Source organism: Canis aureus, chromosome 17 (assembly GCF_053574225.1).
Source record: "Canis aureus isolate CA01 chromosome 17, VMU_Caureus_v.1.0, whole genome shotgun sequence".
NCBI classification, from domain to species: Eukaryota; Metazoa; Chordata; class Mammalia; order Carnivora; family Canidae; genus Canis; species Canis aureus.
The window spans coordinates 35,103,201-35,175,289 of record NC_135627.1 but is presented as its reverse complement, the minus strand read 5'-3'; the positions used below and the strand labels follow the sequence as shown (position 1 = coordinate 35,175,289).

General features: G+C 36.5%; 1 long non-coding RNA gene across 1 annotated transcript; it reads right to left on the bottom strand.

Annotated features, from left to right (window-relative positions):
- Nucleotides 1-13,504: 13,504 nt before the first annotated feature.
- LOC144287522 (uncharacterized) lies at nucleotides 13,505-70,710 on the bottom strand. The gene is made up of 3 exons (XR_013355307.1): nucleotides 70,470-70,710; nucleotides 57,824-57,922; nucleotides 13,505-15,942 (listed from the first exon to the last, which is right to left on the bottom strand). It is a non-coding gene; the product is annotated as an uncharacterized LOC144287522 (long non-coding RNA).
- Between the last annotated feature and the right edge of the window lie 1,379 nt (nucleotides 70,711-72,089).

Sequence of the window (72,089 nt, the reverse complement as noted above, 5' to 3'; positions counted from 1 at the left end):
TTTCTAAAGCAGCATTACCAAAAGTGAAGAGTTGATGACTATTTGTTCTGATGGGATTCATTTTCAGCTTCGTCATAAAGATCACCTGACAGATCCTTGAAGCCTTGGTGGTCTCAAATATTACGTTCTCTTACCATTGAGCCAGCAGAATAATTGGAGTCAAAGTCCCACAGTTCCCAGCAAAAAGTTCGAGACTCTCTGCAACCAGGCCACCTATGAAGCACCTTTTTCAAAGGCATGCCATGTGCAGGTGCCTCAGGCTTGTGTTTCCTGGTCATCCTTGATGAAGAGGATGGGATGAACTTATCATTGTGATTAGAAATGTTAAATAAATTGATTGCCCCAAGCTGATGAGAACCTATTCTCTCAAATTGAGGGCATGGTAAATTCTACTCTAAGCTTTGAACAAGGGAATTCAGGATCTGGTTAGGAAGGGAAAAGGGAAAGGAATTCTGTTATTCTAAAACAAGTTCACTCTGAAGATTACAAATAGAAGACTGAAAATGTAATTTTTTCAGTGTTGTGATAAATATAAGCACAGGTGTTATGGTAGGACAGAAAGAGAGACAGGACTTCCCTGACTATGGCAGTTGAGAATTAAAAGATGGGTCCATGTTAGTTAAGTGAAGTGAAGCTGGGAGTGGGAGAGCATTCCAGAAAGACAGGGCAGTGTGAACAAATACACAAACCGAAATGAGGAAAAACAAACCGTGGAGGACAGTAGGTAACTTCCCAGTGCTAAATAATAAAATTAGAACAGAGAGTGGTGGGTGATGAAACCAGAGATATTTATTTAAATGTGCCAGATTACTACAGGCAATGTCATGGTAATGATAATTAATCCTGTGAGTGTTAGCCAAAAGGAAATTTTTAGAAGAGAGGATAGAATCAAACTTGTTTTTAATTAGTTGATACTGAGTAGTGTGGAGGATGGCTTTAAAACGATCGAGAATAATGGCTGGAAGACCAGTTAGGATATTATAATAGTCTGAATAAAGTTGATAAGGGCCTAAATTAGGCCTCAATGATAGTAAAAATAGAGACAGAAACAGAACTGAGGAACTATTTAAGAGGTAAAAATTTACTGGATATGGAAATTAATTGAATGTGGGAATGAGGGACAGGGGTTGGGGGAGACATCAATGATCTGCCCTGAATTTCTAGCTTGGTTGCCCTAGATCAGGGATGGCAACCTTTTTCTGCATAGAGTCAGGTAATACATATTTCAAGGTTGCAGGTCATAAAATCTCTTTTGTAGCTATTCAACTCTGCTTTGTAAGGGTAAAGGCAACCAGAGATAATATGTAAATGTATGGGGATGACTGTGTCCCAATACAACTTTATTTTCAAGTGGGTAGGCCAAATTTGGCTCTCTGGCTGTAGTTTGCTAACTCTTGTTCTAGATGAAGAATGGTGTCATCGCTTGCTAAAAAAAAAAAAAAAAAAGGAGAAAGAGTAAGAATTTGGGAGAAGGTCTGATGATCTCTGTTGGTTGTTGAGTTTAACAATATCTACAGAAAATTCAGTAGGATTTGTACACAGGTGGTTGAGTGGGGGAAAGGGTGTATATATATATATATGATCAGGAGTTACTACTTTAGATTCTTCAGCATAAAAATAATTTGAAATCTTGAGAGTGGATAAAACTACCTAGTGTGATGAGGGATGCATCTAGAACAGAACACTAGGAACATGTGTTTTTACAAATTTCTGTTTTAGATACTGAAGATACAAAAGAGAACAATACAGACATAGATTTTGTTTTCCTGGAGTTCTCAAGATAGGTAGAGAAGAAATGTTTAAAGGGGTATCTAAAAAGTCATTCTACCTGAAAATCATAATCAAAATTGTGGTGCCTTTGCTACCCAAATTAAGTAAACAATGTCCTTCTAAAAAGATGCCTTTTTACATGCTAGTTATACGTATACCTCAGTTTATCTCAGGTATGTATACACCTCAGTTTGTGGCATCACAAAACCTGAAAAACAGAAATATGAAATGAAATGAAATGAAATGAAATGAGTGCCCATACTCAGGTGCTCTGTTGTATACTTGATCAATTTTATCTTCCATGATCAATTTCATTGTAAGGATATCCATATTATTACACCTTTTGATTTAGGTGTTACTAAGATGTTCAATTTATAAGTGGTAAATAGAATCTTAAAGATATTCAGTGATTTTCCTATTGTTATTTATCTAGTATTTAAAGGAAACAAAAAAATATTTGCTCTTCCAAAAGCAAATATGGTAATTTTTCATTAGGCCATATTACTTCACTATTTAAATTAAGGAAGCCAATATTGAGGATATTTAAGTTGACTCTTTATCATATTTGAAAAGAAGCAATATAGAAATGGAGATGTTTACACATTTCCCAGTTAGGAGACATTGTGAGGGAAACTCGTTGAGCTATTTCTCAAAACCATGGGGGATTTTTAAATATCTCTCATTTTATTTTTGAGTCTGCATCTCTTCTCGCTGATTCGCTTTGAAGAGAGAAAAATCAGTGAGCTCATTGTTTGGAGAGTTAATGGAGTGTAGATGGATTCAATGACACGTGTCTATAGGCTGTGCTCCTGCCTTTGTCTTTGTATGGCTCCCTGTACTTGGCTTGCCTCTCCACACAAAAAAGCAAACAGACCCCAAGTAGATTCTGTATATCTGTTTATATTGCAGAATGCAGATCTCTAAATGAGCTGTCTTTTGCAAGGATAACAGATAATAATGGCTTCACTGTTTGAATCTGAATTTTTCCCAATAAAATTTGGGGATCAATAAAGAAGTAGAGGAAATATTTCTTTGTGACACCTTATTATTACATCAACTTTTGTGAGCCACAATCTGTGGACTGAACCTAATGAAAAGCAGAGCCAGGAAGCTTCTAGAAATTGGCAGGATCTGATGATCCAACGTGGAGAATAGGGATTGTAATGTGTGCATGTGTGGGGGCGGGGGAGGAAGGAGACTCCTGGAAGTGCCCAAATCTGAACAGCAGGGCTGCATTTTGTAAGTAAGTTCACCTACCAAAAATGACTTACAGTAAGGGATAATGCCATTTTAGTTCCTAAATTAAAACCTCAATGGTTTAATGTGATGAAGAGACTATCACATAGCATATTGGATACGTATTTAGAAAGATCTACTAACTTCACTAAGTAACCTCTCCATAGCCGCATCTAGTGATTTCTAGAACATACTGTGAGGAGGTTGAACAAGAATGACCTTCGAAGTCAGACAAAAATTCGACCCTAGATCTACCACCACAGGCTAAGTGACCATAGGTAGTTAACTTAAGCCCTCTGAGCCTCATTTCCTATAGGAAAATGAGAAGTAAACTTCCAATAAATCTGATGCTTGGCAGATAACCCCCTAATTTTATTGCCTTAAGGTAACAGAAGTTTTTGTTTTACTCACTTAAGAATCTAACATGGGTATCCTTGCTCGGGCAGCATTCTCTACCTAGCTTGTTCTAGAAATGGCGACGCAGTGACTCAGCTTCCTTCCATCTGGGAGCTCTGCCCTCCCCTACATTCTTGAAGGCCTCTCTACTCAGCTGGTAGATAGAAATAAGCACTGAAGGTGGTACTTTGGAAGATTTCGTAGGTTTGACTAGAACGGGCCAACACTACTTCTCTCCATATTCCACTGGACAGAATTTAGTCCCCAAATGATGCCTAATTTGGGAGGCTGGGAAAGATTATCTAATCGCCCAGCAAGAAAAATGCTGGCCTCAGGGTGAAGCAGGCAAGATGCCTGGGAAGCAAGTTTCGGGAGCCATTTGCTCCCAACATCAGGCAAGTACAGAGTCTTCCAAGTGCAGGACTAGTACCTGCAAGAATCTGAGAGTGAGCACCTGCTTACAGTTGGCACCCCTAGGCACCGCACTTGCCTGACCCTAGGCCCTCCCAAAGTAAACAGTTTAAGGAGGAAGTAGCTAGCTGCTGCCACCTTTATCTACCTTTCAGGACTACTCTGAAAATAAATAAAGTGTTCAGCACCTGATGCTTATATCAGATATAGAATCATATATCACGTGTAGAAACAAAAATGATTTCTCTTTCTTTTGCATTCTAATAAAGTTGCAATAATTACGCTTCCACAGTTTAAAGAATCCAAGGCAGATATCTCTAACTGAACTTGTGCCAACTCGGTCATTCTATATTGTTTTAAAATCTGGATGTTTAAAACTTAAATAACTTAAAAATTCTTGACAGCCTTTCTATCCATTAAAATATTTAGTGGCAGGATATAAACTAGCCCAAACAGTATACAGCCCCAGAGATTTCCTGCAACCAACTTCTTTGAAAATAAGTTTTGGTCTGTACATCTTGATTTCTTAATAGTTGTTGGACACACAGCATTTCTCTCAACCACTGCTCCCTTAAAATTCAGTGAGGCATTGTTAGGGCGTGCTTTCCCATAATGAACACATTATAGTAATCGTTACAGAAGAGAAAAGACAAGAATGACTGTGGTGTAATCTTCAAAATGTTTACATGGCTCTAATGTTGGTCATTTTAGGGAAACTGCCAACAGGCTCATGAAGCAGTAAACATGCCTTCTGTATTTAGAGAAGTAGTTTAACTTTCAGGATAGCCAATTCTAACTTCAGTTTATCTTGCTTTATGTACAGAAGAGCTGTTTGAGTTTTGACAGCTTATGAGCAAACCCATTCTACAAAATGTGGCTGTTGATCTGCTATGGAAAGAAGAGGATGTTCTGTGAAAAGGCTGAAACTGAAACTAGTTGCTGTTATGAGTTGATGAAGTTTTTATTGTTAATTAAGTCTGGAAGAGTCTCTTCATCTATGAAGACTACAGAAACCCGAAGTGATGCTGTTGTTTTGCTTTTGCCTTTCTTTGTCTGGAAATTTTGCACTTGCCATTGATTCAATTTATTTGTTCATATAGCAGACATTTATTTATTTATTAGTGGCCTTCTGGGGGCCTAGCAATGCCCTGGTTGGATACAAAGATATGTCAGACTGGAATGGACCTTGTCCTGTAGAAGCTTCTGGCTAAGTCAAGGATATGAATGCATACCTACCTAGCTATGCTCTCTTGTGGGGAATATAAGTGCCATAAAAAAATTTGAGATAAAGTCTCCTCTATATAAGGGAAGTATATGTGGTTTCTTGCAGAGATGGCATTTGAGCTGGAGAAAAACTCAGCCCTTGAATATATAGAGCTGATGGTGCAGTGTTTGGCAGTGTTGACATGGATGGTGCAGAGAAAGAACAAGAGCAAAGATACATTAGTCAAATCCTCACATTAAGGACTTTTTTCCCTAAGCACACTTAAATTATAATTAATAAGTTTATTTTATTTTTTTAAATATTTTATTTATTTATTCATGAGAGATACATAGAGAGAGAGAGAGAGGCAGAGACACAGGCAGAGGGAGAAGCAGGCTCCATGCAGGGAACCCGACGTGGGACTCGATCCCGGGGCTCCTGGATCACACCCCAGGCTGAAGGCGGTGCTAAACCGCTGAGCCACCCGGGCTGCCCATAATTAATAAGTTTTAAATATATAGTAATTAAGATCACTGATATGTTATAATAGTGTCAAACACAGAGAACTCTTGGTTCTCTTCATAACTACAGGATCAGAACTTCCATGGCCCAACTGCTTCAAGACCAAGTGCTCAGCCTCAGCAAGCACTTGTGTTTTTCTGTGTCCTAGAATATTTATTGTATACTTGAATCGATCTGTAACTTTGCCTTACTTTGAAGATTATCTCAGACATCATATAAGTTCGTCCTTAAATATTTTAGCATTTATTGCTGAAAGATAAGAACTCTTTATAAATAACAGCCACGTACCATTTTCACATCTCAAACATCAATGGTAATTTCTTTTCTTTTTTTTCCACCAATGGTTAATTTCTTAATATCATCAAATGTTGGAGAAATAAAATTTCCCCACTAATCCCGTACAGATTTTATTGAGATAATTTGCTCAAATTAGGATGCAAGGAAGGTCCACAGATTACTTGGTTGATACATGTCTTACATCCCTTTCACAATACGTATTCCCACTTTGTAAATTAGTTGTTGAAAAAGCAAGAATCCATGGAGTTTCTCACATTTTATATTTTGCTGATTGCACAGGCTATCTGATTGACACAACTCTTAAGAGAGAGGAAACTAAGGAAGTGAGTAGCCACATTCCACTAGCTATTCCCTCCTGTGCTGCAAAATAAGGACTCTTCTACTTTGGCATTGTCCTAACAAAGACTCAACTCCTCCCAAACTCAGCCTCCAAGACTATTTCTAGGTTTTTCTAAATATCTCTTAATTCCAGCCTACACTCATTCATTTCTTAAGCTAAAATCACTTTTTATTTTCCAGATCTAATGTCTACATCTTTTCCAGCCCACTCCTGGAGTTTTGCTCTTGCTGTTCAACCTAATGAGTCTTATACTTGGTTCTAGATTCTTCACTTGCCATAGTTTGCTTCCTACCTGATTAAGTCCTACATTCTTATTTGTTTTTGGACCACAAACCCTTCTCAAAATTTTATTTGCTACTATTATGTTTAATTTCAATCTCCTCTTTCCAGTGTAGTTATGGCAGTTCTCAGCTTTGTAACTTCAGTTTCTTCATGAGAATAAAGCACAAATGGGATACACACATTTACATGTACACAAATATGCCATCTATAAGTGATACAAATGTAAATATCACTCCTCCAGGAGTCAAGGCCAGCTTCTTTTTTTTCTAAGATTTTATTTATTTATTCATGACAGACAGAGAGAACCAGAGACAGGCAAAGGGAGAAGCAAGCTCCCTGTAGAGAGCCCAATGTGGGACTCGATCCCAGGACCCAGGATCATGACCTGAGCCAAAGGCAGATGCTTGAGCCATCCAGGTGTCCCAAGCTCATTTTCTTAAAAAAGAAAGGAAAAACTATTATTGCATGTCAATAAAAGAAGATTCAACTTTTTTATTGTCCAGTCCACAGAAAAATTCAAATTCTAAACTTTGAAACCAAACTTTGCAAAACAGAACCTCTTCCAGCTCCCTCCCTCCTCCCCAGTACCTTGAATATGTACCACAAAAATTTATACAGAGGATGGATCTTTTTGTATGTGTATGTGTGTCCTAAGCAAGAGAACAACATCAGCAATGGCTGTGGCTACATGAAAAGAGCTTTCCTATGGTGATTGTGTTTATTAGCTAAGTATTGTGATGGGTTGACTGATACACTTTTGACCAAGAAAATAGATTTTGATTTTTAAAATTAATAAGCACTGTGCTATCATATGGTGTGCTGTACACACATACATGCACACACCACTCTAAACGGAAAGAGAAAGACCTCTTTTTTACAGTCTTACATCTCTTTCAGTTGTTCTGGACCCAGCTGCCTCTCAACTTTTCTCTCTAGGCAACTCTAAGACAGGGTTCTTCAAACTGCAAACCACAGCTCTTTGGTAGCTCATTAAATGACTTTAGTAGCTCGTGATCAATATCTCTTATATTTAAATAGAATAGAAAATAGCCTCTAACACATGCAATAAAGTTACACTTTGATTGTAAAAGCTTTGTTTCAGTTGTGTGTCTGGGTGGTGCGTACGAGTGTTTTCTGGGAGACATATATGTATATAACATATGATATATATTTTAATAAATATAGATATATTTTTTGCTAGAGGCCCAAGTTAAAAAAGTAAGACAGCCTCAGCTCTAGCTTGTTCCTGGATCTTCCCAGGACTGTTATTTTGTCCTCTAAGTGGTACTGGAAGGAGTAGCATTGCTTAATGGTTTTGGAATGGGAGAAGCTTAGCAGATTTCCATTATGGGAGAGAGAAAATTCAAGAAAGTTTGTGGCAAGTAATTTTTTAACACAGCCCTTATTTTTACCTGTATAGTAAAGGAAAGAAAAAGGAAGGTAGAAAGGTAAGAAGAAAAAAGGGAAGTGAAAGAGGAATGAAAAGGAAGGATAACAAGATTAAGTCCAAGAAGTAAAATCCAATCACCTAGAATACTTGTATGTGCTTATCTCAGCAGGGCTGATGACCACCACCCTGCAGTATAATAAGGAATTGGCTGAGTTATCCTAAGTATGTGCAGATGATAGGAGAGATGCTTAAAGGATACAGGAGATCTCTGTAAAGATTTGTTTAAAACTTTTTAAGAGTTAGAAATTATACACCAGTACATGTTAACTCCAATATGTATAAATATATTGAAGCATATCATCAGAAAATCAATTTGTAAACACTAAGATCGCAGACCAATAACTAACATGAGTTAGAAGAGCAAATTATCAAAGACCAATCTAAAAGGCTTTGCTGACAGAGCAAGACACACTGTAAATAGCAGAAAAGCAATAAATGCAATATATCTCAACCTCAGGATAGCCTTTGATTTTGTCCCATATGACACACTCATCAACAAGCAGAGAAAATATAGCTTAAATCAGTGTTTCTCAAACTGTGCATTGTGACCCCAAAGGTTATCATGAAAAGATACAGGCAGGTCATAGAATTTGCCACTGTATGTCTTCTCCACAGTGGCTGAGTCAGAGGAAGTAGAAAAGGAGAACAGCACAGATTCCTGAGAAGACACGGCTCATTCTAACATTCAGAAAGCTCTCCTACCCCTGCTCCAGCTATTATAGAAATATCCAACCCTGTGACTAGCCAAAGATGAAGGATGGTCTGGTTAAGCCAGACTTCTATGTGTTGAGCAGCACTCTTGATTTCATTGCTCTGTTTCTCAGTTATCAACCACATTAAAAGTATAAAATATATATATACCTAAACACAGATTAATGAGAACTAAATTTTATTAAGTATTTATGATATTCAAGCACTTCATAAGTATTTAAGATGTGAAGAATTTAATCCATGTAAATATATTTTTATTTAGCAAATAGCAAGTACTACTAATAGCTCACCTAATCCTCACAACAGCCCTAAGAGATAGGTACTATTATTTACAGAGGAGGAAGCTGAGGCCCTGGAGTGAGGGGTTGGGTGAACTAACTTACCCAAATTACAAACTAATGATTGGCAGGCAATGGTGATCAAGATTCCAAACCAGGCAGTTGGAATCCAGAGTCTAGACCTTTAACCACCGGACCTATGGTGCTTCTCCAAATGTAGAACAACAAGCACAGTGCTCTAGATGTAATACACTCCATAGGGGAAAGCTACTGACATAGTTAATTTTATGTATCAACTAGACTGGGCTAAGGGATGCCCCAGGAACTGGTAAAATATTATTTGGGGATATGTCATTGAGGCTCTGAATAGAACAAAATGGCAGATGAAGGGAGAATTCTCTCTCTCTCTCTTTCTCTCTGTGCAAGACATTCATTTTCTCCTGCTCTTGGACATCAGTAATCCTGGTTCTGGCTTTTGAACTTGATCCAAATTTAAGACCATCAGCCCCAGATTCTCAGGCCTTTGGACTGGGACTGAATGACCTTCTTAGTTCTCCAGTAGTTTGAAGGTATCAGATCATGGGACTTCTCGGCTTCCATAATTGCATCAGCCAGTTCCTATTATCAATCTCCTTTCCTACATCCGTATCTCTGTCTCTATCTCTATCCATATATCTTACTGGTTCTGTTTCTCTGGAGAAGTCTAATGCAGCTATTATTAATACTAGTCAGCTCATGGGCTACCCTATATCACCCTAGTTTATAGGTGAAGAAATGGGCATGTGATGAGTTTAAGCACTTTTGTAAAGAGAATAAGATGTGTTGAAATGTATGCAATTAGGCAGAATATTGTGACAATAAACTGCTGAGTTCATTTGCAGGAGAAGGAGAGGAGCATCAGCTCCCAGGCAGTGGTCTTGAGAAAACTGATGGAGTCCTAAAACCAAATGGAAATGAGGGAACTGTCCAAAGACTAAAGTTTTGCTGAGTGGAACCAAGGTTTCAGATGGCTGAAAGAGATCAGGCATTTTTTTGATAGCAGCAATCAAACATTTATAGGATGTTCATCAGAAGAGGTTTCTTTCTTCTTGAAAGAATCTTTAAAGAAGAATAGATGAATTTGGGTGTTTCCCTGAGAAGAAAGCTAATTTGATATTTCAATTGAATTTTAACTTGAAATGTTTTGAATAAAAAGAAGCTTCTCCTACTCAACTTATTTCAATAGAAAGCTGAAAACTTTTGTTATCCTAAATGGATGAAAACATAATTTTAAGCTATCTATACACATTTCTTATATTCTTTAGTGGTAAATTAAATTTACACATTTGCTCTTGAATTTGCCATGTCCTCATTTTCCCCTCTATTCATGCTTATACGCTCCATGTTTGTAGATTTTCAGAGAATTGGGGAAGAAGAATAAAAGCAAGAGCATTCGGGGAGAAATGATTGTTTCTTCCATATGTAGAGGGTTGGTCTGTTCATCACACACAGCCTTGCTGCTCGATTTTGTATGTGACAGATTGTCAAATGAAATGTTTATTCTGCCCTTTTTCATTCTCTCTGTTCATTTGTTATTCTAAAAATAGAACCTTTCAAATAGAATAGCTTTTCTCCACTACAAGAGGTCATTCTTGCTTTTTTTAATGTTCCAATTGTTTTCCTAAATAAGCAAATCAAATATGAAAAGATACAATGCTTCAGAAAAATCTACAAATGTATTTGGGGATAATTTGGATGAGATCAATTCAAAGGAGGCTATGCACAAGTCTACATTTATTTCAGAAAACAAGAATAAATACTGATTAGTTAATATATGTCCTAAATCTTAGTCTCTAATGTCTGAAATTATGCTAAGAGGAGATATAGTAGGTTCTTAATAAATGTTGAGCAAACAGGTGTGTAACCACAAAACCCCTTGAGTTTTGTGTGATGTTTTGTATGGATTCTCATTTAAAGAGAGCCCCTCAACCAAAATGCAAGCAATGTAGTTCATCACTGGCGTATCTCTAAGACTGTTAACAAGAGAAAATGAATTTGGAATATATAGCAAGAGATTTTCAAAATTATCTTTGCTCAGTTCTTTTCTTAATATTTTATACAGTGAACATTTGCCACCTCCAAATCTCTCTCCTCCATTTTCAACCCCCTATCTAAAATTTGCACTCAGGTCCAGACTGTCCATCTCTTTAAACCCCTTGTGTTTCATTTCCTTTTTTATTATCCTCTTCTTCCTTGCAAACAGTTACTCTCCCTTTATTTATTATTGTAGAAAATATATATGATATAAAATTTACCATTTACACCATACACTCGTATGGTGTACATTTCTGTGACACTAAGTACATTCACATCATTGTGCAACTATCACCAACGTCCCATTTTCATCTTCCCAAACTGAATCTCTGTACTCATTAAACAGTAACTCTCCATTCCTCTCTCCTCTCAGCCCCTTGTAACCACCATTCCACTTCCTGTCTCTGTGGCTTTAACTCTCTCAGGTACTTCATGTACATGGAATCATACAATATTTGTCCTTTTGTGATCAGCTTATTTCACCTACCATAATGTCTCCAAACTTCATTCATGTGTCAGAATTTCCTTCCTTCTGAAGCTTGCATAATATTGCATCATATGTAATATTAAATGTATATGCTTCATTTATTTTTTCCATTCATCTGTTCATGCTATTATGAACATAGATATACAAATATCTGTTTGAAATTCTGCTTCCAAGTTCTTTTGGAATTACACTCAGAAGTTCAGTTGCTGTATACTATGGTAACTCTATTTTTTGAGGAATTGTCACAATGTTTTTCTTTTTCAAATAGTTATTTGAATTCTATTGTTTAACATATAGTGTAATATTGGTTTCAGGAGTAGAATTTAGTGATTCATCACTTACATATAACCCAGTGCTCATCACAAGTGCCCTTTTTAATATCCCTCACCCATCATACTGTTTTTCATAGCAGCTGTACCATTTCATATTTTCACCAGCAGTGCACAAGGGTTTCAATTTATCTGTATCTTCATCAGTACCTGCTCTTTTCTGATTTTGGGTTTTGTTTTGTTTTGTTTTAAATGCTAGCTGTCCTACTAGGTGTGAAGACTCCAACTTCATATTTTGCATCTGGATATTCCATTTTCCCAACACCATTTGTTGAAAAGATGATCCTTTTACCATTGAATTGTCATAGTTCTTTCATTGAAATTCATGACTATATATTCCGCGGTGTCTTCCTGGGTTCTCTTTCCTATTCTGTCAATCTAATCTGTTTGCCTTAATGTCAGTACCACACTGTTTTAGGTACTGTAGCTTTGTGGTAATCAGGAAATATGAGATATGCAACTTTGTTCTTTTTCAAGACTGTCTTGGCTATGTACAGTCCCTTGAGATTCTATGTAAATTTTAGGATGAAATTTTCTATTTCTGCAGAAATCTTTAGATTGCTCTGAGTAGAATTGACATCATTAAGATGTTAATCTGTAAACAGAGGTAATTTCATTTTTCTTCCCAATTTGGATTCCCCTTATTCCTTCTTGCAAAGTGCTCTGGAAAGGACTTCCAGTACTGTGTGGAGTATAAGTGGCAAAAGCAGGCATTTTTGCCTTGTTCCTGACTTAAAGTCTTTTACCACTGAGTATAATGTTGGCTGTGGGTTTTTCATGTATGCCTTGGTTATGTCAAGGTAGTACCTTCTATTCCTAGTTTGTTGAGTGCTTTTATTATGAGAAAGTATTGAATTTTGGCAAATTCTTTATCTTCATCCATTGAGATGATCATTTTTTTTCTTTTATATTGTTAACGTGTTGTATTTCATTGACTGATATTTGTATGTTGAATCATCCTTGCATTCTGTGAGTAAATCCCTCTTGCTCATGGTGTATAATCTTTTAGTATACTATTGAATTTGTCTTGCTAGTATTTTGTTAAGAATTTTTGAATCCATGTTCATAAAGGATACTGACCCGTAATGTTCTTCTCTTGTGGTGTTTTTTTTTTCAGCTTTGTTTTCAGGGTTATTTTCATTTTTAAATTTAAAAAACTCATTAAAGTTATCTTATTCCTTCAGCTTTTCAGTTTTCATATTACCTGTTAGATACTCACTATTTCTTGGAAGTCCAGCTGGGGAGTTTGGAGTAGGGAGTGGAGTAAGGGATGGAGAATTACCTTTGGCAGGCAAGGGGAGGTTGCAGATTGCAAGCACCTATGATTTAATATCTTTCTTGTATCTTTGTCACAAATGAATTAGTGAACTTAATTGCATTCCATAATTGGAGATAAACCTTCTAAGAAAAACTTTAAGAGGGAATAACAGTGGTTGAAGTTCATCTGAGGAAGTCAATGTTGTCCTAAATTTCTTTTTTTAGTCATGAATTCCCCAAACTATATTTATTAGTATTTTACTTAAATATCTTCAAATATAAAGCTATCCATGAATTATATCCACACACAACTCTTAGAAAAAAAGAATTTTTTCTAAAAGAATTTAGAAATAAAATACAAATTCTACAACACCAAATAGTTCAAATTAAGAATATTATGTGACAAATGATGTTGTTTTTCAAAAACAAAATGTTGGTTCACATGATGCCAGTTGCTGCCACAAAAAAACACTTTGAGTTCATCATACTTATACTAATATTGATTTTGTTGTGATGACTCAGTTTCCCAACACTTGTCTTTATAGCAATTATTGCAAAAAATATTTATTTACATGACATTCTTTCTGTGATGTTATTTAGACTTCATTTGACTTGTCATATCACTTACATATTTATTCTGCTGTCGTTATTTTTCCATTAACCTAGGGTCACTAAAGCAGTGTTATTAGTGTCTAGTAAACCCAAACTGGAATGTGGACACCAGCACAGTTTGGCAGTAATCTAGTTATAAGGTGGTCATCCAAATAATCCAAGGCATACTGATACTAATTCTTAGATTAGCCTCAAAATTAACATCTCAAATATAAACTTCGAAATAGTGAATTTACAAATCTACCCCCAAATCATTGGAAAAAACTGGTAAAAAGAGATAGACAGTGATTGGGAAAAGGATTGGAAGGAAAGTTGCAGAGAGCAAAAGAATTCAGGGCAAATAAGGATGGGAAGTTTTATGTAGGATTGTTCTTAGCCTTCTCTCCAAGGCAAACAGGGTGTTGCTCTGGTGCTGAGTTGGAGGTGTGGTGAGGCATGGGATTGAGAGGTATTGTGGAAGACAGTATTTGGGGGCAAAAGAATGACGAAGACCAAACTGTTACTTGTAAAGAGGCAAATTGCTCTTCCAAGGACCTGGCAAAGAGGAGAGAGCCAGGGAAGGAGCAAAAGGACTGGGTCCGGATGGAGAAGCCAGTTCAGGGAAACCAATGGGAGCTGAGTCTGGAGGTGAAAGCCCAGACAGAGGTGCTGTCATTGTCAATGAGTACCTTGCTGCAGATGGATCTCCAGAGTAAAGAAAGGATGAGAAATGGAAACTGTATCTCTTGGAGACAAGTAGCTTCAACAAACAGAGAAGATAAAAACTTCATCAAGCCGTGACTCTTAGTGAATCTAATATACTGCCACAGAGTGTACAAGGCAACTAGGCCAAAGTAGGAGAGAATGAATAACAGAACATTTTTTTCTGTTTTTTTGCTCCTCGTTGCAGAGTTGTGGGAACATTAACCAGCCACCCACTCTCCCAGAAAACCAGGCCTACTCAAAATCCTTTCAATTAATTCATGCACAGTTCATTTAATAAATTACCAAATTGTCTTATTTTTCCAGGGCATTGCTGGCACTAGGGATGTAACAGTGAAAAAGTCATGGATCCTGCCTTCCTGTGTCCTACAGAAGTCCTCCAGTCTAGTTTTGGTGCAAAAGCTGTAGAACAGTGAGTGTCAGTGGTAAGAGAGCACACTGCAAAGTTAAGTAGAATCCTGAAGACCTATTTGAGAGCCACTGAAGTTTTTTAAGCGGGAAAATAAAATGTCTGGTTTGAACAACCTTAAAAGAATACATTATAGATATGTTCAAATATGATCTTCTCAATAGCCACATAGGATGTGCTATTTTATGTTCCTACTCTAGCTCTGGAGGAAATGTTTCCAGCCACTTTCAATATTTTCCAGGAGTTTCAAATGTAATTACCCAAGGTCCATCAGTTAAGCAAGTGCATGAAGTGGACTGGCTTAATACACTAAGGAGTGGTGGCGATTCTGGTAGAGATAGGCATCTATGGGCAGGGCAGCCATTATTCGGTTCCAACCGAATATTGATATATAAGGCAACTTTGGCAGACACATTGCTTATTTTCCTTACTGCTGCTTTCTTCAAAAATATCCTCAGCCTAATAATCAGAATGATTTAATTCAGGGTTCAGGTGTGTAGTGAAATTTATAGGGAAGCACAGAAGGAACAATGATTTCAATGTTAAAAATATATCTGAATATGAAGCTGAGAATTAATCCTGTGAAGGAGAGTAATATAAACTACCTTTCTACTTAGCCAGGCAAGCACTTTCTTGTGCTTCCCTAAATAATAATGTATATGTGCATGTATGTATGTATGTATGTTTGTGTATGTGTGCTTGTGTGTGTGTGTGTGTGTGCTTGTTCATAGAGAAACTAAAATGTTAGAAGAGGATGGTAGGAAAAAAAATAGGAGAAGGCTGATAATAAGATAAGGGAATAACTACTCCTCTATATCACCTAATATATACTTACATACTTAGGATGATTTATTGGTTGTTGGATATCTGAATGCTCTTCGTGATGTCTTTATAAAAATTAATAGTAAAATTTCATTTTTGTTATAGTTCAGAATGTTAACATTTAGTATTTCCCTTGTGCCTTATAACTTACAAAAACTTTGTTGTCCAACAGGAAAAAGCAAAGTGAATTCGAATTGAAGTCAGATGTTGCAGTCTATACCTCCAGTAACAAGACTCCATTTGCATAACATAAATGGTATCTTTGGAATTTATGTACTCTGAAGGTCCTGCCTACTAATAAGTTGTATAATCTTGGCCAGAATCTTCAGCATCTGGGGTCTTTTCATATCTTATCTGTAAAGAAAAAAAAGTCTGATTCAGGTTAAGAAAAAATATTTAAAACTAGGAAAAAAGGCAAAAAGTTGGACATTATGTCCCTTTCCATTTCATGTTGGGATGGTGTTTAAGAAGTTTTGGCTATTAACTATTTGACTAGATCCCAGTTGAGACTATTGGAAATGTAGAATTTTTTTTAAAGCCACGACATAAAAGCCTATATGGAGGAACTGAGAAATCTAGTTGACTCTATTTTGATGCATCTAGCTTTTTACTGATTGAATTCTTGCATTTTACTCTAAATTGAAGCTGAAAATACTTGCAGTTATTATTTGAATTTGACTTATTTTACAGGCTTTGGCAACATTTTTCTAAGAAACGTGTAAAATAACCTGGAAAAAAAAACACACTTCCATAAAATTTAAGAAAAATCACTAAGGGCATTTGTTTTTGATAAACAATATACACAGCTGGTAGCAATGTTGGCAAGGACACTTGCCAGAGAGCTACATATTTGCCACTACAAACTGTTCTGTTCACCCTTTATCCAGTAACAGCTGGTAAAATGGCATTTAAGAACAGTTTGATTTAATCTAATGAGAAACTAGGCTGCAATGCATGATACTGCCTGCAGAAAATAATTGGACAAACATTGATTTTTTAATGCTGCTATAATAGTTACATTTTCAATAAATAGGAATTTATATGCATATTTATTTGGCAACATTCCTTTCTTCATGAAAGCTAGTGATTGATTCTTAACACACACACGCACACAGGCATGCACACATGTATACATGCAAAATACACATAAATTAACACCCAGCGTCACACATAGACTATAATGCTTTAGTGTTGTTGCCACCAGAGGGGGGAAAACCTATTTGGAATACAATTTTAGATTTTATGGCAATCTTTGAAAGGAGAATTTCCACAGGAAAAAAGCACTGGTTTGGGGAAGATCCAGCAACTATGAGAGCAGGAATCACTAATCAGAGGGGCCTAGGGACCAAATGAGAAAGCCACACTTCCTTGAATCTCATCACAATGACTGAAGAGAAGGAGTTTCCTGACTCTTCCATATCCCGCCCTGGAAACCTTTGAAAGAGGATGCTTGCACATGCACACTCTTCTCTATTTTTCTTATATATCCTCAATTCCAAATGCTGTATACACTGGCAGAAGAAGAGCTGCCCCTGTGGTATTTCTGTCATGATTTGCTACAGAAAGCACTTGAAACCATAGAAGACCATATCTTGCCAAAATTGGAATCAGGTTTTTTTTTTATTTTTTTTTATTTTTTTTTATTTTTTATTTGTTTTTGAATTTTTATTTATTTATGATAGTCACAGAGAGAGAGAGAGAGAGAGAGGCAGAGACACAGGCAGAGGGAGAAGGAGGCTCCATGCACCGGGAGCCTGACGTGGGATTCGATCCTGGGTCTCCAGGACCGTGCCCTGGGCCAAAGGCAGGCGCCAAACCACTGCGCCACCCAGGGATCCCTGGAATCAGGTTTTATTGAAGCACAAGGTTTAAATATTTCATGAACACAGACTATTATATATTTTTTATTTTTTTAAAGATTGTACTTATTTATATGAGAGAGATAGACAGAGTGAGAGAGAGCATGAGCAAGGTGAGGGGCAGACAGAAAAGCAGGCTCCCCGCTGAGCAGGAAGCCTGACATGGGTCTGGATCCCATGCCAACCCAGGTGACCTGAGCCGAAGGCAGATGCTCCTCCAACTGAGCCTTTCAGGTGCCCCAAATGCAGAGTTTTGGATAATATCCAAGATACTCCATTTTTTTGAAGAACATATATATGTTCTTTGTATATATTCATATATATGTTCATTTGTAAACTTCCTTTTATTGTTCTCTAACTGCTCCATGTATTTTGAAACCTATATTTTATTTTAGGGTGTAACTTTTTTGATGATAAGCTATGATCTCTCAATGAGACTGAATCCACAATAGGTACAATTTGATAATACCTATTTATATAAAAATGGTATGGAGTAAATTTCATTTTCTTATCAGCTTGAGTGAGCATTTCTAGTAGGGAGGGAAACATCTTTGCTGAGAAAATGATTCAGTCCACTGGGAGAGAAGCAGAATCTCATGGACCTGCAGACTTTGATCCTCCTGGGTCATACTTAAGCATGAGAGACTCTAATAAAACTACTATGTATGAGACTCAAGGACCAATGCATTCTCTCCTACGACAAGGAAGGAAAAAAATTTCCTGACAGTGTAACAGGGTCCTGGACAAAGAGAAAGTAGCTGAGCCTTAAAAACTAAGCAGAAGGAGATAAATTAAAAGAAAAATTAAGAAACTCTGAATATGGTCAGAGTGTATATGGTGTCTATCAGGATAGCAAATTGACCAATTGTTCTAGAGTAGTTAGCACACACAGGAAGTAGAAGGAAATATGCTTGAGAGGAGCCAATTTACACATATGTTAAAATCCAGGCACAAATGTGATGGGTGAGAGGGAATCAATAACATTCTTTTAAAGTGGAATGTGTGAAGAAAGGGATACTAACAGGAGATTAATCTGACAGTAGTTTGAGGGATGCTTTGGGGAGGCATGTGGAGGCTAGATGGTCAAGGTGATCATTTCAGAGGCCACTGAAGGAATACAGATTTTAAGTAATTAGAATTTAGGCTCTTGATAATGGAGAGAGTACAGATAAGAGAGATGAATTTGTGCTTCCAGGCCTGGGATTAAGTGGAACTAGACTCCTCTTCTTACCCTAAAAAAACAAAAACAAAAGAAAACACTAGATATGTAAAAGAAACATAGTTGTTACATATATATATATATATATATATATATATATTTTTTTTTTTTATGTTAGATTACAAGTAGTACAAACCTAAGATATCTGAGAAACAGAAAGTAAAGGCAGTGTTTCTATAATTGACCTGGATTTCTAACTGGGTAATTTCTTGATTATAATCCAGAGTAATGGTTTCTAAACTAAATTGAGGAAATGGAGATTAAATTGGAGGAATCCCAAACTACTGGAATTTGCAATGCAAAGGGCTAGAGAGCAGCAAGAAAGAGACACGGAGAGACACACAAGAAGAAAGAGATCCTTGTACAGTAATTTTTAGAGCTGATTGCCATGTCTTCTCAGTGTCCTCTGGTCTGTGACAATTTTTCAGTTTTCCCTTGTTTCTCACGACCTTGACAGTCTTAGAAAGTATTTATCAGATATCCCTTAGAATGTACTTCAATCTGAGTTTGTCTGATGATTTTTTCACAATTAGACAAGTTATGTGCCATCATTTTTGAAGGAATTTTTTTGGGAGGTGTAGCAGTCCATTTTAAAGAGATTTCCATGTCTGTTCCCTTTCCAGCTCTTTAAAAGGGTTATTTCATGTTTTCTGGGTCACATAGTTTGAAATGAGGATTCTGAAGAGGTTCTCACCTATGTTGTTCTGTATATGATATGTCTTTTTTCCTATGATTTCTCCCCCATCCCACATCTGGTTCTGTTTTGCTTACCACTGGTTTCAGAAATTTGATTATGATGTAAACTGGTGTGGTTTTGTTTGCATTTTTCTTGCATGAGAATAAAAGTTTGAAAAAAAAAAAGCAACTTAGACACTAATTTTTGAAATATATCCACTCCCTCCTTCTGGGCTTCTATTGCATACATGTGACTACACTTGATATTGTACTACAAGTTCCTAATAAGTTAGTAATTCTTTTCTCAATCTTTTTCCCCTCCATGCACTTCATTTTGGATAATTTATATTATGATTTCAAGTTCACTGAATTTTCTTCCAAAGTATCTAATTTTCTGTTAATCCCATACATTTATTTTGTTTCATTTTAGATGTTATTTTTTACATCTAAAAATTTTATTTAGTTTTTTAAAAGCTTCAATTTATCTCATTATCATGTTTTCCTTTAAACTTTTAGCATATTCTGATGGCTCTTTTAATGTTCTTGCATGATTATTTTATCTCTCTATCATTTCTGAGTGTTTTTATTTAATGAGTTTTCTCTTAATCATGGTCTCATTTTTCTGCTTCCCCCCAAACTGTTTTTGATTGGATAATAGATATTGTGAATTTTATGTTGTTGAACACTAGATTTTGTGGTCTTCTTTCAGGGTGTTAGACTTTGTTCTACCAGCTATGTTAAGATTAGCCTGAACATTTTGAAGATGGTTTTTAAGCTTTATTAGGGTAGAATAGTTTTATTCTGGGCTATTTTAGTTCTGCTAAGACATGATCCTTCTGGGTTTCTACTGTGCCTTGGTGTTTCATAAGGACTCTATACTCTGCTTGTTGGAATTCAAACTGACAGCATTGTGAGAGCTCTAGAAATTACTGAGCTAGGATCACTTGTCAAAACTCCAAACTGTGCACTTAAAATAGGTAATTTTCATTGTATTTATTTGTTCCTTAGTAAGGGTGATTACATAATAAGAACAATAAACAATCCACTGCTTCTAAAAAAATCCTTAATTGAAGAGATACTTTGAAGGAAAATAACGATGAAATGTGAAAGATAAAAAAAATGATTATAGAAATTCAGAAATAGGAAATTTGGGAAAGGAAGATTGATTTGTTAAAAATAATGTGACAAATTCATAAAAATAGGCTGAGTTTTTCTGAAAAAAGTACAAAAGGTACATGTTATTACATAACCCATAAGACAAATGCCAAGATTCCCTCTAGGTTTTAGAAAATTTCAGCACAAACTCCTTTACCTATAACAATGTTGAAGGAGGATAGAAATATACAGTGGTATCCTGAAACTCTGCAAAATGTTAGTGTAACTCCTGAATTAATGAAGCAAAGTACAAAATTTAATGCTATTCTTGCTGATTTTTTTCATTTTCTAAGATTTGATAATTCACACACAGTTTATATGGAAACATTTTCAAATAAGAATGCAAAGAGGAAAATTTCCCACACTGTAGTGAAATATGCACATCAACAGTCAAACAGTTATGGTGTATAACAAAATGATGAATACCGTCTTTACGTATACATAAACAAACATGTCTAAACTTCTAAACTTCAGATTTCTAATCTTCACAACAAAACAGAAAAATCAGTTTCTTATCCCATTTAAGAGGAAAGAAGAGTGAAGCTGTGAAAAGAGTACAAACTGAAACCAAGAGAAGTATGCACAGGTACCAGTGACCTCTTAGCCAGTCAATCCTGGAATCAAGGTTAAATCCCTTAGCCTTTTTTTTTTTTTAAGATTTTATTTATTTATTCATGAGAGACATAGAGAGAGAGGCAGAGATATAGGCAGAGGGCGAAGCAGGCTCCCGTTAGGGAGCCTGATGTGGGACTTGATCCCAGGATCCCAGGATCACGACCTGAGCCAAAGGCTCAACTACTGAGCCACCCAGGTGCCCTAAACCACTTGGCCTTGATTGCCTTTCCTCAACTAGTCTGCCAGCTTAAAGCCAACTCTTTCCAGGAACTTACAACAGAAGCCTCTGGCAGAGTTAATCACTCTCACCTGTGGCCCCAAAATATTTTGAGCAGTCTTATTAGTAAACTTTTACTATTCATATGCCTAAGTCTTTTTAATAGACACAGCTCCTTAGAGGTAGGTATTAGGCTTCAGTCATTCATTACATTCACAGCAGGCAGCAGTGTCTGGTACATCTTTAGTGGACAATAAATGACGTTTTAAGTAATGAATACCAAATAATATATAAAAGTGAACACTGAGGAATGTAAGAGGCAGATTTATTTATAATATACAAAATGAAAAAAATAATATACAAAATGATATTAAAAAAGAGAGTATTAAAAACTATGAGGAAAAACTGCATGATACCAACCATCACGGTTCTTGAAACATACTGAAGTCAGTAAATATTTGCTGAATTAGTGGATAACAACACAGTGGTCTTTAATACTAAAGCAAATATTGCTCCATAACTCAGGAGCTGCCAAATAAGGACTTAAAACCCAGTAATTTGAAAACCACTGCATTTGGAGAGATGGACTAAAATATCAAGTTGATATCTTCGTATCTTAACAAACCTAAAGTATCTCCTGCATTTTGACCAGATATTTAAAACAACAAGGTCACTTAGAGGCAAGATTTCTCATTTTATGCCTAAGAATGATAGAGTCCTTAGGGATTAAATTATTCATACAAGAATGCATCCTTTCTAGTTCTGCTTCCAACAATGACTGAGTAACTGATTTTGGACTAGCCCTCTCTTTGTAAGCAAATACAGAAATGGAAAGATACATAAAATAAGAGTTTTCAGGTTTGTATCACAAAATGGTTGTGAACTTTGGTTCCTGACAGAAAAATCATCCAGTTCTAAGCTAAGGGACAACTATCCAACTATAGGAAGAGAGTTGCATTCAGGGTACAGGTAGCAGTCCTGCTGAGCTCAGGAGGTAGAGATCAGAGTATGGGCCAGATGAAGCCTCCCCTGAAGATATACCTGGGGAGGAGTACTTGTGAAGATATAACTGTTCAAAGCCACAGAAGTCCAAATAGGAGTTTCCCAGGCATCGATGTCCGAGGGTTGGATTGTCTATGAGCAGGGCACTTTTCCTGAGGGTTACCAGATAGCAGCTCCTCAGACGTTGAGACTGGAATGAAGATACTAGAGGCTGAGAGTGCTAAGGTGCTGGCAGCACTGAAGCTCTAGTCTTGCCAGAGTGGAGATATAATGCTAACACCTTAGTAGTGGATCTGGCACCCAACTGAGATACCAAAGAGACTGCCTTAGAAATAAGGACCACTCTAAGGAAGACCTACACAAAAACCCACATTAACAGAGCCTAACAAATTCTACAGACAGGAAGTTTAGAGATTGAGTCCTACCGCACTGGAGAGGTTTGAGAAAAAAGTGTTAGCTTTCCCCAGATTCACACTAACAAAGTTTAAAACCAAGCTCACACAAATTCAGGATGATCAGTCAACAATGTGAACTGTTTGGAGAAATGAGAGTAAAACCTCTCTGGTAGAAGATAGCATAATGCTGGATCTGAAAAACATATTACCTGTAGCTTTCAGCATTAGATAAAAATCATTATACGTGAAGACAAAGAGCAAGAACAGGCTTGAGAATTTCAGCCTTGATTCACCCAGTCTCACTGAATGCACTCAGGAACATCCTGAAGTTGCTCCTGGTAGTTATACCCAGAAAGCGGGTAGGCTCATAACCAACATCTCTCCAAAAACTGGGAGGAACCAAGAAGGAAACAAACTCCTTAAAAGTGGCAAAAGAAGTGTCTTAAAGGAACTTAAGGATTTCACTGTGAGTCCTTGAATACTAGGGAGGTTTCCCCTTTATCTAGGAATATACGTTCTGAGCAGCCATCTTCTAGCACTTAAGTTTTTACACCTTTTCCTAATAATAAGTTAGCTGACCTCATCTAATCACATGAGTCCTTTAGAAGTAAAGAGCTTTCTTTAGCTGGTAGCAGAGGGGGAAGTCAGACAGACTGGAAACACAATGTGCATTCACTGGCTTGAAGTTGGATGAGGCTACAAGAAAGTGACTTTAGGAGCTAAGAGTGACTCCTGGTCCATAGCCAGCAAGGAAATGGGGACCTGGGTCCTACCGCAACAAGGAACTGGATTTTGCCAATAACCTGAATGGGCTGGGGACTGGTTTCTTCTCCAGACCCTCAGTTTAAGAGCTTTGTCTGGCTGATATCTTGATGTTGTCCTGGGAACACCTGAAAAAGAGAATCCAGTTGAGGCACCCAGGCTTATGATCTATAGAACTGTAATAATTAATGGGTGTTGTTTAAAGTGTTCAAGTTTGTGATACTTCGTTATAGGAGAATAGAAAACTAATACAGAGAATTCAGCAGATTTAAATGTAAAAAGATGATGATTATATTAAGCTTTATTTTTTAAATCCAGTCTTATTGAGATATAATTGACATATCACAATGTGTGAGTTTAAACTGTATGATGTGATGATTTAATATGTGTATATATTGTGAAATGATTGTCACAATAAGGTTAGTTAACACACCTTTTGAGATCCCTGTGTGGCTCAGTGGTTTAGCACCTGCCTTCAGCCCAGGGCGTGATCCTGGGGTCCTGGGATGAGTCCCACATCAGGCTCCCTGCATGGAGCCTGCTTCTCCCTCTGCCTGTGTCTATGCCTCTCTCTCTCTCTCTCTCTCTCTCGAATAAATAATTAAAATCTTAAGAAAAACCCCACACCTTTCACATAATTATCACTCTGTGGTGGTGGTAAGAACATTAAGATCTCTTAGTAAGTTCGAAATATACAATACATATTGTTAAGTATAGTAACCATGCTGTACCTTAGATCCCCAGAATATTAAGTTTTAATTCTATTAAAACCCCTTGGAACTTCACAATGCAAGAGAAAGGAAATGAGAATGGAGAAAATCTCAAAGTTGCAGGTGAAACAAATATCAAAAAAACTAACCCTAGATTAACTGAGTTTACATTGAGTTGAATTAATATTTCCATCACTGCACAGAATAGGGCTTGAAATGGACATTGAATGGAGTTGAGAAAAAGAAAGAAAAAGATTCCTCACCTGATTAACTTGACAGGCCCTCTTCACATTATACCAGTAGAGTAACAGCTATTATTAACATTAATGTTCAAACAAAATATAAAATCGATACTTTTATATTAAAAGCAGATTTAAAAGTTCTTTTCAGTTGATTGTATGTGAAATGTATCACATTTTTATTTTTGGCTATTTCACTTTGGGAAATGAAGAAAAAAACCAAGAATCAATCTGTTTATAGGGACTTGTCATGATCATTTCATGGCAGAAGAGGAGTAAGAATTGTAATAGGTATATTCAGGGTTAAACATTGACTTTTGAATGTAGCTTAAAATATGTAATAATCCGTACAGTTCAGTATGACTTATCCATGTACATATTTTTATTCCCAAGTAAACCATGTCAATGAGTTCACAAAGGATTGCTATTTTAATAAGCCTTTGCTGACAGAGAGGTATCTTGAGAGAGAAGAGAGAGTGGCTTTTTGCCTCGGCTCCTAAAATCACATTGATCTAGTTGTTGGATTGGGAAGGGAGCAGAGGAGATGAAAGTGTTAGGGCCCTGTGTGGTATCTAATCAATGGCAGGCCAGGCTAGCAACAACATTGTTAGTGGCACCCCGCGGAGGGCGGGGACCATCAGTAAAGGGCAAAAGAGTAAAAACTGTAGTAGCACATCACTGAAGCTGTAACAGAGCCAAACTCTAGCCCTGAGGGATGTGAGACCTTTTATAAGTCACTATCTCCTTGTTTAGTATCAGTTTCTTCACTGGTTAAAATAAAGGGAATATACTAAATAGTCTCTAACATCCATTTCAGTTTTCACAATTCACAAGGCAGTTTTTGAGGGCCAGTTTGGCCTCTGAAGCACATTTTTGCCAGTGTAGTTTACTTCATTTACCATCTTCAAACTTCAAAATGACTATCTTCAAGTTTAAGTTTCCAATTAAGCCAACGCTAAGACCCTGAGGACACACGGTTGAACAAAACTGAATCCTGCCCCTTGGAGGCAAGTCGGCTCCATTTTTCCCTCACGGTCTCCAAAAGAATTAGAATTTATCCAACAGTATAGCTGTTGGCAGGGTTCTCAAGAAGTAGTTTGAATATAGCAAAGTGGATATTTAATAAGATGCTTAAATTCCAAGTTGTGTTATTAGCTGAGTCTTCACTTAAGATTTAAACTTCAAAATTACCCATGTTTATTTGGTACAAGGAAACATTCTAGTCAATGGACAGCATGATTCTCTTTTCCTCTTTTACCCTCATAAGTACGTAAGTAAGAAGTACTTTTATCTTGGGAAGGCTGAACGCATAATGGATAGAGATTGTTTCTTTGCATCATTAGGTCCATTTCTGTACTGCTGTGAATCAGGAAGCAACTACACCATCAACATCCAAAGAATAGGTTATCCAGTTGAGGTCATCAGTTGCCACAGTGCAAAGTCTATTAGTGTTGTTGTTGTTGTTGTTGTTTTTTCCTATTAACAGCATTGAGCTTAATTCTACAATTATTCCATGTGAGAAACTCTCACTGAAGTCGATAGATATCTCAGAAGAAATTTGATTACAAGATTTGGTCCATTGAGTAAATGAATGAAATTTGGCTTTTATTAATTTGGAATTTCTCAATTAGGATCTCAACTTCCCAAGCAACTTATAAATATGTTTCTAATTGTGCTTATTTGTACCCAAAATGACAAGGAAAAGAGATTTTTTCCCCTCTTATGGAATGTATCTTTCTTCCTGAGCTGAAAAAAAGTTTTCTGAAATGTTAATTGGAACTAAATTCTCAGACAAGAAAAAGGAATAAAATGACATTATTTCTTCCATTTCACATTAGTAAAATATAAAACACTATACACCTGCAAAAATTGTTCTGTTTCACATGAAGCTTGTGATTATATTTTTCAAGTTTGGTTTGAAAAGCTAAGACATCTGTTTATCCAGTGCATACAGAATAACTCTCATGTCTCCTTATCTCTGAAGATTTCAAAGGCTTTCATTCTGGTTTAAATCCTTTGAAGAAGCAGTAATCAAAGACAAAAATTATCAGAGGTACATTTTTGTTTCCCAAACAATGAAAATAACAACACTCACCCTCCTTGGATTTCAGGCACTAGCATAAAACTTCAAAATTGGAGATTTGCCATTTGAATCAAAAAGTAATATGGATAAATAGGGGCAAAAAAGCCATCTAAGAGAGCATTTTCTCTATTTCACATTATTGCATAAATTTGAATTCAATATGTGAATAATTTAAAAAATACTAGGATGCACAACATCAAACGGCATATACTAGCACAATGTGACAAAATGCATCTGGCTGGCGTGTGAGCTCAGATAAAAAAATTTGTTTGAGCACTAAGTTTTTTATTTTATGTACTTTGCAAATTGAAAGATTAAAATAAGAACAGTGGGAAACCTAAGGAGGATAATAAAGTGAATTGTAGCACGCAAACAAAGCAAAACACCCATAAGAGAGCCATGTGTAGAGGACTGGAATTAACTGGGGGAGCAGCAGCCTGTCCTGCCTTTCATCAGCTTCAGAATATGCGATTGGACTTTCAGCACACGTAACTCCATGTATTAAGGAGCTGCATTATAACTCATTCTATCATCCTCTTTTCAAAGAGAATGATATAAAAATAATATCTCTTGCCTTTTTGACCCTGTTTAGTTAAGAGTAAAGATTTTGAGCTCTGACCTCCTTCTGCATTAGGAAAATTGAAAGTAAGCCTTCAGGATAGATGGCTGATGTGGGAGTTCCACCTGGGGTGGAAGTGGTACCATCTTGTATCAAAGAGAAAACAGGGGAGTTCGCATTGTCTGCCCTGAGCTCAATAAGAACAATTAGAGGATAGCTAGGTCTTTTCTGCATATTACTGCCTTCCTCAACAAAGAGGGACTGGAGTTTCATATTATATTTAAGCTGTCAAAGTGACCTCTGGATTGGAGCTAAGTTTTAGCCATTGAAGCTGCAGATAGAGACATTTCTGGAGCCCAGGGAAAGGTGAAGCATCAAAATAAGAAAGGAGTGTTGAAGACTCTCCATTGATAAGCAGGAGTAGATGAACCCAGGTCAGAGTTAGGCCTCATGGGGTTGTGAACCAGTGGTTTTGAACCTTGACTCCAAACATTTAATTACTTGGGGGACTTTCATAAATCTTAGCTTCCAGGCTGCATCTCAGACCGAAGAACTCAGAATTGCCGGAGATAGGACACAGGCATCAGTATTTTTAAAACTTGATAAAAAGCAACTAGATAAGGAGGAAAATCAACAGTCAAAGGAAAAAAGTAATTGGAGAACCATTAATGGAGGGAAATGCCACTGTAAGGCCAAGTAAGGAAAGGATTTAGCAACATGGATGTCAGTGATTGTATTAGTCAGGGTTCTCCAGAGAAACAGAAACAATAGAATAAATATACACATTATATACACACACACACACAGATAATATTCTGTGGTATATATAATATGCAGGTATATCATATATACACACATATATAATATATAAAGTATATATGTATATGTATAATATAGTATATATTATTTATTTTGACACATATAATATATATCAATAGAAACAATAAGAGATATAATGAGAGAACTTATTTTAAGGAATTGGTCCCATAATTGTAGAAGTTGGCAAGTACAACATCTTTAGGGAGAATGACCAGCTGGAGCTGAAAGGAAAAGCCTGAGTCTGAACATGGCTTGGAGAAAATCTCTTCCTCTGGGGAGGTCAGTCTTTTTTCTCTTAAGATCCTCAACTGATTGAATGAGGCCCTCCCACATTTTGGAGAGCAATCTGTTTTACTCAGTCTACTGATTTAAATGTTAACTTCATCTAAAACATATCTTCCCAGGAACATCTAGAGTAGCATTTGACCAAGCATTTGGATACCATGGCCTAGCCAAGTTGACATGTAAAATTAATCATCCCAGTGACCTTAGCAAGAACTGTTTTGATTTATTGAGAAGTATGTGCTAAGTCATAAATATAGACCCTAAGTGAAGATGCTTACTTCAAAACACTTGGTTTCTGAATACAAATTGAAGCCAAGGACATTCAGGACATGTGCATTAAATGGCATAGGTCAGTGGTTCCCAAACTTGTTTGCACGTTAGAATCACCTTGTATTTCAATCACCTTTTGAAAATTCCAAAATCCAGGCCACCCCCTAAGACCAATTAAATCTTTGGGGCATGGGTAGTTTGTGATGCTCTCCAAATGGTTCCAATGTACAGAGAAGTTTAGGAACTACTGAATTAGGTGGGCTCTTCACATTATAGCACTCAACAAAGAACATTCAATAATATAGATGCCTCATTGGGATCCGTGGGTGGCGCAGTGGTTTGGTGCCTGCCTTTGGCCCAGGGCACGATCCTGGAGACCCGGGATCGAATCCCACATCAGGCTCCAGGTGCATGGAGCCTGCTTCTCCCTCTGCCTGTGTCTCTGCCTCTCTCTCTCTCTCTCTCTCTCTGTGTGACTATCATAAATAAATAAAAAATTTAAAAAAAATATATAGATGCCTCATGATTAGATTTTATTTTTTTATTTTAATTACTTTTTGATGTGTTACCTTTACTGTAAACCAAGGATCCATTAATGTATGGATCTGTTTCTAGGCTCCCAATTCTATTTCACTTGGCTCATCTGGTTTATCTTTGCACCAATATGCATTTACTAATGGCTTGGTAATGCGTCCACTTGGCTAGGCTAAATTGTTTCCCAGAATCCCCTTTCCTGTGTGTTTTAGGCCATGTGGACCACAAGAGACATTTGGGGGTCAGATATAAAGGGTGGAATTGAAGTGTGGCAACCATATTTTTTCATATGCTTAGAAGGTCAAGACAGGATTGCCAGACACTTTCATAGCTCTGGCTCACCTTGGTGTGGGGTGGTAGCCAAGAATGCAATTTTCCTACTTCCTCTGAATTGTCTTCAGTCTTTCTGGGATCACGGGTGAGTTTGGGTCTGTGATGAAGGGTGCCAGCTTCTTCTGAAGGACTCCTACCTAATCAGGATTGGAGGCAGTGTGAACTGACACCATTTCATTCTGTCCTTCTTGGGCTTTTGCTCATGCTAATAGGTTCAGCTTTACCTCGCTCTACCTCACTTTACATTACTTGTCCCTTCCAACTATCAACCTTACAGACTTCAAGCTCTAGCATCAGGTGCAGAGACAACAGCCTTACAGAGGCTTACTAGGTCACAATTGTGTAAATTGAAATCTCTGTACCAACTACACACATGCACTCATGCACACATCTATATATCTACACCGGTATATATCTACATCTCCGTGCTTCTCTGAACCATAAGATGATCTTAATTCAGTATAGTAAATTTTCCATATTGTGCTTCAAGAATGTCTCAGCTCTTTTTGGCCTTCAAAATTTCTATATACATTTTAGAATCATTTTATCATCTTTCATACACACACATCTGCTGGAATTTTGACAGATGACATAAATCTACATATTAGTGTGGAGAGAACCAAAATCTTTCCACATTGGGTTTTCTGGACTTTGCTTCTCTACTTTAAGATATGCATACAGTCTACAAGATATTCCTGTTAACATACAATTTCTGATTCAATAAGTCTGGGATGAAGCCCAAGATACTGATTTTCTTATAAGCTTCTAGATAATGCTGATGCTGCTGGTCAGTTGGGCATACCTTGGGTAGCAAGGGTTTAGACAGAGCATATCTCTCCATTTAATTTCTCTAATAATATTTATGGTTTCCTGTATAAAGGTCTTGCACATATATTGTTCCTAGGTGTTTGAAAGTTTATAAATTATATCTATATTTTAAATTTTTACATTCCATTTGTTGTTAATTTATAGCAATGCAATTGATTTTTTATATGACTTTGTCTTGCTAAACTCACTTATTAATTCTAGTAATTTATCTCTATAATCTTTTGGATTTTCTACAAATATAATCATCATATTAAAATGACAATTTTATGTCTTCCTCTCTACACCACTTATGTTTTATTTCTTTTTCTGGCTTGACTTTCCTGATGGAAATCTCTAGGACAGTGTTGAATATCACTGAGTGGTGATAGCAGGCATTTTTATTTTGTCCCCAGCATCCCAATTTCAAAGGGAAGCCTTATCATATTTGAGTATTAGTGTGGTGTCTCTAGGATCTTTGTATGTATATTTTATCAGACTAAGAAAAATCTCCCTTGATTCTTAAGAATTTTTGACATAAACGATTGCTTAATTTCATCAGTGTATTTCTGCATTTATCAGGATGATCTAATTATTTTCTTCCTTATTCTGTTCATGTGATGATATTTATCAATTGAGTTTTGAATGTTAAATCAACACCACATTCCAGGAATGAACTCAGCTTAGTCATGACACATTACCCTTTCTATACATTGTTTAGCACCTTTGCTTGTTCGTTATTGTGATTTTCCTGTAATTCTCCCTACTCATATTGCCCTCAGGTTTTGTGATCAAGATTGTTCTAGCCTCATATAAAATTGAGGAATGCCTACTCTGCAGACTTATTTTCTATTCTATGGAAAATGTTTTGTATAATTGTTTCTTTATTAAATATTTTGTAGAATTCAAAATGAAGCCATCTGGGCCTATAATTTTCTTGGGACAAGATGTTTATATACAGATTTGACAGTTCATATATTTAATATATTTTTGCTGCTCTTGGTACATTGTGTTTTTCAAGAATTTCCACCGTATTTTCAATTTTGTTAACATAAAGTTGTTCATATTTATTTTTCTTTTATTCCTTATTTTATTGCCCCTTATAACCTTTTATTCATTTCTGATACACACATTTAAAGCTGTCAGCGTTCCTCTAAACTTTAGCTGCATCATCCAAGATTTGATGCATTGTTTGCATTTTCTAATTTACATTGTGATTTCCTTCTTGAATTCATAGAATTTGCTATAAGAATATTTATTAATTTCTAAACATGTGAGATATTCTAGTTACTTTTTGTTAAAAATAGATTTGTGAATTAAATCTACTATAGTCAGAGTACAAATTGGATATTTGCTGCGATTTGCTTTACTGCCAGAGTCTGATTAATTTTTTAAAATGTTCCATATGCCTGGAAAGAACGTATTATCTGCAGATGTTGGGATGCAAGGTTCTGTAGGTATACATTCAGTGATGTTTACTAACCCCATTGTTTAAACTTTCCAGACCCTTACTGATATGCTCCTGCTTGTTCAGTCAGTTACTGAGAGAACTTTGTTAAAAATCTCTCAAAATTCTGGCCTATTTATTGTATTCTATTAATTTTGGTTTTGAGTCTGTTACTAGATTTGTAAAAAATATCTCCCTAGTGATTTGCGTATTTCTTCATTACACAGTGCCTCTCTCTATCATTATCAATTTTTAAATTAATACTAATATATTTATAATAGTCATAAATATTGTCTGATCTTAACATGGCTATTCCAGCTTTCATCTGAATTACACATTATATATTTTTCTACCTTTTTACTCAAACTCTTTGTTCCTTTATTTCTGTTGTGTTTCTGTAAGTAGTACTTAGTTGGGTTTTATTTTTGATCTACTGTGATTTTTTTATTTTTAATTGGAGGATTTATATCATGTATATTTTATCTAATTCTACTAATATAATTGAGTTTAAATAATCATACTCGGTGATCTCTATTTTTCATCTATGCTGTGTTTTTCTTAGTCCTTGCTTCCTTTTGGACAAATTGTATTTATTACTCCATTTACCATCTTTTTCCCATTTGCTGCAAAGTTATGTATTCTTTTCCTTTTTTTGTAGTGGTTTCCTTAGCAATTACAGACTAAGATTTTTTTTATTATAAAGCCTAAAATTATTTGTAATTTTTTCCTGTTCTTAGATAATGCAAGGACTTCAGAACACCTTAAATTTATTTGTCCTCCCCTAACTTATATGCTATTGCTATCATTTACTACATTTTTATGTTTAAAACCCTATTAGACATTAATATTAATATTAATTATTAATACCATCAATTAGATTTACCCACAATTTTACAGTTTTATCCTATTTTTTCACTTTTATTCTCTCTAAAATATATCTTTAAAATCTTTCATCACTAGAAAAAAGAGGAAGAAAACAAAAAGGAAGAAGAAGAAGAAAAAGAAAAGCTTTCTAATGTTCATTATTGTCTTCTGGATGAGAAGTTGATCACATTGGGGGTGTGGTAGCCCAATGGGTTAAGCTGCTTCTGACTCTTGGTTTTGGTTCAGGTCATGATCTCTGGGTCATGGGATGATCCCAGAGTCTGGCTCCACTGAATGTAGAATCTGTTTGAGATTCTTTTCTCTCCCTCCTCTCTGTCCCACCCCTCCCAAAATAAAAAAAAAAAAATTAAAAAAAAAAAAAGTTGATCACATTGAATAGGCTAATTTTGGGAAGTCAGGGCCAGTGTAAAAAAAAAATCAATAAATCTCAATCTTCTTGTTCACTCTTGAGAAAAATGTGTAATCTTGTTTTTTAACTCACTAATTGTAGCTTTTTTTCAGGTTATCATTTTTCATGTTGTTTAAATTTTTCCCTCTTTGGCATTAGATTTTGGAAGTTTTGTTGTGATGTATATAATAGGTGTAGATTGTTGTATCCTAATTCGCCCTGGTAGAGCTTCTTAATTCTGTGGCTTCAAGTCCCTCATTATTTTTTTGAAAGTACTTATTCATTGTCTTATAAATATTCCTTTTGCATTATTCTAATTTTTTTCTTTTGTACTTTGTTAATAAGTAGGTTAGACTTTCTTCAAGTATATTTTGGTCTCTTACTCTATCTTTTGTACTTTCTATCCTTTTGTCTCTGCCTTATCAAATATTTTCTTTTGACTTATCTTTCAATCTACAAATTTTCTCTTGATTCTTGTCTAATAGGCTGTTAACTCAACTGACAAGTTTTTCAGTTTTTTTTTTAAGATTTTATTTATTTATCTATTCATGAAAGGCATAGAGGGAGAAGCAAAGACACAGGCAGAGGGAGAAGGTTCCCTGTGGGGAGCCTGATGTGGGACTCAATCCCAGGACCCCAGGATTACCATGTGAGCCAAAGGCAGATGCTCACCCACTGAGCTACCCAGGTCCCCCTCAGTTATTTTAAAGTTCAGTCCTAGATTTTCTTTGTTTTTTATTGTTTCCGGACCTCTCTAAAATTCTCAATCTTGCTTTTTTGTTTTCTTATTAAATAAAATATTGGTATTTTAAAGTCTTTATCTGATTACTTCATGATTGGGACACTATATAGGGCCATTCTTATTATTTCTTGTTTCTACTAGTTTTAAATTATAATGCCTAGCTTCTTTGTGCACCTTGTTTCTTTTTAAATTCTGTTATAAACATTGTATTTTTGTATTTGCAAAGAATACATGTAGAAATACTCTGAGGTCCAGGAGAGTCCTCCAGAGATCATTTATGTTTGATTTGGTGAAGGACATGTGTGATACAGAGCTATCTGGATCACCTGAAGGCAATTTCTTGGAATGAAATAATTTGAAGCCTAGCCACATTTCCTGTGAAAGCCTATCTTTTTTGGGTCATCTACTTACTAAAGAGGAGTCTTTTAGAATTCCCAACTCAATATGATTTGGATTTATCTGGTCTCCATTTTTGACAGGTTCCAGACTCCAATCCCTGCCTCTTAGCTACACAAGCTTTCACCGTTACTGCTCATCTTCCCAGTCTCAAATCAGCATCTCCGAATGCCAAATACTGCTGAATAAAGATTACCCTCAATGCCAGTGTCACCCTCTCTCTCAGGCTTCTGTCCTCTTGGCTCTCATTTGCTTTTTTTCACTATCTTATAACTTCTCTGATGCTTTCAAGTAAATTAAAAAATTATGTTTTCCAGACAAATTTGATGAAACATTTCTGAATTACCTAATAGCTATTAACAGAGACAGAATTTCTCTCATATTCTCCTCCTTAAAATGTCCTTGAAGTAGATTTGAAAACTCATTTCTACCCCAGACTCCTTTTCAATATTTATATATAAATATATGAATTTAAATATAAAAATATATATATATATCTTTTCTTCTCTATCTAGAGAACTGATATTAAAATATTTAAGGATTATAATTATGATCTTTAAAGAATTAAATCCCCTGGGTATAAAATGGGAAGAAGGCTTAATTTGATCAAAAAAGGAATGGAGTAAATAAATGTAATTACTTGAATGGGCAATTGCTTTTTTTTGTAGCCCAACATCCAAATGCTTTTCTTATTTGAGAAAAGCCCCTCTGTGTAAATTTTGTTGAAAGGAAAAATCCCTCCTTCCACCTCTCCCAGTGAAAGCCAAAGAGCAAGCTCCAGTCTCTACCTATTGGGAGCCAGGGAAAAAGTGACCCAAGATCAGGTAATCAAACTCTCCTGTTCAGGACTTCAGCTTTTAGGAGAATAACAAGACTACAGGTAACTGAGAAATTATTCACAGTAAAGACTGCAGTGTTTTGAGCCTGGAAGGAGGTAATACATATGATATTGAGCAACATTGTCTACATGAATGTCCAGCAGCAGAGTTCCAGATGCCTGAAATATTATCCTAGTTTGGTTGATTGACTTCCAAACTTCTCTTTTCTGCATTTTTTGCAGATCCTGGCTATTCAAATTTCTACTTGATATGCTTCCAATAAATTGCTTTTCTCTTTAAATTAGCCAGCATTAATTCTGTTGCTTGGGAATTGGTTAAGTGGAGATCAATTAACAAAATTTCTATTGAAGGATATAAAATAACTCAGTATTTCTTATAATGAATATGTTTAATTTGCTAAGATGTATGTAATCTAAATTACATGCACATATTTCAATAATAATACTTTTCTTCTGATTTAAAGGAAATACATGACTACTTCAGAAGCTGTTATGCATATATTTTTTAAAAGATTCTTATTTATGGATTTTAACAAATTAAAATTGAGTTAGAAGATACATAATCAATCACTGAAATAATTTCCTCAGTGATGTGGCTTATTAACAATTGAAGATATAGATTCAAGAGAAGCTATTAAGATACATTAAGTTCCATTTCTTTAAATTTATTGCAAAATTCCATTTTACATATGTCATTGTATTAAATTCAAGCTTCGGGATTTGAAATTTAGCTGATTGCAACTTGCTGAAGAAGAGCTAGGATGCTACCCTAGATCAGTTTGATAATACAGAAAGACTGATCTAAATTAAAGGCTGAAAATTAGATCCTATTTAGTATGAAAGCAAAGTGTTCAATAGGAATTTCATTTTCCATGCAAACAACTGAAATGATGAAAGATGATCCAAGAAAGGGGATCAGTTGAGCCAATGATATTAATAAGAAGCTAGAGGTGATATTTAGGATAGAAAAGGGATTCTGTGGGGGAGAGGAAGGATCCCTTGTAGGATAAGAGTGAAGTAAAACCAGAAAGAAAAGAAAAAGACTGCAGTTTTAGGAATATAATTAACATAGGCTCTCTCACATTTTCCCATCTCCAGGAAGGGACTGGGCTACATTCAGATTCACAGAAGTGGTTTGTGAAATAAGAAAAAACAAACAAAAAAAGAAATTCCAACTATGTAATTTGAGACACATGGAGGAAAGGGAGGGGCACATAAGGTAAGGCTCCTGGATTTAGCACACATTGTTGGAATGAAATACTGTATTATTCTATGCTCCTGAGGAATATCACAGGGCACTGGTGGTGAACATTATCTGCCTCCCAGGCACTTCTCCAACAGCCCCTTTAATCTATGGTAATCTCTGCCCTTGAGCCAATGAGCACAATAGAAGGTCCCCTACTCTGATTTCTATCTCTTTTTATTGATGTTTCTGTGTGAGAAGAGATAGGAAGGAAGGAGCAAATAACCTTTGAAAAACAGTACCATTGTGACTTCCTATTTGGTCCCTATGAAGTCTTGGGGCAAGTGGATTGAAACAAAGAAAATTAGTAAACCTTCACTGGGGCTTTTAACATCAAACCAATCAGGGCAGGTAAGATGCTGGACACCTAAGCACTCACTGAGTGGTAGCTATTTTTACTGGGTAAATTGTGTGGGACTTTCTCCTCCTACAGCCGATCCTGTGCCATCCCAATTAGTCTGCATCTAACCCTCTAACCATTTCAGAATGATAAGACTGACAAGCTTAGATGAGCTTTATCTACATAAATTCCTGAAACAACAGAAATTAATGCAGAACCCATTATCAGAAATCATAGTATAGCTGGTACACAGCTCTGATCATTGCAAATGAGGTTTCAACTAGACCCAAGAGCACTTTAAGTTCTTTTGAAGTGTTTTCCAAATCGGAAAATCTTTCTCTTAAAAGCTTTTCTGAAAATTAACATGGATCTTGACCAAGGATGATTGGTCTCTTCCCAAGGAAGTGTTATCCTCGTTAAGTTATGCTGAGTAGCCTGGCATGTGCTATTCTCCTTTCACATGTTTTCTGAATTGAAATTAACTTCAAGTCATCAAACGTTTATTTTCACCAATGCCTTCATGTTAAAGTATGAATAGAGTCTAACGTGAAGGAAAGAACATACTTAAGCTGGGGAATAATAACAATATGTTTTCCAAAAAGATCTCTTTTTTAGAAAGCAAAGTCATTAGGAACGACTTGAATTAGATTAGGAATGGCTTGAATTCTAAGTTTGTCTGATTGATACCTTCAACTCCCAATGAAATTACATGAGCATATATGTAATTCTGTGCAATTAATCAGATAATTTGATCAGGAAAGACTTAATTTTGAAAAATTATTTTTCATTATAAAATCTCTCTCTCTCTCTCTCTCTCTTTTTTTTTTTTTAAGATAAAGAAACCTGGTAGAGGAATTCCATTATCTCATTAAACAATTGTTAAACCTTACTTAATGTCCCTAGGGTTTTAAATGTATTCTATTTTTTTAAACAAATTTATGATCACATAACATCTATGATTTTGTGTCCTCCTTAATGCTGTGCCATATTTGCATATATATATTTTTGCATATATATATTTTTAGAAAGGGAAGGAAGAAGAGAAGAGCAGAGGGAGAGAGAGAATCCTAAGCAGGCTCCATGCTATGCCTAGCATGAAGGGCTCTATCTCACAATGCTGAGATTATGACCTGAGCCGAAATTAAGAGTTGGATGCTTAACCAATTGAGCCACCCAGGTGCCCCTGTGCCAGATACTATTTTAATACTTTTATCTACAGTAAAACATTAAATCTTATCACATGATGTCATATGCATTATTGTTATCCACATTTTACAAATAAAAGCAATAAGACATAGGTTGTTAAGGAATTTGCTTAAGATCTTTCAAGAAAGTGATGGGGTTGAAATGTTAACTCCAGCTCTCTGAATCTTTGTTACAGAAAATGAGCATTTTGAGTGGTTATGCAATATTCCATTCAATGACTACCCCACCCTTCTTATGGTTGTTTGCAAACATTGCCTAATATTTGGAAATATGAACAGAGACTAGGTTTCCAAGAGAAGAATTACTAAATCAAAAGGCTTGAATATTTTCTCTTGATATTCAGATTTTAAAAGTTTTAGGTAGTTAAATCTGTTGATCTTTTTAATTCTGGTTACTTCTATTGCTTATGGAGAATAAACAACAACACAATTTGTCATGTTGTAGATAGTACAAGACTTTCAAAAGCATGGAAACAAATCTTGTGCTGTACCATACCATATATTAATAAATCCATCATTGCATTCACAATTGTATAATTAGAATGGTGACATTACCTATAAAGAAAGATCCCCAGAGACTTCTGATCATTGTCTATACACATATTACATGGACAAAGTATAGAAGTGATCTTGAAACTTCTTCTCCTGAGATAACTACAAAGTCTTCTTTGTCAATATGCTCATTGACCTATTCTGAATGTTGACACTATTCTCAATGCTCATTGGCATTTGAAGATTAAGCATTAGCTTTGACACTCGAAGGAAATCTACCCATGGTAAAAATTAATGAAAACTCTTTTGTTTTACTAAGAATTCTTCGGTTGTATGGAACAAATAAAAGTGAAAATGGCTTAATGAAAGGATACTGGATAACTCATATACTCAAAGAGAAGGTTTAACAACTAAAACTGCATATCAGAAGGACTTAGACAAGCGTCTTTGGGGATCCCAGTTAGGAACTCGTGGATAGTTTCTTTTATAAACTGTAATGGAGTAAGTTCATCACTGTAATTTCATTAGAAATTCAGATTCTTGGGTAAGAGTTTGATTAGCTTATACCTTAACTAAGGCTAGGAGTAGGAGTTGGCAAGACTGTATTTGACAGTCCCAGTGCTACCACAAGGATTTGTAGAAAGCTGAGCAAGCAAGAGCAACAGATGCCAAAGTCAATTTTCATCTTAATGTGGTAACAAAAGCTTAGAAGTCAATAACTTCTTAAATACCTAGGAAGCATCTTCTCGTTGGCAAAGCCATGCCACAAAATGTCTTAATTGGTGGTCTATAACAATGTATTAACTTCACAAAGACATCGCTCTGATTTGCTGTAGACTCTCAAATTCAGCCAACCAGAAGAATATTGTTGTTATAAGCTCTGGTTTTAAAATGGAAGCAAAAAACACAAAATCAAGGATGGGTTGACAGTTCATGTGAGAGATAAAGTCTACTACCACTTACCACCAAGGCAAGGCCAGGAACAAAATACTGGGAAGCAGTGTCTGAAATATCAAGTATATGTAAGATACATGAAAGAATCTGACTATAATGATGGTATAACCAAGGTCACAGTTGGTGAGGGCTGAAGATAGCGAAGAGTGTAAGAATAATGATATTTAAAAAATTATTTGGGAGGGATTCCAGGGCTGCTCAGTGGTTAAGCAACTGCCTTTGGCTCAGGTCATTATCCCAGGGTTCTGGGATTGAGTGCTATATCAGGCTTCCCCCAGGGAGCCTGCTTCTCCTTCTGCCTATGCCTCTGTCTCTCTCTGTGTGTGTCTCTCATGAATAAATAAATAAAATATTTAAAAAATTATTTGGGAAGGTGACTCTTAACAGTAGAGTTCATTTTTTTAAAGATTTATTTTTATTTATTTATGATAGACAGAGAGAGAGAGAGAGAGAGAGAGAGAGGCAGAGACACAGACAGAGGGAGAAGCAGCCCCCATGCCGGGAGCCTGACGCAGGACTCAATCCTAGGACTCCAGAATCGCGCCCTGGGCCAAAGGCAGTCGCGAAACCACTGAGCCACCCAGGGATCCCCTAGATTTCATTTTGGCAGACTAAGATTCAGTAGGCCAAATGACATGCTTAAAGCACCATCCAAGGAAAAAAATACAAGGATGAATCATTAGAAACAAGTTTAACTTTTTTTTTTCACATGCATTGGAGTAATCCTCAGAGTTATTTTAATGGTTTGGAAATGTTCTATATGAAATCTCACTGGAAAGGGGCACCTAAATTCTTTATAGTTTGGGTCTCTATATGTTCTAATCTATTCCTGTTCAGTCATTTCATTTCTTCAAGAGTATACTTTAAAAGTTATGCTTTTAAGTAAGCTACACCATTTAACTTCTACTGAGTATGTAAATCAGTAGACAATTTTAGTCAACCGATATTTGCTAAATTCTTGCAATGAGCTAGGCTTTGCAAAAAATTGAGTTAAATATTTAAAAATTCAATATCAATTTTAGGAGGTGTTTGATTTTGTCAATAGCACTTGGCATGACAAATGTGCCTATAATTTGATAGGCTAGGGTTTTCTTTCCTGGGTGATAGCAACTGTCCTTCCTGTTGAAAAAATAAAATACCTGGATAGCATAAATTTTCAAGGTGAAGTACATTGCTTTAGTCATTGAAAAGATGACAAAATTGTGAAGCATTATTATGGGAAAAAAATGAGTGAAAGCAGTCACCCAAATAAGTGGACAAAGCCTCCTTCCCTATTTCCCACCCTCTCCCACACCCATCATCATCATTATCATCATTCACCTCCTTCCCTAAGGGCATTCATGTAAGTAAAAACTTGAAGCACAATTTTCATAGTCTTTTGCACAGGAGGTCAAAAATCACAACCTAACTCCATCCCAATATGGTGTTCTAACAGGACACCTTCACCTGACAATGTCGATGACTTTAGACTATGGATTTACACTCTGGAGCTAAGTTAAATCAAAAGTAATGCCCTCTTCTCAAAGACTTATAGAAAAGTTACCTAGCAGCTGAACAGAGCAGGATGAGAGAGGAGAATAAGAACCATTTCTCTGAAGTTATAATCACAAATCAGCTCTCCAGAGTGTTTCAAGCTTTAAACCACTGCACACCTAGGAGATTAAAAAAAAAAAAACTAAGCTGTGAATTTTGCTTAAATAAACATGATTGATAGTGCCCATGGGTGCCTCAGGAAAGAAAAATACAAATATGCCTTCTATAAAGAAATAAGTCTTTATCCATGTTTTCAAGATCCTTACAATTATTTTCTAAGAAAAAGAGCTCCCTATAAAAGATAATGTAAGACAGTAAGCATGGCACTGAAATTAACAACAACAGGGAGAAATAAAAACAGAATGAATTCCACAGAGAGGTTAAACATTGTAATAATTATGCTTCATTATACTTGGAAAATAAAAGATTAAAATATCTACAGAGAACAATAAGCTAAACAAACAAAAAACAAATGAAAAAAAAACCGTGAACTGGCAAACTTTAAAAAGAATGAAACAGAACTCCTAGAAATTAAAAAAGACAGTAATTAAAACTTAAAACTCAAAGTTTAACTTTAATAGTAGATTAGACACAGAAGGAGAGAAATTTGGTAGAAAGGAAGATAAGTCAGAAAGAAATTTCCAGAATGTAGTAGAACAGAAATATGAGAGATTAAAAGACCAAATTGAATAACCAAGTTAAAGGTTAAAGTTAAAGAGCCTCCAATTATCTAATCAGATTTGCATCAGGTTAAGGAGAGAGACTAGAAAATAGGAAATGAAAAGTAATGAATGAGAATTTTCCATAACCAATAAAGATTCAAGAAGTTCAGCAAGTCCCAAGGTGAGAAAAAGAAATGCACACTCAGATACAGCATGGTGATACTGCAAAATAACAAAAATAAAGAGATGTAAGAGAAAAAGCAGAAACTTCTTAACCGTATCAAGTCAGAAGACTGAAATTATATTTTCAATGTGATAGAAGGAAGGAAGTACCCAGCTATTCCAAGTGTAAGTATCTTTAAAATATGAGGACTGAATAAAGATATTTTCAGATAAACCAAAAATGAGAGCATATACCAATATCAAGCCCTCACTAAGGACAATTCTAAAAAAGTGCTTTTTTTAAGGGAAAATCATGAATGGAAATTATGAATTGTAAAAAGCAGCGAAGAGCAATAGGTTAGTATGAGAAAGCGAATATATGAAGATTTTATAAATGGTATTTGTTGACTACTAGGCAATGTTTTCACTAATTTTCATACATTAACCTATGTCATCCTATAGCCCTGTGTTGTAGGTGCTTGTATTTTTGTCACCCTGTCTTACAGATGATCACAGTTGAGGTTAAATAACTTGTCCAAGGTCACATAGCTGAAAATTGGTAAAACCTGGATTTTAACTCTGGTTGTCTGGGTAAGACAGTTTTACTCACAGTTTTTCACACCAAATGTGTGTGTGCGTGCATTTGTTTCTTTACACTAGCCAATTCTCCACTCTTTGGATACCAGTTGGGTATCCTCCAATTCAATTTAATTCCAGCACTAACTATACAGAGTTAGAAATAAAACTCTGTAAATTCAAAGGCTCAGGTCCACAAGAGGGTCCTCACTTCAGACGTCATTGCAAGTATTAGGTTCCCAGGCTACCCACATTTTTTGCCTGATTTGGCCCACAAGTTGGAGGTTCTCATGACCTCCCTACGTTCTGTTCAGTAATTTGCTAGAATGGCTCACATAACTCACGAAAATGGTTTACTTACTATTACCAGTTTATTATAAAGGATATAACTCAGGAAGAGCCACATGCCAAAAATGCATAGGGCAAGTGTGAGAAGCTTCCATACTTCCTCTGGATGTACCATACTTCTAGTATCTCAATGCATTCACTGATGTATAAGCTCTCTGAACCCCGTTTACTTAGGTTTTTGTATGGAGGTTTCATTATGTAGGTATGCTTGATTAAATCATTAGCCATTGGTAATTAACTCAATCTCCAGCCCTTCGGGACTTGAAAGGTCGTTCCCTCTAATCATGCCTTGCTTTTTCTGGTGACCAGGCTCATCTAGAAGTTATTTAGGGTCCCCCAGCCACCAGTCATCCCATTAGTATACCAAAGACACTCTTATCACAGCATATTCTGAGGGTCTTAGAAGCCAAGTGCCAGGGACTAGGGATAAAGACCAAATATATATTTCCCATTGTGCCACACCAAGCTTGTGTTGTTATATAATACAAAAATAAAAGGAACAGCATATCCAGATTTAATAGACATTAAAGTTTTATTCAGTATATCTACAGGTCTTCCTTTCCCCTCACAGTTAGTAAATACAAAAATAAATACATCAACTTAATGAACTCTTTTTGAAACTAGATTTGGAAGATACCAGATTACATGAAGTATGTCATAGGAGCACCTGCTTAGGATGGCAGTGCAGGTTGACACAAAAAATTGGATCCACAACCAGAGCAGTGTCAGGGCAGTGGCCAGGGTTCAGGACAGAAACCACACCTAAATACAATTAAAACTCTTGTGTTGGAAAAGTAGGGCAAAGACGTATATCAGGGTTCTGGAGAAAAAGACCAATTGAGATGTAAGAATGCATTTACAGATGGGGCTATAAAAATGAAGAAGATGAAAAGAAATTAGTTGAAGGAGCCTGGGATGTTAGCTGTCAACAGATCAGCTCATAGCTGATCTATTGGATGCAGAAGATATGGTACAAGCACAGATTAAACAGGGTAGGAAGTACAAGGTAGGGTGAATAGTCCATCTCTTGAATTTGAGAATTCTTATTTTTAGGATCAAAGTATTGGACTGACTGGGCTTTAAAGTTGCTTTCAAGTGTAACATATCCTTTGTGTAGAATGATTTCGTGGAAATGATCCAAATGCCAGTCCTCAGAGTTTTTGTGAAGATACTGTATCAGTGTGATATTTTGATTTAATTAGTTTCTATGAATATTATAGCATGAAGGTTGAATTATATTCAGATTTCAAAAACAGATAAACTCTGAGGAGGCTTCACATGGTATGTAAAGTACAAGACCAAAGTAAAGAGGAGACTCTAAGTTCCTTTTGAACTGAGCAGAGCAGCATCACTTGTGGCATCAGCCAATGGAATCTTCCTGCCAATAATCTCCAGAAGAGTCGGGTACTACAGATCAGGAACCAGGGAGGAATGGAGAGGTCAAAATAATCTCCCTAGAATTTGTATTTTTGCCTTAAATTAGAAAAAAAAAAAAGAAGGATTTAATTTGTCTGGGAGACTATCTTAGGCAGGTGAAAGATAAGATTGCATCTCCCAAGAGAAGACAGTCTGCGGTTGGGAGAAAAGGCAAGCTATACCGGTATTTTGGGTCCTAAATTTAATAATTGTAGCATCAAAACCCTATAATTTGGAAAAGTAATTGTGAAGATGATGTTTGCATTTTCTGTAATCATTTTCCTTTTGTTCCTATTTAGCATATGTTAAATTCCACATGAAATTACAGTGTTTCAGCAGTGTAAAAGAGAACCCAGGGAGATTTCATTTGTTTTCTTTTGCCATGCTTGGCTCAGGCATTAAAGGGAAGCAGCATAATTCTAGGGATGACGTGTGATCATGTTTACGATACTGAAATGAAAATTATAACAAGAAAATGCAACTAAAAGTCACAAAGTCAAGACCTCCTTTTTAAGGTATCGTATTTGTCAACACTTTCTTCTCTCCCCTCCATTGGTATGCACAGGGCTGAGGTTCAATTGCCCAATGCTCCTTATGGGCATCTGGGGCTTGATGTGGCAAGTTGTGCTCATCTAGCCTCCACTTGCAGAACCACAAGCTCAATCACTGCCTGCCCACCAGGCAAAGCACCTGGCTCTGCCAGCCTTTCTTCTTCCCCCTTTTTCCACCTCTAGCTTCCTCACCTCTGCTATCAATGAAGGTGTTACTGCCACTATTATCTTCTTTTTAGAAATGTTTCCTCTCCTTCTGTGTCTTTTTTTTTTTTTTTTTTTAGAATGTGTCTTTTAAACAGTAGTGATAGTGATCACTAGGGACTTAAAAATTCAAGAACTATTTGGTAGATATAAATGGTAGGATGTGTGGCTTGGTGGGAGGAAAGAATTCAGCAAGCCTCCCAGGTTTCTGGTGTGAGCAACTGGCTGAAAAGCAGTGAGTTACCTTAAATGGGTGGATTACAAGGAAGGCCAGATTGGGTAAGGGGTGGATGAAGAGCTTCCTTATGGAAACAATATAAATAAACACACTCTTTTATTGAACTAAACAGGCAAAGTTTCCAATGCTTTAAATGGATTAGTTCTGATTCTGAGAGTAAGTCTCTTTAAGGTAAGTGCATATGCAGTTTGTTGTGATTTCTGGGACAGTCTAATGACTATACAATAGGTAGTTGGATTTTCAAGTTTAAGATTCTGGAAACAGGTCAGGGTTGGAGATACAGAACTGTGTGTAGGTGGTAGTTAAAACCATGAGAGCTGATGCAATCACTAAAATGTACGTCAAATAAAGAAAATAGTGAGCCAAGAACAACCATCATGATATAATAGAAGGAGCATGGGATTTGAGCTAGTTGGTTTAAATCCCAAATGAAGTTTTGTTTCTCTGCCCATTTAAGCTAATAAAAGAGTCTACTTCAAAAACAGCTTCAGTTTTCTCGTTTTAACCAAATAATCCCACCTTATCTTTCCCTACCATAGTTTACTGGAGCAGCAATAAAAACTGGGCTCAAGAAACTCAGTCTGAAGGTTGAGCTGAGTAAATCAGATTTCTGTAGAGCATTTGGACCAAGTGACTTGGAAATTGTGTCCCTTACCTATTAACCTTCCCTGCCCCCTGCTTTTATAACCAGGATATTTTATGATGCCAAACCAGAATTGCTGTGAAAATATTGCTTAAAGCATGGAAATTTTCCTTTGGCAAACTAATTAGATGATGCCTAGGAAAGTAAGCAGATAAAACAGTAAACTTAAGAGGAGCTGAGGTGGTATGTTAAGAAAAGTCATCTTTTGTACAAAGCAAAATCAATTTGGGGATGTGAGCTGTCGGCAGAGATGGGACAGCGCTAGGCTCCCAAGGACTGGGTCCAACAATTGAGAGAAACCGTCTAGGTTGGGGATATGATGCACCCCAAGTCAAATGTGGCAATATTCTTGAGGAGTTTTCCCCAAATGCATTGATTCAAAAAATCCACTCACTCCTTGGCTTTCATTCTATTTTTCAGCTCACTTGCTTAATGAGTTCAGAAACATTCCTTGACATACCAAATGTGGGGAAGAGACATGCGCAGGGAAGGCACCTTCAGTGCTTCAGCCAGGAATCAGAAGAAGGGTCATAAACCTACTTCCTCCTCCATAATCCAAACATCCCTCAGAAAGTCAATGCCTATCATTTCCCTGGGCATATGCAGAATGTTGGTGTCTAGTGCTTTGCAATTTTCTCATTCCATTAGCTGGGTACATTTGAAATAGTATTCCTTTGTAATATTCCCAAGTGCTCAGTCAACTTTCTAGGTCAATCTGTTTTCCTTCAGTCATCAAAAATACATTTTCAGTTTCTTCAATTAAGCATCTCTTGAAAAATAACTGAATGGTAAGTGATACTTGTATTTTTTGAAAGGTGCCCAAGATTTATAGTTTTCTTTCTATCCAAAATTTTATTTTATTTTCTATAGTACTATATAGTTGGAGTTATAGGAAATTTATTTTTGGCATAGGCAGGCAATTAGAGCCTACATTTTTATATTCAAATGTATCATTAATTCATAGAATTTATAAAGCATTTTTACCCAGTTAGCAAAAGTTTGTTGCCTGTGTATTATAGACTACATTTCTAGATGTCTACTTCTGCAATTTTCAGCACTTTCTGATGTATAATAATAAGTGATAAGAGATATAATTTTTGTTAGGAGGTGCTAGAGGGCTTTAGCATAAACCCTACATAGAAGGCAATCTTAAAATGTGTCATCTAAGAAATCTTCAAAATTGGAATATTAAGACAGATAGCACATAGCTCTTCAGGGTGAGTGCTAATGCCTTCACAAGGTTTTGTTATTCCATTTGTGGGATTGGACAATGACTGATGGAGCTGGTGAGAAAAGAGCTCTTAATAACCCTGGAAATTCAGCTCCTTTCTTAATCCTAACTGATGTGCATAGAGTGAAATACCTTATTATAACATTTAGTGTGTGCATGTGTGTATCTCTGTGTATATGTATACGTGTGTGTGCACATGGGCTCCATAAAGGTCAAGGATGTCTGCACTCACATGCAAATCTGCTTTTTGGGTTTGCTTATGTGATTGTTCATTCAAAATGAACTGAGATACATTTGGCATATGAATATTGAAAACAGATTGATTCAATCAATATTGCCAACGTCCTACGGAGAAGCACTCAAAATGGAGGATCTGTCTGGTTCCAGGACAGAGTCTATAATCAGTTTTTTACCTTTGTGCTTTAGACCATATTCACGCTGTTTTGGGTTTCGAGATTTCATTTAATCAAATTACTAATCTTTCCTTGAGAAGACGATGTTCTGAAATTTGAGATATTTGTGTCCTCTTGGTAAAATCTGACAATTTTTAACTAAAACATCAACGTGCAAAAGACTAGGGTCAGACAAGTTCACATAATCTACAGAATCTGAAAAAAGTAAGTTTCAGAAACCCAAGGTTATCTCCTTTGCCCAAGACAATATCTTCTATATTTTCTACTGAGATGTGAAATTCTATAAAAAGAGATTTATTCTTTAGTTCAAGGCTTTTTTTCCCCCTTCAGATAAAATGCAAATCTTGTTTAAGAGGTATATTCTCCCACATGCACTTTAGCTTAAATAACCCCTAGATACTATTTTAAGAGTAGATATTAATAGGTATTAATCTACTATGTCTATGGATTATTAAAACAGAGAGATGATAACACCCACCACAGGGATGGGGGGTGGGTTGGGACAGAGCCAAGACTTAGTGTACTAGGGATGTGGGGAAGACCTGCCTTTATTCACTCATTCTACAATTATATATTGAAAGCCCATTATACGTAGGCATTAGGTTAAGCTCTTGGGATGCAAAAATAAGCACAATAAATGTCTTTCCTGTATCTAACAGAGCATATTGTCAAGTGTATTAGTTTCCTCAGGCTGTGGTAAAAAAAAAAAAAAAATGCCCCACTTCAATGACTTAAAACAACAGAAATTTATTCTCTCACAGTTCTGGAGATTAGAAATCTGAATTCAAAAGGTCAGCAGGACCAGTCTCCCTCTGAAGGCTCTAGGGGAGGATACTTCCCTGCCTCTTCTAGTGTCTAGGTACTCTTTGGCTTGTGGCAGTATAAATCCAACCTCTGCCTCTATGTGCATGTGACCTCTGTTATTTCATTTGTCCTTGTCTTCCCTCTGTGTCTCTGTCCTCTACTGTTCTTATAAAGACACCAGTGTAGGGTGTCATTGAGTGTAGGGTTCATTCTAAATCTAGGATGAGTTCCTCTCCAGATTCTTAACTAATTACAGCTGCGTAGATCCTATATCTAAAAAAAGTTCACCTTCTGATGCTCTGAGTGGAGATGAATTTTTGGAGGATGCTAGTCAATCCTCCACACAAAGGAAGCAACATGCTAGCCAATTCAATACAGAGTAGTGCTGGGAGAGGTGATATGGGGATGTGTGAGAAGGGTGAGGAGGAGAGTGAAGGGCATTTTAGGCAGAGAGCATTTTCAAAGACCCAAAGGAAAGAAGGTAGAGCGGTTCTCAAGAATTTCAGTGTGGTGGGAACTCATGAGAGCATATGGAGAAGGAAGGATTTGAATGGCAAAAAACGAAGATTGTTTTGAAAGGAGGGGTCAGTTCATAAAGGTGTGAGGACCTTTTTCCTGAGATAAACAGGCAGCCATAGTAGGATTTTGAGTGGGAACCATAGTTCTGTTTATATTTGTGTTTCAGGAAGGTGGCTCTGGCTGTGTGCAGAGTAGGGAGAAAAAGAGGCAAGACTGGACATAAAGAGACACAGGAAGGAGTCCCTCACACTTTCTGGTGGCTCTGAGCTCAGCATCTGATCTCCCCTCAATGTATTGCACCCAGATCCAGCCAAGGGTTGGGCAAAGGGCTCTTACCCTTGAGATAAATGACAAAAAAAATTCCAAAATTTTGGTGTTTGCCAAGTCAGCAGAGACACCATTCGTTCCCATGACCTCCATCCATCTTCTTATTCTTTCTCAAGCCAAATTACTCCACCAGTCCTGAAATTCTGGAAGCTACCTGGGATCTTCTCCATAAACTCATAGTCTTTGCTTAAGAAAGTTGAAGGCAGGGATGCCTGGGTGGCTCAGCATTTGAGCATCTGCCTTCAGCTCAGGGTGTGATCCCAGGTTCAGGGATCAAGTGTCACATTGGGCACCCTGCAAGGAGCCTGCTTCTCCCTCTGTCTATGTCTCTGCCTCTCTGTCTCAGGTATAATAAATAAAATCTAAAAAAAAAAGAAAGAAAGAAAGAAAAGAAAAAAGAAAGAAAGTTGAAGGCAGAGCCACTGGGTGGCTCAGTTGTTGAGTGTCTGCCTTTGGCTCAGGTCATGATCCCAGGGTCCTGGGATTGAGACCTGCATCCAGCTCCCCACAGGAAGCCTGCTTCTCCCTCTGCCTATGTCTATGTGTCTCTCATGAATAAACAAATAACATCTTTTTTTTTTTTTTTTTTTTAAAGAAAGTTGAAGACATTTCTCTTGCTGACAATAAAGACGCCCAAATGAAACATCCTCCTTTGGCCCAAAGATGACAGTGACATAAACCAGAAGTGGGGAACTGAAGCAATGTGGATGAAATTGAGCAAGCTTTGGAAGTAACACCGGTAGGACTTGGTGATGGATTAGAAGGGGGTGGTTTAGGGAGTGTAGTCAACAGTAAACTCAGGTTTCCAATGCAGCACACTGAGTGAATAACAGAACCCTTAACTGAGATATGACACAGCAGGAGAAAGTTGGATAGGGAATTTATTTTATATTCAGTTTCAGACAAATGAATTTGAAGTGCTTGCAGGACATCCAATTGAAAGTGATCCATAAGCATTTGAATACAGATCTGAAATTCAGGATAGGAGCCTGGGCAGGGTTTGTGGAAGTATTCATCCATAGAAGCTGACATCAGGTTTCTAGGGGCACAAACTCAGCAGACAACTCTACCAAATGACCAGACACTTTCAGTTCTTAAATAGTTCTCTCTTCTCATCTGCTGAGTTTCAATTACTTAACTGTTATTTAGTAGTTGCTTTTACATGGGTGTTTTTTTTTTTAAGATTTTATTTGTTTATTAATGAGAGACAAGAAAGAGAGAGAGAGGCAGAGACACAGGCAGAGGGAGAAGCAGGCTCCATGCAGGGAACCCAACGTGGGACTCGATCCCGGGTCTCCAGGATCACACCCTGGGCCGAAGGCAGCACCAAACTGCTGAGCCACCCGGGCTGCCCGGTGTTTTTGTTTTTAATGTCTCAACATATAGAGTCAAAAAATATCCGTAAGATAAGCAATATAAACATAGATTGGAACAATTCATTTTCTTTCCTCATCTCTTGGCCTACACCATTTTTCTCTAACCTATGTCTATTATTTTCAATATTTGTTAAGTCTGGACATATTTTGCTGCATTTGTATTGTCTCTATTAAACTTGAGATCCATGAAAGTTGGAACACGTTTTTCTTTTCTTATTTGCTTCCAAACCAAATCTATTAAAGTGTAAAGCATTTAGTGGGCATTCAAATATTTATTGATGACAATTTTAACGTAGAAGTGTTTCCAAGTTGAAATAGACACCGAAAGAAATACAATATGACTTAAATTTTCTAAGATTGTAATTATAATTATATAACACAAAAAAAGAAGTGAAAAGAGACACCAAACACAAATATGATTAGTGGATCATTTTGCTTTCTTTTGTAAATAATTTTTCATGCACAATTACACTTACACCTGCATGTACTAAATTAATTTTTCCATGTGGATGAGTAAGGAATGATGAATACCATCTGAGAAATACTCTTTCACTGCAAGCCCAGATTGCTTTATGCTATCTAGTTCAGGATCAGAAGGGATATGAGTTGAAGCAGCATGAGAGAAGTTTTCTCTATATAATTTTGCTTTAAATCTTGAATTTTGTGGATTTTGTGTTAGCATCAGAAATATAAAACTACAGGCATCGAGAAGAAATTTTCTCTTCACTCAAAGTGAGCTTTAATTTTTCTGATATTTCTGCCTGGGCTTAGGTTGGTGATAATAACACTTAGCCACATGAATCATTTTCTTCATCTTCAAAGAACATTATGAACATTAAATAATTATTCCTCACAATTCTTCTGTAAGGTAGGTATTTTTGTTCCCATCCCATTTTACAGACCAGAATACTGAGGGACACAAGCCAAGTGGGTATACTATGATCTCAAAAGATTAAAAAATAATAATAACCTTTTGAATCGAAACCACCTTTTCTCTTTCCATTTTGGTTCTCCCTCTGGACTTTAAGATATAAGAAAGAGATTGGGGAAAATTTTTAAACTCTGTGATGTTTTCAAAGGAAAGAAAGGATTTCACACCTTTTTAACTGCCATTCAGCTGCAGGTAAAGAATTTAACAGCTTTTGGAGTGCTAATTAGAGCCCATTATAACTTGATTGACCTGCATTGGCAGTAGCACTCCTCCTGTCCTTGCAGGATGGAGATTTTGCATCTTCGCACAGTTCTGATTCACAGAACTCTGTTTCCTGATGATAGGAGCAGTGATAATTCAGAGGCAGCAATCAGAATGGGGATGCATAAATCAATATTTAAAATGGAATTTCCCCTTTGCTTGCTTTGGGAATAATAAGCAACAGATCCTGTTCAATACTTTCAGTGGCCCAAATGTTTTCACACTTACTTACTCGGGGATACAGAAAACAGAGGTTCATTATCTGTCTTAACTTCTTAATTAACAAAGTCAAAGAATATCCAAGAAATAAAATATCTGCATTTGGCCTCCGTGACTTTTGCTATTTACTATTTGCATAAGAAATCAAGTATGTATATTTACAAGGTAAATGGTTTGTACTCAAGTGGCGAAATTAGCTTTTCTGGATAAGTACATATTTGGGTGAAAAGTGTGTGTGTGTGGTTTTTTTTTTTTTTTTTTTTTTTGCTGAATTCAATGGTTTTCTTGATGACTAACGGAATGTTCCTCTGCCTCTGATAGTTAAATTTAATATTGTCCATAAACTCGTTCTCTTACCCGTATTCCACTATCAAATTTCTTTCTGCCTATTGCACAGAAACCTCCTGTGTGAAAAGGTGGTCCTATTTCATCTACCACCTTCCCAGCCACAAATAATTCTCCCATTTCCTCCACTTCATCTTTTGTTGTTATTGTTAAAAGATTTTCTTTTTTTTTTTTTTTAACTTGAGTTGTAATTGACATATACCATTATGGTAGTTTCAGGTGTACAACATAATAATATGATATTTGTATATATGGCAAAATGATCACCACAATATCTTTCACGTCTTCCATTTCTAAGTTACTAATTATTTCCAGGTCTTCAGGCTAAATATTTGAAAGGATATTAAAATTAACACTAGAAAATCTTAAGACCTTTTTTAAAGCTTCTTTCTTTCTCTTTCACAACTTTATCCCCAGACTGACATGCTCTACTCTACATCTTGCTTTGATAAACACTTTCCCTAAAGTCACTTTTTTTGAAGCATTTGTTGATCCCTTGTGCCCTTCCTATCAGACAATGACCTCAGGAGGACAGAGCTCCTGATTTTCTCATTTGCCTCTGTCTCCTATTTGGGAAAGTGTCTGGGATGTACTAGGAGCTCCTTAATTATTGGTGAATAACTAAATAAGCAAGTTGTGTTTACTGTTGTCACCTTTGAGAGTCCCATTGCAGTCTATCTCCTTGCCACCTCTGCACATCGTATTCATTTTGTGGTATTCATTGTCATTCAATTTCAATTAGTATAGGCTTTCTTGAACCCAAAGCAGAGGTTCACTTGGCTTTGAGGACAAAGGGAGAAAGAGACCCAAACTAATGCAAATACATCCCATCTTATTTGACCTCATTTTTCAGCCAAGGTAACTTAAATGTATATTTAAATTGTATATTTCCACATATTTCAGATTGATGGTATAACTTTGTCACCATCCACCCACTGAAACCAATTTATGTATAATTTATCTATATCCATCTTTGTCCTTAGGTGAATTTACAGTGGGCTATAAAGAGAATAATATCAAATTATTTTAATAACTAAGAAAATTAAGACAAAAAGAACCGTAGACAATTAAGAGAACATCAGTAGTAAAGTTATCACATGGAATGTTTGCTGTAGTAATGTCCTTCACATTTGGAAGAGATGAGTCCCCTGACAGCCTTTCTATAGAGTGACACCCAAATCCTCAGTTTGTGACCTTTCTTTTGCACCATGTCGTTGCGTTTCTAAATTTGGTCTAGTTACTTAATTCTGATTTCTCATAATCTTTTCTGGGTGTTTCTGTTTGTTTGTTTGTTTGTTTGTTTGTTTTAAATTTTACTTATTTATTCATGAGAGACACAGAGAGGCAGAGACACAGGCAGAGGGAGAAGCAGGTTCCCTGAGGGAGCCTGATGTGGGACTGGATCCCTGGACCCTGGGATCATGACCTGAGCCAAAGGCAGCCTGTCAACCACTGAGCCACCCAGGCACCCCAGGGGTTTGGTTTTGAGGAGCTCATCAGAGCCTTGTAGTTAAGATTCCTAGGATAAGCTTTCTTAAATGCAAAGTACAAGAGAAAGGATTAGACAGTTCTTTCACTCAAGTAGCTATACGCTTTCTTCTCTCTCCAGAATCAATCTCTATCATCAATCTATCTATTATTTATTTATTTTAATATGTTTACATATATATTTAATTATATTTAATTTTTTTCTTTCAAAACTAAAGACATCTTTTTAAAGTACCCAATATACATTATTTGAGGGCAAATTTGAATTTTTAGGAGACAGCCAAAATTCATTGAGTAATAGTTATTTTGTTCAAAACAAAATGCAACTACAAAGCAATGAAAATACTTTCTTTCAAAAGTCAGCCCAGAAAACAATTGCAAAAGGGGAGTACCCACAAGTTACGTGATATGAAAACTCACCATAGTAAGTAAATAGCTTTCTAGCTTGACAATTTGGAAGAAAAACTTAGGTGTGTGTGTGGTTTTTTTGGGGAGGTGGTCGGGTGAGGTGGGGAAGAAAGTTGTAATAGTGTAGAATCATCACTTTATAATCACCTGTGCATCCAGTTCGCTCTATCTACACATTAACATTTTTATATTTGTTTGTTGCCATGTAGGAGATTTAGTTTATTTGCTGTACATCTTGTAAATTCTCATCAAAGTTTTGAAGCTTAGGTAAAAATGGTTCATATGGTGTTTTAAGGATTAAATTAGATAATAAATGCCAGTCTTTTTTTAAATTATAAAGTAGTACCAAAGGTTAATTATTAATACCATCATTATTTTGTATTTTTCCATGGATCCTAGTACAGGATGAACCATGGCTTGCATATTCAGTTTGTTGACTGACCCAGCTGCAGTGTGATTAAGATTATTTTTAACTTTTTGGTGCTTTGTAGTGATTCTTCTACTGACAGTTTGCTTTTGTATCACTTTAAAAGGCAAAATAAGCTTTCCTGGCCCTAAAAATGAGCTCATGACTTTCAATCCTCTACTATTCTTTCTAAGCCATCATGTTACACTCTTGCATTTCAACAAATATAAAGCTTTCCCTAAAGGATAAAAAGTCTATTTAAGGAAAACTCACACATGCCAGAGTGTAAACTCGTACCAGCATATGAAAGTTTTATTTGCTTTGGTACATAAAGCAAAAACATATGCTTTGATGTTAAGAAAGTTGCCCTAATGACTGGCAATTATGGGTAACTATCATTTGACAGTAAATCTTCCACATGGTATTCTCACATTCTTGGGGCCAAATTTTTCCTTTGTGACTCCCTATTTTCTTGAGAGCCAGGCTGCAGCCAGCTAGAGTTATAGGGGTTTAGGACAAAAGGACGATTTCTATTTCTTTCTTTTCAATTACTGAAGAATACAAAAGGGAATCCAATGTATATTATTTTCTTGTCTCCAAGTTTAAAATAATAGATTTTAAAACTCAACTTCAAATCAAAAGCAAGAAAATGATAACTGAATTGCATCCTGGGGCCCTAGGGATTTATTTTCCCCAAACGTTCCTAATATTGTGATATTTCTTTATAGTCAGAAGTTATAATGAGAAGATATAATTATTAAATCAGGCTCTTGTCCTTGATTGCTGCCTTCCAAAGCTTACCCACCTTGTGTTTTTCTACCCATTTCTCCTTTTCTCTTTCTTCCCTATAAGTTCGGTTAGAGCAATCTTTTTTCAGCTTGTGTCATTTTCTCTTCCTCCCAAAAGATCTAGCAAGCAGGTCTCACATAAAATATACAGAAAGGGGAAGGTGCACATATTTGTTCCCCTTGTTTTACTTGCTTTGAAGTTCTTTTGGACTCTAAGGTCATAGGGATCAAACTGAGGCTCTAATATGCTTAATTCTATTAACCTGTACTGAGAGTTAATTCATCTCCTGAAAGTGCTTAACTTGTTTCCAGGGAGTAATTTATATTAGAGTAGTATCTGACTGAATTAAAAGAGAGAGAGAGAGAGAGAGAGAGAGAGAGAGAGAGAGAGAATTACAGAAAACAGTGAAAAGACACTTGTGTGGATGCCTTTCATTTAATTGGTTCTTTCGTTTAATACAGAAGTGTTGTATAGTATGAATTCATGACCTCACAAGGGTTTCTATGTTATATATACCCTGGCCATTTTTGTTCTACCTCTTTTAATTATACTTTAAAAATGGTTATTATTATTATTATTATTATTACTATTATTTGCCTTTTTGGCTTTTGCATTATATTATATTCCATCCAAACTTGACACTTCTTGAAATCTTACCATTTCACATTCTGCCCCACTCTCATATTTTTTTAAAGATTGATTTGTTTATTTTAGAGAGAGAGAGAGAGCAGGGGAAGGGGCAGAGTGAGAGAGAGAAAGAAGCAGATGTCCCAATGAGCACAGAACCCAAAATGGGGCTCAATCCCACAACCCTGAGATGACCTGAGCTGAAATTAAGAGTCAAATGCTTAACTCACTGAGCTACCCAGGTGCCACCCCCGCCCCCAACCTTCATAATTTTTGACATAACATTCCATAATTTATTTTCAAATTTTTATTTTCCTATACTTATCACACGTTTCATGGCTTCTTTACTAACAATTTCCAGTGTTCAAATAATTCACCACTGATAGTGTATTTTAAGTCATATCTAATAGAGCAACTGAATTATCTTGCCTTGACATAATCATTTTAATAAGATTTTATAATGGTTACCTACACTGTTAAATATTTCAGGTATGTCAAAGACTGGATTTGAATTTTAAGGTGACTCAAATATGTAGTATTCTTGGCCAAAATTCCATTCCAGTAAACCTATGTGTAAGTACAGGTTCAATCAGAGAAGCAGAATAACTAAGACCTGGCTTAGATAGATAAATGTATTTATTATAAGGAATAGTCTCACAAAAATGCAGAACTAAGCCAAGCCTGAGGTCTAGGATGAGCGTCCACATCGATGAGACCATGAACAGTGTAGAATCTCCAAAAGAGGAAGCTTGGACTCCCAGAGAGGCAGTCAAGAAGGGAAGATCATCAGCGGGATGAAATCCTAGGAGCATGCGTGGAAGCTTGGAGTTCCATTTCAGGGAAGCTTAAACCTTCTTTTAAAGGGTGTCATTTTATTTAAACATTGTGGATTGGAGGAAAGGAAGCCATAAGAGATGGGACAAATGCAGGAAAATAAAAAATAGAGCACAAATTATGAAATATTCTGTCAAAAACTATAATGAAAGAATGTCAGCGTGAAGAGATCATAAAATTGAGTCAAGCCCTTTGAATTAATTTATGGTCAGTTGATCAGGAGCTCTGAAATTATACCTACAAAATCCCTCCCTAATGGTACCTGGGTTAGCCTATAACTGAATAACTGGGTGTGTATACTACAAAATGGCTGCTGCTTCCCTTCCATCCTCTCGCAGTTCTGAGAAAATGTCCCTCTTGGTATGCCCTAATTGAAAACACACCAGAAAGAAAATTCTGGAGACCATGGCTAAACCAAGCCAAGTGGACATATCACAAAGCCATCACAGTCTATAAGGGATAAGGTTTGACCAGATACTTCTTTTTTAGCTCACTGAGAGTATTTGTGCTTATAGTTTATCCTCAGTAAGCAAATGCTCATAAACAGTGATGAAAAAAAATGACCATTTGTTAATTTTAACTAACAGTTATTGAATAAGTACTTACTATGTCAGGTATTACTTTAAATACTTTAGTTGTATTCATTCAAATTTCATAACAATCTTATGAGGTAAGATCCAATAATTATCCCCACTTTCAGATACGTTAAGTAACTTGCTCAAAGTCACACAGCTTGTAAGTGACAGAGGCATTTGTGAGTATAGAGAATATAGCTCCAGAGTCCATAAACTTTACCCCTATGCTATGCTGAAGCATCAAAAAAGCCCTGCATTTTTATTTATTTTATTATTTTTAAAAGATTTTATTTATTCATGAAAGACACAGAGAGAGGCAGAGACATAGGCAGAGGGAGAAGCAGGTTCCCTTTGGGGAGCCTGATGCTGGACTCGATCCCAGGACTCAGGAGTATGACCTGAGCCAAAGGCAGATGCTCAATCACTGAGCCATCCAGGTGGTCCACCCTGCATTTTTAAATTTTGTCAAAACAAAATTGTGATGTCCTAACTCAGCTCTGATTCTTGGGACTATAATACTTACTCATCCCATTTCCTATGTAATAAGAAGCCTAGTTAGGATTAGAGCTCATCTTTGCTTTTTTAACTAAACCCCTCTAATTTTTTCCCTCGCAAACTGTAGACTGTTATATTTTGTTACTTGTCTGGGCACAGTGAGCCCATTTAGTTAGGGAAATGCTCCTCAAAGACCAGAACAAGTCTGTCATGTCTTCGGTCTCCAAGGACGTACACAGCTCACACTGCCTTGAATCAGGCCTGGTTCCCCGCTGGGTGAAGAGCACTTTATATTACATGCAGCCCATCCCAACAGAGCCAGATGCAAACATGCAATGAAGGATGAAGGAGGCATCAATAAACTGAAGGATTTTAGTGAAACCACTTACTGTAAGTGCGACAGACTTGGATGGGGTGGGTGACAGTGTAAAGTACTCTGAAAAATCGCTGGCTCCCACTGTTTTATCTCACTCACACTGGAGTTATTCCTGAAAATGAAAATACTTGGTAAGGCCAAGGATTTCCTTCCATAAGGCTTGCAGCTATTAAGGAATTGAAAAATGGGGGTGTCATTAGGCAGAGACTTAAAGGGGGGGATCAGTCCAATCACTGTATATCATATTACCAGGATATACAAAGATTACTCTAATCCTTAGCACATCAATTAACAACCAACCTGTCTTTTTAAATTTTTTTTTCATGGAAACGATAGTCACAGTTGATGTCTGAGTTCTTAGACAGTAAAAAGCTTGCCATAAAATAGGAGATGTTAGGGGCTTCTTATGGAATAATGGAAAAATGGAAATTAGTGTCAAAATGATGTCATGGCTTCAAAACATTGTTGGTACAAGTGCCTGACAGGCATCCTTGACACACTCTATAATGACATAGTAAGAAAGCAAAAATAATGTGACAATGACTTTCTATAGGACTTATGAAGAATGACTGGATGGGGTACTGCACTCCATATGCTGATCTCGAGGAGAAGATACATTTCCTCTGTAAGACATCAATATTTATGAGATTTATTGATTATCTTGTCAGGTTTAAAATATGTGCTTAACAGTATATTTAGGGGTCAATTGGAGTCACAGGGACAGAGTCATCTATAGGCAGGACAGGAGAGACGGTGTCATTCTTTGTCAGTCCTTACTGGTTCTCTCTAAGAAAATAAATCATTACAAATTTAAAATAATTCTTGCAGCGGAAAACACCAGGGCAAAAAGGTTTTACAGGCAAGAATAACTAAAATATTTTTAAACTATATTTATTTCATATAGACCTTTCTAGCAAACTTCTCCATTAAGAATATTATTATTGAATTATCTGGGAAAATCCTGGCTTGTTGCAGATTTTTTCACTATATGAACCATCAAGTCTTATAATTTTAGAGCAAGAAGAAAGTCATCAGTCATCTAGCCCCACGTCTTTGAGATGAAGGGCTTATCAATTTTGTAACACTTGTTAGTGGTAGAACTGGTGCTGGTCCTTCTAACTAGGGTGGAATCATTCTGTTTATTCCAAGTTAAATCAATTGGGACTGCATTTGGCAGCAAGTATTGCATCATGTACCAAGAAGTCTGGAAATCGGCAGTCCTACCCTGATGTGTAAATTACCAATGACTTTGAGAATCCAGGCCCCTGCCAGCTCTTCCTTAGTTAGTGTGTGGTTTTGGACCTTACAATAGTGGGAAGGCTGAACCGCTAGGTATCATGTCCCTGTTCCAGGCAGGAAGAAGGAAGGAGAGAAATGGGCTGAATGAGCCGATGTCACCTCTTTGTCAGATCTCAAGTCATATGGCCTTCTCTAGTCTCTACTAGAAGTTTTAACTTTTCTAGCTTCATAATAAAGATTACAGAGCAGAAGGGGATTAGAGATGGAGGTGAGATCAGATGACTAATGATGTCTTCCCTACTAACTGCTATGAACTGAATGGTATCTCCCAAAATTCATATGTTGAAGTGCTAAATACCGCCCCCACTTAACTGTATTGGAGATAGCGCCTTTAAGGAGAGGATTAAAGTTAAATCAGATCATGAGGGTGAGAATAAATTTCTGTTGCTTAAGCCCCCCAATCCAGAGTATCTTGTTGTGATGGCCCAAATGGACTAACACAGCATTATACACCAATATGTATATTCCCTCATTTAACAAGAATTTAGGACACCTGCAATGTTGTAGTCACTGTGACACATTCAGGAATTGAGATGAAGATGACATAGGCCTGTCTAGTTGGCAGGTAGCAGGGCAAATAATCAGCAATGGTGTGATAATTTTCTCACAGGTAATTACAGAGTGTTATTGGAATATAAAAGAGGAGTGAACAAAATCTTCACCCACCAGCCCAGCAGCACGGCCTCAAAGAGGGTTTCTAAGAGGGTTTAACCTCTGAACAATGGGCCAGTTACTTAACCTCTCTAAACTTCAACTATGAAAATGAAGATAAAAATCAAATTAACTGCATATATTTGTTGGCTCAATTTAACGAGATAAAGCATGTAAACAAGATAATGAGACACATCATAGTACCTGATAGTTGGTAAGCATTTTAAAAAAGAATACAATCATATCAACTAAATCAGGGGTCACCAGACTTTTTCTGCATCAGGCCTGATAATAAATATGACAGGATTTCTAGGCCATATTGTCTCCACTACAACGGCTGAGCTCTGCCATTGTGTGTGAAGTCAGCCAGAGACAATACATGAACAAATTTGCATGCTGTATTCCAACACAACTTTATTTATAAAAACAGATAATGAACCAGATTTGACACATATTATCACAGATACATAATCGCAAGTAATTTGAGGCATTATTTTGAGAGACTACTTTGTGTTTGCCTTAGAAACATACCTTTTATCATCAACAAAAAAAAAAGGCAATCTACTGAATGGAAAATATTTGCAAGTCATGTCTAATAAGTGGTTAATATCCAACTATCTAAAGGGGTTAATATCCAAATTAATATCCAAATTAATAAAAAGGAGCAAACAACTCAATAGCAAAGAAAACAAAAATGTGATTAAAAAATGGGCAGAGGACCTGAATAGACATTTTTTTCCAAAGACAACAGATGGCCAATAGACACACAAAAAGACGCTCAACATCATTCATCTTCAGGGAAATGCAAGTCCAAATCTTAATAAGATACTATTTCACACCTGTTAGAATGGTTATTATCAAAAAGAGAAGAAACAACAAGTGTTGGTGAGGATGTGGAGAAAAGGAAACACTTGTGCACTGCTGGTGAGAATGCAAACGTGGTGTAGCCACTGTGGAAAACAGGATGAAGATTCCTTTAAAAATTAAAAATTAAAATTAAAAATTTAAAAATAAAAAAATGTTTATTGCAGCATTATTCACAATTACCAAGTTATGGAAACAACCTAAATGTCCATCAGTGGATGAATGGATAAAGAAGATGTGATATATGCTACATACATATTTCATATAGAGAGAGATATATATGCACAATGGAACATTATTCAACCACTAAAAAGAAGGAAATCTTGCCAGTTGTGAGAACATGGATAAATCTTGAGGGTATTAGGCTAAGTGAAAAAAGTCAGACAGAAAAAGATGAAAAACAAACAAGCTTATGGATATAGAGAACAGACTGTTGGTTGCCTGAGGCAGGGAGTGAGAGGTGAGGAAAACAGGTGAAAGAAAAGACAAAGAAATGTACTTTTATAAGTCAGGAAAAGTATATAGTGATATGAGCATCTCTAGCTTACACATGGACCCCACCTGTAAATGCTCAAATGTTTTCTCTTCTAGATTTATTTCTCAGGACAAGCAAGGACTTAGCAGCAAACCACTATGTTAAGTGAGTCTGGCTTTCTTTCAGTTCCATTTTTGTGTTTTTATTCATAAAATGTGACCTATTCCTTGCTTCAAAAACCCAAGAACTAGATGGGTAGGGATAGGACAGTTTTTGTTTTTTTTTTAAGTGTCATTTTCATTCAAGTTTGTTTTAACTGAGTGCCACCCACTCCATCGGACTTTCACAAAACCCAGGGTATGCTGCAACCCCAACCCTCAAGGGGCTCCTGGCCCTTTATCGGTTCAGAGGGCTGTCTTGATTGTTCTCTAGTGATACAGCAAATGTTTGGGTTCTGAGAAATCACTAAAACTTGCCTCACTAGTGGATAAAAGCAGTGACAACTTCACTACCCTCTTTGATGACAAAGGTTGAAGGAGGCTTTTAGTGGTAGGCTATAATTTCATCATAATTCAAATGTTGCCTGTTCAATTTTCAATCTCATAACTCCGTAGTCCTTTCCCCTCAATTAGCAAAATAAATCACTGGAGAGCCGGAGCTGACAACTGGAAATTTCCAACTTGTACAATCCATCTCTTTTTCCAGAGGGAACCTTGACATACTCTCTCGAAAGTTTTAAGCTTCTCTCCCAAACCCTTTGCCAAAGTTGTTTTTTGAAAGACTAAAGAATTGTGGACAAAGTAAAATTGTGAGGAGAGACCTTGAGGTAGAATATTATTATCTTGGGAGACAAGTAGCCTAGAGATTCGTCTTGCTTTCTTTTATATAGAAATAAAACACCAGCGCTATGCTTGTGTTCACAAGCAGCCCAGATGCTCTGGCTCTTTTTCCTTTTGATGTATATTTGTGTATGAAAGCTTCATTTTCTTTGTTCCAGTGATTGAGGGAGTTTGGTTCTTTCAGTATAAAGCATCTACTTTTATTTCCTTTATTGGAACGGATATTTCTCCCACAGAGAATTGTCCATATTTGTCTATGGGTCCTCCTTTCTCTATTCACATATCTCCTGGTTATATCTTTTTTCTTCCTTTACCAGAAGTCCACATGGCATGCTTCCAATTGTGTTTATCCACTCCAGCTAATTGACAGTCACATAAGTGCAAGTAATGTGAGGTATTATTGTGAGAGATTTCTGTTTGCCTCTTTAATTAAGCAGTTGTTCACAGGTGCATACAGTTACAACAAAATTAATTGATAGCTTTATATCACACTTCTTGAGCCCACTGCTATTTGATGTTTGCAAACACAACTATTAGATTTGTCTTATCTTGCATATAGGGAGTACTTCTTATTTTCTTCTAACAGAGGTTAGGACAGGTTGCCCTAAATACCAGAAAATCTATCAAAGCAGAGAAAGATAATTTTACTAAGAAGGAAACAAAGTGAAATATTTATTTATGCAACATTTTAGCACCACTGAGAAATACAATAGAAGCTTTTTATGTTTCTGTATGCACAGCAAGTTTCCTGAATGTCAAGAATCATTGCTACCCAAACCAAATAGCTTCCTGTGAAGGCTATGTGTTTATCTTTCAATGATACGGAGGAGTTACACACACTTAGAGCAGGCAACTGGCATTTCCTGGGATTAAATTTTATTAGTAGTCATTTTTCACTCTTTTCTGCATTTTATCTGAGTACCAACAAGGCACCTTCCTTTCTCAGTTCATAGTGGGGCTTCCCTCCAAGGAGAAATATAAACAGATGTACTGCTATTAATGTCTCACGTTTGCTAGAAGGAGCAGGAGGTTGGCGTTGGAAGGTATCTGACTCTTGTGGGCTCTTGAACAGGCAGCTGGGTAGAAGGATTAAAGTGTGGCCTCCGAGTGAAACTTCCCGAATTGGAGCCCTGCACTATTATTTATTACCTGTGTGTTATGAGTGAGTGACTTAACTTCTCTGTTCCTCCACTTATCTACAGATGAATAAGGAGCGCTAAGTGTGTACCTCAGAGAAATGTTGTGCCAATTAGGTGAGTGAATGCAGTTAAGTCTTAGACTGGCAAATGCAGGATAACCTATGGCTACTATTAGTAGATTGTGTGATTTAAGCAGTTTATTTAAATGTTTCAGTCTCTGTTCTCAAATCATAACACTGATTTGTTATTTGTATAAAATGTTAAAGGCATGTTAGCAATGTAATTGTTACTATTGTAAAGACTCCTCCACTTTCAAACTCACAAACATGGTGTTTGTAAGAGTACAGCACCTATTTTAACAATGTTATTGATTTCTGGTCATGTGTCTTTTCTTATTATTTCTACTCTCCATCTACTTACCTTCCTCTAATATGGCAGATGGTGAAACAAGTAAAACAAAAAACCCACCAAGCATGTGGAGGGGGTGGCTCTCCTCCTGAAAGGTTTAATAGCCCTAGAGGTTCTGTGTACTACTACATGACTTGTTCTCTTGCCACTTAATAGTAATTTTTTAACATTTTTATGACAAGATCTAGAGAAGATCAAATTAAAGTATACATTTAACCCTTAGGAGAAATTCCACTTGCACATTTGAATTAATGACACATTGGGGTAGGTTGCACTCTCAGATTGCAGGATCATCACTTAGAGGATATAATGTTAAACATGAAGGATTTGATTAGGGATGGGAGAGTTGTTTATCAAACCTTCAAGATGATGAAGTGTTTCACTCTGACCTGGGTGAATGCCCCACGGCAGAACTGATCTGGAGGGTAGCTATCTGGTGTGTATGTGTTCAGAAGCACATGTTGACAATGATCAGCATAAAATCATATTTGAGATGGAAACACAAAAGATCATACTAAACACATGAAATCTGTCATCAGCTCTAAGGAATTAATTTCGAGTCTGGAGGGGAAGATGAAATCTAAAAGGTCAGGAGCCAGACAAACTCAGGAGCGGAGTTGAAAGGTAAGGAGTAGAGCAAGAACAAGGCCAAGAGGGCTTAGCACTGGCCAAAAACAAGACCGGAGGATATGCAGAGCTCCCTCTTGCTGGCACGGTCTACAGGATGTAGGGTTGGATCTGACTGAGTAAAAGGCACTGTATGGATACACACAAAATTGTTATCATAAATATTTTGCTATTGCAAGTTTTGCATTCATCACAGGCTGAATTTTCCTTCTTGATTTTGACTGAAGGCTTGTGAATTTATGGGAGAGAATGAGAGGCTTAGGGAGTTGATGAAAGTAACATATATGCTTCTGCATTTGTAAGCACAGATCAAGTAGAAATAGAAGTTTGGATATGCCAAACTGATATTGGTCAAGACTCAAGATAGTGGCCTATCAGAACCAGGTCCTGGTACCACTTGGACTGGTGCCTTTGGAACCAGACACTAGTTTTCTGGGTCCAGACCTTCTACCCTTATCATCTAATTTATGCATAAATTTAGGACCCCCCAAATCTTCCACACACAAGCATAATCTTTTTCCCAACTCTCCCTCCATTTTAAATTTTTTTAAAAATTTTTATTTATTTATGATAGACACAGAGAGAGAGAGAGAGAGAGAGAGAGGCAGAGACACAGGCAGAGGGAGGAGCAGGCTCCATGCACCGGGAGCCCGATGTGGGATTCGATCCCGGGTCTCCAGGATCGCGCCCTGGGCCAAAGGCAGGAACTAAACCGCTGCGCCACCCAGGGATCCCTCTCCCTCCATTTTAATATGCTCTTCCTCACCTATACTTATTATCTACAGCAACTCCTATATCCTAAATATCTTTCCTCGAAATACTTTTTCATCTTGTTGTACATGTCATGGATGACTCGTCTTCACAATCTTCTCATTCTCCCAAGTATGGACTTTCTAGGCACTCAGTGATGAGCCATGGTCTTCAAACACTGAGATTGTTAACTCATCCTGTTTCTCTCTACTCTACCTGTTGTTACCATTTTGAGCAATTTAAATATCTGCATCACAAAGCTAAGGCCATGGCCTAATCATTTCTTGACTCTCTAAAGACCTTTAGCTCTACTCTTTGTTGGTAACTCAATCCTATGAGAGTCTACATTTGGGAATTTGATCACAGAGTAAATGACATCATTTCTGAAATCTTGAACTCTTTTGTTTATTTCTTCTACATTATGCAAATCTTTTACTTAAAGTTTACACTACTTAAATATTCAGATTACTATAACCCACGAGACAGAATAGGATAAAAAAAGACAGGAGGGCTCAGATTCAACCATATAGAAACACATGTGTTGCAGCAGATATTGGGAGTTAGGTTGGTCTTTCATTCACAGATAATTTCACCCCAAACCTCCCCTGAACCCAAATCTTCGTGAGGCGGTAAGAGATAATGAGCATCACGTTACTAGCTCCCTGAACCAAATTGTTCATTTCTCATAGTTTAGGTAGAGCTTGACTGTGTCCAGCTCATAGAGCCACAGTCTGGGAAAATCTGGGGGGCACTGTTTGTCCCTCCACAGAATTAGCAAACGGTCAGTCCAGAAAGGATTTCTATCAATGTCAGACTAATCCAGAAAGGTCCTCCAGCAGACTCCTGGTGGAGAGAGTCCAGTGTGGTGGAGAGAAGAGAATCATGGCAGCTCTTCAAGGTAGCATAGATTGGGTGCCCTGGATGACCTTGGCACTTTCATGGTGACCACAGCATGCCTCATCTTGCACATTTATTTCAGTACAAAGGAGCAAAGAACTTGTCTTATTCTTCACTTTGTCCAAAAGCTGCCATTTCTCTCCTGTGGAAATCCAGGAGATGTGCTGCTAGCAACCATCACAGCTCTGACTTCTTCACTTCCTGTTTTCTAATGAGGCAGAGTGTCTGGTTTTTACCCTGTTTTCTTAAAGAGGGGGAGGGGAGAGGAGGGTGTTCTGGATTTATTCCATCATTAAACTCTAATCTTCCAAAAAAATTGAAATTGAGTCAAGAAAAAAAAAAAAAAAAAACAGAGAGAGGAAGAAATAGAGTAAAAAAAATAAATAAATGTGAAGAAAAGAAAATAAGGCCAGAACCAACGTTAGTATACATGAGTATACACCCCAAGTCTAGTTGGTAGAGATGAACTGATGCCCAAAACAAAGAGGAAAATTTGATCACAGTTCCTGTAAGGGAAACACAATTCTTGTAAAGTAAACACAGTGCATTGTTGTGATCTCCTTTAGGTGTGATAAAAGTAAAAATGTCTTCAATATCTCTAGGGTTAGTCCTGCTAATAATTGTTGCTTCTTAATATACTTCTTATTATGTGCCCTAATGATGTCAGTACCATTGTCTTGAGAAAATGCAGTAAGAGCAATCTTTATTAACTCAAAACAATGTGTTATAAATATGTAGCTGGACTGACCCCAGGATAAAATTTAGAATACCTGCAATAATCTGTAGATCATATATCTTTCATGAATATTATTTCTTGAAATGAATCTTTGAGAAGGTTTGGACACCAGAGAGTTCAAGGTTAATATTGTTTGACTAAAAAAAAAAAAAAAAAAAGGAAAATATGAGAATTCTATGTTGCAGTTTAAAAGTGGAGTTATATACTTGACTCTTGACTAACAGAGGATAGACCTGAAATATATTTCTCAAAACTAGTCAGACCACCTTTGTTTGGAGGTGAGCCAAAGGAGTGACTGTGAGAAGGATAGAGATTTCTTTGAAAAATGTTTCTGCCTCCGCTTCAACAAATAGACAGATAGCCCAGGTGATTTCCAAAATGGTAGCTGATAATTCTCCCCCCTCTGCCTCCCACCATGACCATAAAACATCTCACATAAAGTATCTATAAAATATATCTCGTTTTAAACAATGTAACTCCTGGTGAACCTTCAAGATAGATTAATTGGCAAAATGTAGCCATAGATAACTGAATGATTTGACCTGTTACACAGAAGTGTTGGATATAAGCCAGTTATGGCTGGAGGACATCTGCCAAAACTTATGATTTGAGTTTTGAATAGTTGATCCTATGCCACTATTTCTGACAATAATTAAAAGGCAGAATCAATTATGTGTTGAGGTCATTTCTAGTACATGACAATCAAACCGTTTCATCAATGTAGAAAGGAATACTTTCCCTCCTATTTCTCAATATCAGGGTGGTATGTAGATAATGGATCCAAAAATAGAATGAAGTTAGTAAGGTACAAAGAATAGAATCTAAAACACATTGTTGTTTTCTCATTGGAAATCATTTTTTTTTATCTCTCAAGCGATCATGCCAGAAGACTTTGTCATTTGAGGGATATTAATATGGAGATTTTGTGTGAGCAACAAACTATCCCTCTACCAAGGGCATCTACAGCTAACTTGCTCACTGATTCAAAGAGCAAAAGAAGGTCATAAAAGTTACAAACATTATTAAGTCATTTTGGCTCTCTACAATCCAAGCTGCACATTCAGTTACCACTCCCGAAGTGCTTTGTAAGGCACCCGACATGTAGTAACTGCTCAGTCTTACTTAGTTGATTAAAGGTTGGGCTCTGTGATAAATTGTGGATCATGGAGTCTGAAGTTCACTTATTCTTATATAGAATAGCATCTTGAGAAATCTAGATTTGTAACTTATCAAAGAGAATACTGGAATGAAATTTAAAAAAAAAACTTAATATAAGCTTTACATTTATATAAATATACAGATTTATGCATATATATATATATATATATATATACACATATTTCAGAAGAATAGCAAATGATAGCCCTTTTCAATATAGGACAGATTACACGTTAAGCTCATCTATGGGAGATCTTGGCCACAGGGTAAAACAAAGATAGATAAAGGATCAAGAATACCTATCAGTGAATATGTAGCTTTAATAATTCTAAAAGCAGGAAGATTTTTACCATAAAACATTTGAATTTTTAAATTAGATGTTCTATATAAAGAACAGGTTCAATCAACAAACAACCTGAATCTAAAAGATAAAGGAAACACATTTACATTATTAAGCCAGGAAAAATAAAAATTTCACTTCTGAGAATTCAGTACCTATTTAGCTTCCTTAATCACACTCACTGGAGTTGTTATGGACTACAAAATCCAAGAATCTGTATCATTTCTCATCTCAATAAACAAATCTAGCTTCTCCAGGGAGGATTTATTATACCTAAGCTTTCCAGTTACTATCAGAAGCTTTTGGTACAACTTAAATTTTCTTAACTATTTTATGGGCGTTTTATGATTTGTGAATTTGTTTTAGCTTCCCTAACCAAGTTGCTTCTGTGGAGTTGCATTATCCTGAGATAGTACAAAGACTTTTTAAGGGTGAAGCTGTAGATAGTTTCAAGGGTATCAATTTTCACAGCCTCAACTTGTATACATTCTCTTTTCTACAGTGGATTTGCCTGAGAAATGCCTATGAAGGGGGCTGATTTCTCTTTTGGATTTCCCCTTTCAGCATTCCCCTCAGCTAGCTTCATAAAGTTAGGCATAGATGGCACTGATCTTGAATCTAATTAAGGTGCATTACCCCCAGGTGTGAAACCCTCAGGGAGCCAAACAAATGGACTACGAGGACTACTGTGTGTGTGTGTGTGCGCGCATGTGTGTGTGCGTGCGTGGGCTCTTGCATACACACACATGCACTTCCAGAAAGAAAATGGCTTTAATGACCATTGTGGTAAAGACTTTGCAAGACAAATAGAGCCCAATTCTTGGCTTTGAACAAATCTAAGAAGGATTTTGTAGTATAGTCAGCTGAAAATCATTTGAAATATCAATGAGAGCCACTGTGTAATAGTTTGCAATGCACCTCAGGATGATTTTAAAGAATCGTGTAATATAACCAAGGTCAGCTTCATGGGTATAAAACCTCACTATTGCATCAGACCCTATGGTCAGAGGGCCTTGTGCTTGGTTTATTGTCTCTGCTGTTAATATCTTGAACATTTAAGCAATTTAATCTTTGAACTTGTGTTTTGCGAGTGAAGTCTGATGGGACAATGAAGCATGACAATGAGCAAAGGATACCCTCACTTAATATGTGTGTCTACCATTTCTTGCTGGCCCCTCTTCACAGAGTTTGTGGTGTCCCATCAACACTGAATTCTGGGGAGCCCTTGATGCCTGGGAGTTCAGCAAAACTTAAAGCAACTACATTCTAAGTGTGTTGCATCAACAACTGAGTCGATGAAGGCATTGATGTCTCTAGAAGGCCACTCCTTCCACTTGAATCAGACCTTGCATCAGATGCAGAAGGGAGGTGATGAAAAGACAATCTAACAAAATCGGGACCCTATCATATATTTTCTTATTTGTGTTATTTCCTTCTATTGATCAGTTGCTTATGCTGAACGTGATGGCATTGAAGGAAATGGAAAGACAGGGCAACTTGTAGCCTTTCCTTTCAGTCTTTCCTTATTCAGTTGTAAGCCAATGGTAGAAAAGGTGTGCACATTAAAACAAAGCAGGAAAACAAAAACAGTTGAGGTGACTTGTGCAGTTTTTCTACCATTCTGGTAAGAATAAAATACATGTGTATATATGAGCTGCAAAAGATAAGCTATAATTTCATTGATTTGGCATACAAATAAAATGTTTTTATATTTGCATGCAAAACTGTCATTGCATAATATAAAGATTAATGGTGAAATTCAGGCTAATAATTTAAGATTTTAATTTGTCTTTTCTTAGAGTGACACTAAGTAGCAAATAAAAAAAAACTTCATGATATGTTAAGAGAGAGTCTGTGGAGTAAATTAAAAAGCTTTGTATTTTACTAACTGTAACATCACTTTATTCCTCCTTTCTGAACAAGGGGCCCACATTTTTGTTTTTGCACTGGACCCAACAAATTATTTATCTGGCCCTGGACACTATTTTAGCAAAACATCCACTTTCATCTACCTCTTTATATGCATGAATAAGTAAACAAAGTTTACCATGCTTTTAATTATATAAATAAAAGATTGGAATGAAATTAATTTTGAAAACTATCACATTCTAAAACCAATAGTTACCCAAGGGTAGGAGAAATAGCACCATTCTCCTCTTTAAGAGCTGCATTTTCAATAAAAATTTTCCTTGAGTATTTAATAATTACCTCTAAGGATATATAATTTATAGTTTTGGGTAATTATACAAAAAAACAATGCTAATCCAATCCAAAATAATTTTAAATATTGAGAGCTGGTCACAAAAATTAAGAAGTAACATTAATTTAAATTTGTAGACAGTCTTGTTGCAGAGAAGTACAATAAATGATCAATAAACAAGATTCAATTTCAAAATGCTTAAAATACTTCACATTGTGGGAAAGTTCACATTACAGATCACTTAGCTTAGAACTGCAAATATTTGTAATCTCATACCTTCTCAATCAGGTGTCAGGTGTGGCTGAGCTAGGCGACTCTGGCTCAGTGTCTGTCACAAAGCTACAAGCCATGGGCCAACCATTTCATCCCCCTCGTAGGGCTCTACCTGTGGGAGTTGAGAGGGCTCAATTCCTCTCAGCTGTTGGAAGGAGGGCCTGAGTTACCCTTTGCTTATTGGAGGAAGATATGTTTTGGTTCCTAACTAGCTGAGGCTCTCTGAAGAGCAGCTGCATTATACCAAAATGAGCAAGTGTGAACCACCAGAGACTGGCAAGACTGAAACCATTGTCTTTTTGAAACCTAATCTCAGAAGTGACATTCCATATCTTCTGCTGCATTTTGTTCGTTACAAGTAAGCCACTGAGTCCAGCCCACACTCGAGGGGACAGGATTACACCATGTAAGGGCCGCAGGAAGAAGGAGTTTGGGGACATCTTCAAGGCTGCCTTTGACAACTGAATAGGGGAAATTTTTTTTAAGACTCTTAAATAAATAAGACAATCTCAAGTTCAAATATTTTTATGTCCATTTCATTTTTCTCTAATCTTAGTGAGTATAAGTTATTCTAATGGCATGAGAAACAACAAAACAAAGACTATTAAAATCTTTAAGGAATAGAGACTTTCTCACTTATGAAGCAGCTCTGTAAATACATCTAGCCACGAAAATAATTTTATGATATGATATGTTACAAACTGTTTTAAAAACATGTAAAACCTATTTATAATATCCTTTATAAAAAAGGTATAACCATCTTTTTTGCATACATAAGTATACATGTTATATATATATATGTATGTATATGTGCTATTAGTATATACATTGTATATAGTATGTACATGATTTCGTGTGTGTGTGTGTGTGTGTGTGTGTGTGTGTGTGTTGAGTTATGGGTTGAACTGTGGCCCTTGACTTGGAATCTGTGAATGTGACCTTATTTGGGAAAATTGCAGATGTAATTAAGTTAAACATCTTGAGATCATTCAGGATTTAGGGTGGGCCCTAAATCCAATGACGTGTGTCCTTACAAGAGAAAGAGGGAAATCTGACACAGAGAGATGTGGAAAGAAGAAGCTTATATGAAGACAGAGTTAGAGACTAGAGTGATGTCCCTATAAGCCAAGGTCCCTGAGGACTGCTGGCAGCCCCCAGAAGTCAGAAGAGAAGCAGGTAATCGATTGTCCCTCAGATACTCCAGAAGAAAACAATGCTGCGGAAACCTTGATTGGGGATTTTTGGCTTCCAGAACTGTGACAGCATATATACATTTCTGTTATTTTAGGTTATCCAGTTTGTGGTAATTCGTTGTTATATATATAATATATATATAATATATGCATTATGTATTTTACATATATATATGATATAGAGAAAGAGAAGTACTATATACAGAGAGAAAGCTCTATAAAGAGATATTTAGAGGCTAAATTATTTCTCCTGTCTATGTACAGATGCTCCATCATAACACATAACAGCACACAGGATGATGCCCAGTGTTATAATTTCACTGTGAATCTCATACCATGACCCCTGGCTAAATCCAAGACCTATTCTTCCCAATTCCATCACCTTTTCTTCCTCCCTTTTCTGCTTCCCTCCCGGTCCTCCTGGCACTGC